The sequence below is a fragment of the Planococcus citri genome, chromosome 2, assembly GCF_950023065.1.
Source record: "Planococcus citri chromosome 2, ihPlaCitr1.1, whole genome shotgun sequence".
NCBI classification, from domain to species: Eukaryota; Metazoa; Arthropoda; class Insecta; order Hemiptera; family Pseudococcidae; genus Planococcus; species Planococcus citri.
Window position 1 is genome coordinate 76930152 of NC_088678.1, and position 72089 is coordinate 77002240.

Here is a 72089-nt window from a genome sequence, read left to right on the forward strand (position 1 = left end):
AAAAAAAAAACAGAAAAATAAGAACGTGAAAAAATATACATGAAAATAAATCAGATGAAATAAGAAAAAAAGAATAACGAAAAAATAATACAAACAAGAAAAATGGAACAACATCAAAAGATACAAAATAGGTATGAAAAACGAAAAAAAAATATAAACAAACCAAAAAAAGGAACGTAAATGAAAAATAAAAAAATGCAAGCAAAAAAAATGAAAGATGAAAAAAATATAGATAAACAAGAAAAATGGAACAACATCAAAAGATACAAAATAGGTATGAAAAACGAGAAAAAAATATAAACAAACCAAAAAAAGGAACGTAAATGAAAAATACAAAAAATGCAAGCAAAAAAAATGAAAGATGAAAAAAATATAGGTACATGTTGTGCAATCCGAGCACAATTATTCACAAAAGTTTTTATGAAATTAGCTGATCAAATGGTGTTACGAAGTTACCTGATCAAATAGACATTATTGGTATTACGTCACAATGAGGAATAATGGTTCTTGCTGTGCGCTGATTGGCTGGTTGGTTTGTTATTAAATTATCAGTCAAGTTGGCTTAGTTGGCGCAAAATTACGTCTAATTAATCAAATATCTCAGTAATTACTGAGAATAATTAAAAAGTAATTAGATATTTGAAATCTACGCATCTGAAAACATGCATGAGAAGTTCAAAAATGAATAAAGTGGAAATTCTCGCGAAATAAATCGTTTATCAGTGTTAGGAATTCTGGTTTTTATCATTGTAAACAGAGAGCACAATTCGCGACACTGATAAACGATTTATTTTGCGAGTATTTCCACTTTATTCATTTTTGAACTTCTCATGTATGTTTTCAGATGCGTAGATTTCAAATATCTAATTACTTTTTAATTATTCTCAGTAATTACTGAGATATTTGATTAATTAGACGTAATTTTGCGCCACAAACCAACCAGCCAATCAGCGCACAGCAAGAACCATTATGCCTCATTGTGACGTAATACCAATAATGTCTATGGTGTTATGAAATTAGCTGATTAATGGTTCACTAGAGTCTCACTAACCATTTATTTGTGGGTGTTTTAAAAACAACAGAAATACACGAAAATGTTTTCTCGAGCTTCGTCGTTTCCAAACTTCGATTCAGTCATGAGAAACAACAATCGATCGACTGTAGGGAGAGGCGGGAGGGGTCAAAATGAAAAACGAATGAGATTTTCGAGATCAGCGCTAAATTTTATATCATTTTGACGGGTTGCGTCCAGTTTTCAAACCCATAAGGTAGGGGGACGGAGATGGGATGAGAAATTTTGAAACAGAAACATGCCCAGATAACAAATGTGAGAATCATTTGAAATACGTACCTACACATAAATCCTCATTTATACAGACACGTAATGTGCAACGTGTTCATTTTCGTAGTTGGATTTATGGTCGGAGGGGGGCAAAACTCCACCGAGGGGGTGCATATGAAAAATGAATGCAATTTTCGAGCTCAGCGCGAAATTTTATACCACTTTGATAGGTCATTATCAAGTTTTCAAATCCATGTTCAAACATAGTCTTGGAAGGGGAGGGGAGGGGGTGCAGATTGAATGAAAACTTTTGAAGCAAAAATATTCCCAGCAACGAATATGAGAAATAATTCTTATTGCGTACACATAAATCCTCAGTATCGACGTGTAATGTGGTAAACTTGTTTAATATCGTCGTTATATTCAGTTTGGGAGTCAAAACTCCACCGCGGGGGGGGGGGGTCAGAATTGAAAATGATTACGATTTTTGAGTTCAGCGCGAAATTTCATATCACTTTGATGGGTCGCATCGATATTATCAAATAGACAATGCATTATTGAATACCGGGGGGAGGGGAGTGGTAACAAACCTATTAGTGCACATAAAATCGCGTTGTGCAAGTATTTTTTCACCGTGTTTGCGTAGTTGGGCTTCAAATATCCCCGTTCAACACACGTCCAAGAATCCATTGGTTTCAGGCCATACTCTGGTCATCAGAGCCGTATCGTCGAAATCGGCCAAAAATGCATAAAAATCGCATTAAAAGTGCCACAGTATGCAGTTGTGCAGGGTGCCACGGAAAAAAATCACATATTTGGTATCGGGAGAAGTCCCCCAACACAACCCCGTCGAGTTTTTGTGGTTCCGACCATGTCCCCAAAATCACCTTTTTGAGGGTCCACCCCCCATTTGTGCGAGGGAAAAATTTCAAAATTGCACTTTTCTGAATGGGGCACATAGTACCTTCATTTTGGCAGCGCGTTTTTTTGGTTCCCGAAAAAAAAATACAAAATCAACTTCTAGAGCACTTTTTCGTGTATGGATTGTGGTCTATATCCCAAATTTAAGCTTTCTTGGTCAATTTGGTAAAATTTTGATTTTTTCCCTCATTTTTGGCCTAAAAATCGTAAAACGCACTTTAGCACTTGAAATTTTGACAGGTGATGAATTTTTGCATGATCTTTCGATCTACCTTTGTAAGGTTGGAAAAATTTCGTGCAAGTCCTACGTTGAAACGCAAAATCTGCGATTTCGGCTGACCTGTCAATCAAAATGGCCATCAAAATGGCCGCCATTTTGTAAGTAAAGACAAATTTTTTTGGGCAAGTTTGCTTTAAAATGTTCTTCAGGATGTCCACTCCAAGAAAAAAGTTGTCCCGGAGGATCGGCCAAGGGGGGGGGGTGCAAATACTCCTATTGTCATATACCGGACTATGAGCTTCATAGGACATTTTCAAATGAGATTATGTTTTATGATGGTTTCATGATAGTTAAGTATAATCAAGCAAATAATAATAAAATTACTGAAATGTTGAATGGCCCAACTTCAGAATCAGATTCCAAAAAACAAACTGAAAATTCCCTCAGTCAAAATTATATGTAGTAATAATATCGATCTTGGATTGCAACTTCCCACTCAGCCAGGAAGACTCTGAAATACTTACCTACTACATTCGTCTTCATTTTATTCATCAGAGAAGAAAAGAACTGGTAAGTTACAGCAGGAGCAAGACGCCCCCTCGGAACTCCAACCAACAGCAAAAAACACAAGCAGAAAGAGAAAATAATGAGATAAAGATCACCTTCAAGTAAGAGGGAAGGAGCGAGAGTGCACTCAGTCGATATTCAATCAAACAATTAGGTAATGAAACAAAAGGCGGTATAGTATACCCCATACATATTATAGGTAATATATAAGTTGATATGTACGTAAGTGATCATTTTTTCTTTAATCTGACCCAAAGTAGTCTAGAAGATTTCAAATTTAAACTCCACAGTTTTCAAAACAAATAAATTCATGTCCACTCCATGAACAACTCTTACAAATTCAGACTGGGAGTTTTCCGACATTTCGCTGAAGTAAGTTAATAAGGACCATTCTAGTACAAGCAGGACATCAAAATAAGACCCGTTATCAGAGACCTCTCTGAGAAATATCGATGGTGGTCCTGGTTGGGCTATATATACCCTGCAAAGAAGTCAGACAGTAATGAAGCTGATGGTCAAAGGGAATTACTCAGAGGTCCAGAAACCGAAAGTTCAAGTTACGAGTCAAAATTATTTCTCCTCTCTGAGAAATAATTTTAAAGTTTTCTGAAAACTGCAGGCTTCCTTTGAATGCCCTACTACTTCCACTTGCATGTGCTATGTAGGATGGTCCTTAATAATTTAAAGTTTCAGTTTTTTATACTCTATAATATAGCCCTCTTAATCTACTGCTACATATTTTATCAAATTCATTTCAGACTTCCAATTTTTACATTTTATTTTGCATCTAATACCCTATTTTTAGTTGGAATAGAAACTTTCATGTTGTATCAGACTTCATCAAATGACAAAGACTAAAACTGGAGCCCAAAAATATTCTATACCGAGGATTTCAAACTACAATAAAGATTAAATTGAAATTCAGTGTAATACTCGTAAATTCGCTAATATGTACCTAATATGTACTTCGAATGAACTGCGCTGTGCGGATAAGACATTCTCCTTGTTTTTTTTTAAAACTTAAAAAACATTTCATTCAAGAGCTTCAATTTTTCAATGATCAACTTGAATTCCAATCGACTAAAATTTTAGTCCTTAACAAGATAAGTGTTGAATGCTCCCAAAATTTTTTTCGAAGGTGTCTTTCTGAAACTCATCCACACTCTACTCACAACAGGACCACTTGAAAAAAGTCCATCTTTGATTTGAAGACTGACAATTTTTTTGCGAAGAGCTGGAAAGAGAACGATCTTAAACCCCCAAACCAAAATTTCAGCTGTGCAAATCAATTTTTCGATTCCGGGTGAATGTTTAAAAATCCAAAATTGAAAATTTTCGGTGATCCAAGTACGATTTTAAAAAAAAAAGCTACCTGATCTATTCATCTAAAATGATGTATGAAAATCAGTCCTGAAGCTAATACATATCAACTTCCCAAACCAAATTTTACCATTTCAGACAATACTCGTACAAGACAAGAGACTCTAGTACGATTTTCGATTTTACTTTTAGAAGGATTAGAAATCAATTTGAGCAGCTCAAGATCGAGGGTTATTTTCAACCTTGAATTGATCCACATTGGAGCCAATTTCCAAGCGCTGGAGGCTCAAGAAAGGCTTAAAATGGTGAAAAATTCCTGTATGAGGAAACCTCTCATCTCTTCTCATCTCTGGTTTTAAACAAGACACCATATTCGTGCAAATTTGAATTATTTCCTACTTACTTAAATAAGTAAAAAAAAAGCTCGAAATGTCCGCCTGGAAGTAGACTCAAATATAGATAAACTCATTTTCGGCTGTACAAATCAATCATCACCACCATTTGAGGAGATTCGAAAATCTTAGAAAGTTTAAAAATTTCGCTGGAGACTCCAGTAGGTTCGTAATGTTGAATTCTAGTTCGAAAGAGTTTATATGTATTAGTCTTGGTTTTGCCCCCTCCTTGAGAAAATCCTGGCTACGCCACTGCCGTATACAATACATACATAGGTGTTGTTTAGGTGTGCGACCTGTGCCGACTATTTTTGGCCCTTTTCTCAAAATTGCTGTGTGAAAATCTAAAAATTGCTCTGAAAAATCGAATATCAACTTCAGCAGCTGAAAATTTGGGGTTAGGCTATGTTCGATGTCCTCTATCCAATGGTGCAAGAATCGTCAAAATCGATGAATGTCACCTGGGGCATCTCCCTTATTAGATTAAATCATTCCTTTTTCACGTTGCAGCTTATCACCACAATAGGTTTCTGATCAAAAATTATTTTTGAAATATTGCATTTATTACAATGTACGATGTACATACCCAAGTTTGCATTATTCAATAGACGAATTTTAAAATTTAAGCTTTTGTGCCATCTCACTGTGTTTTTTATTCATAGTGTGAAGTAATTTTTGTTGGATAGTACCTAATTTAATTAAATGTGACATTTTTTTAAATTTTTTGGATCATGAGTGTGCCTGAATGTAATATTTTGCGAACACAGTATTTTATGATTGATTAAGTGATTACACATTTCAGGCCACTGCATGAACATAATGTACTGTTCTATCAGGAACCTACTTAATCACTCTTATGTTGTATATTATATTTCATTCATTTTTACTCATTCACTGTATATAGGTATAGGTACCTATAAATACATACCTACAAGGGATAGGATTTTCTTATAGAGTCTGTTTTAGTATATACGACTTTCTGAAGGTAACCAAACCAAGGTTGTTAATTGCCATGTATGCCATGTCCAAGCAATGGCAATGGATTTGGAACCCTTATTTCTGTATATTATGGTGGAAGAACACAACAGATTTGAGGATATGAAACGCAATTAATAGTATTTGATATGAAGAAACTAATGAAAAAACTCAAATCACACAAATACAAAGCAAGGTATCTTCAAGAAAAATCTCATCATAGAGCTGTGACCTTCTGCTATCATCATAAACACTTCATTGAAACTCACAGACATGATTACAAACATGGACACAAACAACCCAATTGCTTGGTCATCTTTTCATTTTCAGTAAGTACTTATCTACTTTTTTTCTACAGATCATTGACAACGTTTTTGCGTAAATTATCAATATACATATATGTACATAAATCAATAATTTTGAAAAAAAAATCATAAGTATTTTTATGCACACATCCGTTACTGCAAAACTGTAACCAAATATTTTTTTTCCATTTTGGTCAATGGTAAAAATATTGAAAAGGATTTTACTTTTTAGAAATTAGTTCGCATAGGATTTTTTAAATCAAAATTAGAAAAATTGAATTTTTTAAAAATATTACAAGCTTTTTTTGAACCAACTACTTTTATTTTTGGTAACTGTTGTGCATTGATCTCTATTTCATAATGATTTAAATGTTTTTCATCATGAAATTGGTTTTCCCCACATTTGGGAATTTTTTCTATTTTTCATTTTTTATTTTTTTTGTGATCACAATGTACGAGGTAATTGGATTTTTTTACTACTCAACTTGGAAACAACATTTTCTAACCTAACCCATGAAATACTTTTTTTGCCGCGCTTCAACCACATTGAAATATTCAATTTCATCAACTGAATTTCCACTTGAGCCACCATGTGCCTTTTCAAGCACGAACTACTCAAATTGAATAAATTTTGTTCTGGGTTCATTCAGAAGCAGTGGGACCTTGCATCATCCCTTCGAATTAGAGCTCGTGAAATATACCAGCCACTTCTCCGCCAATAAAAGTTTTTCCAACAGCATACGTATTCAAGAGTCACATAAATAATTACCATCTTCCCAAAATCAAACTCTTCTTTTTTTGACAAAATTTGACAAATATTATGACTTACAAGCCACACTTAAAGTTACAAGCAATTTTCTGATAATAAAAAGTTGCAATGCGGAAGATAAGATGTCTTTAAAATGAATTTCCTAGTTGAAAACTATGAATAATGCGTTCTGTACTTTGGATGGATGATAAGATGAGTGCCAGAAGAGGGGGAGGGGGGCTCAAGATACCATAGCTCACAGATCAACAAAAAATTAACTTGAAAAGCTAATGCTGTCAATCTTTCTTACAACAGGTCTTTGAAAAGTAAAAAGTATCACTATTTAAAAGTGAAAAATACACAATACATACATGTATGTGCAGTTATGCACCGTGTAGAGTCGTGTACCAATTACCAAGCGCAAATGTGAGTATTCTTCTCAGTATAAAACTTGAGAATACATCACTTTCTTTTACAACAACTATGACCTTCACAATCAGATAAAACAGATTAGGTACTTGAACATTGAACATTGACAAAAGGTATGGAAATAACACATTCATTTGCATACCGCTAAATATTAATTCAATTGCAGTACCTATCAACTTTTTCAAGTATTTTTTACAATCACTTGGTACCATTGCAATGTATTGCGTCCTGTTTCAGAACCCATTTCACAGTTGAGCTATTCCACCCCTTCTCTGCCCCATCTGTTACACCTCATCCAAAATACATGAGCTTTAACCACCACTAAACACATTTCTCCAATTAGGGTAATTAAAACAGTACCAAATATGGACAACAGTATTAGTTTAATCATCGTTGAATAAATTTTCTAGCAACTGTAAGTATTGATATTGGAAAAAAGCTTGCTTCTGGTGGCTCAAATATTGGCGCCTTTGAATCTGACATTATTAATGACTTTTTTATACCACAAGCTCCTGGCCTTCTTCGTTCTCTTGATGAAAAATTTCACTTTGCATCTTCTAAATTAAAATTCAATGATTAGCAGTGTTAAACAGATCATTAGGGGTGTTTATAATGAGTAAAGTCCATGAGCAGTGATTTTGAAAAGGGTTTTATTACATTTTTTCATTGGATCAAATCAATTAACTAAACTGAGCAATTACTCTTTATTTGAAAATTGTACATACTGCAAACATTTTCTTGAAAAGCTCTGGCCAACTGCTGACCACCAACCTTATTTTCCCCACCCTGTCTCAAAAAAGGACTACACTTTTTTCAATTGACTATGGCATCAATGGGACTTTCTTTGGATTGGGAAATTGTTAAAAGTTTGAATAATCAATATGAGTTTACATGTACAAACTCGTACTAATTATACTTACTTAATCAAATAGTTCAATGTGGTTGAATCAACAGAAGCATTTTTAAAGTGTGTGTATTTCTTGCATTAATACAAGGGTTAATTAGCAAGTAATTTATCAAACTATACTTAAAAGTTAAAACTACAATTAACTTGCCAAAATTGAAACAAAACCCCATCTAATAGGAACTAATGAGATAAGTTCCATCATTATCTGACATTAGGTAGATATTTTGATTCCATCAACAATGTCCTTACAAGAACATCCGAAAATAAAGGATATTTTTCGAAGATTCAACGTTGGGTTACCAACCTCGGCGTCAATAGAGAGTTTTCTACATTGACCTCAAAAAGGGGAAGGTTCCTTGATCGACATTTTGAAGCTGTGATGCTTCATAAAGTTCAAACTTGGAAGAGGAAGAGTTCATATGTGAGGTACATAGTGAAGTGAAATTTTCTTTTCTCGTTTCCGAATTTCAAAGTTATGTGTAAGTAGTCATTTTTCATGTTTTTCTCCATCTTTTATAAATAATTATGTGATTTGTTTCTGTTTTTGTTGCATAATGTTTAATTGTTCATTAATTTTAATTCATTTTACATATTAATTTTTTGTATGACTGAAAAGCGGAAATTCAGATACATAGTTAAGTAACACAATTTTTCTTTTTCTTCATACAGTACATTACGTTAAAATGCTAGTCAATTTGTAAGTAATTTTTGTACCTGATTTCATTTTGACGTGCAAGAAAAAATAAATTAAATCTTTTGTCCTAAACAGACCTAATGGACAATCTCTCACACGCATTTAAAAACAACCCTTAGGTTGACTAAAGACAATCCCAAGGGAAGACCTAGCTATCTAGTAGCTTCGCGAATGTCTGGCGAATTACCGCCTCGCCATTCGCTTTTCGGTGAAATAAAAAAAACGGAAGTACTTTTTAAGCACTGGTAAATCCCATATATTTCAGGAATAAAACAAGACAATATATGGGTTAAAACAAAGGAACAAAAAGGCAAAAAATAAGGAACAAAAAGCAAACAAAAATAGTTAATAATGAGTGGGATTATCCCAGCGCTACCCTACCAGTCCTATACCCCTCGGTACCGGACACGAAAGCATCCGAGAGACAGGAGCACCCTCACTCCATACCTACCCAAAAGGTGTAGGTACAAGGTCGGATTCCCTATTCCGTAGCTAGTGGATAGGTAACCCTGTGAGCTATGTACTTGCACTCGTAAGCGAAGTACATAGACTGAATTTTGACACGTAGAGCCATCGCGTCGCTAGCCATAATTATAGCTAACGAATCCCTACCTAACAACGTCCCTATACATGCCGTAGCGGATAGGTACGCGGTCTGTTAGGTAGGTGCACTGCTCTAAATTCTAAAAGAAATTACTTTTCTTCCCCCTTAGAGGAAATAAAAGTTTACTTTTTATCGCATTACAATTTTAATAATATATTCATTGGCTGCATCCATTTATGATTCACGAAAAAATCATTTACATTTTAAAGATCGTTGTTTTTCATTTTCAAAGTGCAATATTTTTGTGTGGTGCTTATTTTCGCTGCTTGTTCTTGTATTAGTCTCTCAAAGACTAAATTTGTGACTTCCAGAGTGTTTTGCCGAATTAATCTAGATTCATTGTCAAATGTCAATGTCAGTGACATGACATTTGTTTTTTTCTTCAAAAGAGAAACTAGGTATTTGAAAACAAGAATAAATTTTTTTTAACTTTTTCAGTAAAGTTTTCTTTTACATTTCTTCACATTTTTTATTTTGGAAAATGAAGAGCTTTATTTCCCATTTGTCCGGCGAACACTTTTTTACCCATTATTCACCAACATTTAGTAAACTTCCTACAAAATACCCCGTCACTGCGAGGAGATGATTTTTCAGTTTCAACTTTCATCTTTCAACTGCTGTTTCATTTCCCTTTTAAAAAAAATGACATATATTACAAGTTCCACAGGTTTTCAGATTATTGATTGTATGAGAAACTTTGGAAGCAGAGTTGGTGTGTCTTACTCACTCTCTCAAACTCTACTTCAGAAACTGTTTCACACAGTCCACTTCTTCGCCTCTACCTCCACAGAAAAAATCAAAATGACGCCTCATCTTTCATTTTCTTTACTGTTCTTCAACTTCAAACAATACAGCTATTGGACAAAGCGCATCTGAACAAATAAGTACATAGAAATGTTCATGTTAATTTACCTTACTCCTATTTGTTTTGTTTAGTAATTTTACCAATTTCAACTTTCATTAAAAATTGTAGGAGATTACAACTTCAATTATTCTACTCATTTTAACTCGTTCCTATGCCACATTTTGACTAGTTTCTTTTGCATGTCTTATATTTTTAGTAATTTTACCTTTTCCAACTTTTATTAAAAAATTGTAGGAGATTACAACTTCAATTATTCTATTTTAACTCATTCCTATGCCATATTTTGACTCTTTCCTTCTGCATGTTTCATAAAATTATGTTAATTTACCTTACATTCTATTGGTTTTGTTTAGTAGGTATTTTTACTGTTTTTTACATTCATTAAAAAATTGTAGGAGATTACAACTTCAATTATTCTATTTCAACTCGTTTCTTTTGCATGTTTTCTGTTTTTATTTACTCATTGTACTTGTTTTGTTTAATTGTTGCAAATAAAAATTGACATAACAAATTTCACTGTTTTCAATTTTATTAAAAATTTAAACGAGATTACAATAAACTTCAGATACCATTCATTATTTCATTCAGTTGGAAATTACAATGATGTTGAACATGACTAACATGAGTATTACTATTAAATTAGCATTATTAGTGGATTATTTTCATCCCTGTACAAATAAATTAATTCCATCAGAATTACAAACTCTTCAGCATGAGTGGATTATTAATGACATCAGAATTTCAAACTCATCAGCATAAGTGGATTAATTATCTCAATACAAAGTAAATCAATTTCATGTTCCTTTCAAAAACTGATAAAAAAAACAACAATTTTTCAACTGAAGTTTTTCTGGATCTAAGACGAACTGTTGTAAGTAATTTTTGTACCTGATTTTATTGTAATACATTCATGAAAAAAATCATCAACATATTTTCAGTGATTGTTGTTTTTTCTTTTTAAATTCTCATGCAATCTTTTTAGTGTATTATGTTCGCTGTTTTGTTCTCAAGGTGGTCTATCAAAGACTAAATTGATGACTTCCTGCATGTTTTCTCAAATTGGCCGATTTAAAGATTTCTTTTCCCATAAAACATTATTTCGATAGGTATGATTTTGAGATACCCAGCATTCAGGATTTCAAGATTTTTTGCATCGTGATTCCAGCATTTTCATCTTGGTACAACGAGATTTTTTTGCTAAGTAAATATGTAATTATATGTAAAATTTTATGCATTATTTTTACAGAAAACCTTCGGGCATTATGCTTGTTAATTGAGATATTACATCAATCAATCTTTTTGGGTAAAAGGAAGTGCAAGATGACCCTGCTACAACCGACCCTCATGAAAAATTTACGAGACCAAAATTTTTGACCAGGAAAACAACAAACAAAAACTTGCCGAACACCAACATCTTTTGTAAGTGACTAAAGGTTCCTTGATCTACATTTTGAAGCTGTGATGCTTCCCAAAGTTCAAACTTGGAAGAGGAAGAGTTCATAATACATAGTATTGTGAAATTTTCTTTACTCGTTTCCGAATTCCAAAGTCGTATGTACCTAATTATTTAGTTTTTCTGGATTTAAGACGAACTGTTGTAAGTAATTTTTGTACCTGATTTTATTGTAAGTAATACATTTCCATTCATTATTAATAAAAAACATCATCAACACTTCACCGATCGTTGTTTTTTCTTTTCAAATCCCTGTGCGATCTTTTCAGTGTATTATTTTCGCTGTTGGCTCTCAACTTGGTCTCACTAAGACGAAATTGATGATTCCAGCGTGTTGAAAAGGAACCTTAGTTTACAAAAAATTCCATAAGTAGTTGATGTTAGCTGGCATGAAATTGAATCCATCAAAATTTAAGTAGGCCCCTTCAGAGATGAAAATACTTGGGTCTAATCCTAAGTAATAGAGAAACAAAGCCTGACCCTGAGAAAGTAGAAACGGTGTTGAAATTCAAAAGCAAAGTTAGTACTTTTGTCTTCCTCACTCAAATTCTACATTAAAAGCTGTTTCGCAGTTCACTTATTCGACTCCACCTCGAAAAATATCAAAAAGGAGCTAAAGTTCAAACTTGAAGGAGGAAGAGTTCATATGAAAGGTAGTAGAGTGAAATTTTCTTTTCTCGTGTCCAAATTTCAAAGTTATGTGTAGTCATTTTTCATGTTTTTCTCCATCTTTTATAAATGATTATGTGATTTATTTTCGTTTTTGTCGCACATGTTTAATTGTTCATTAATTTTAATTCATTTTATCACTTTTTTGTATGTCTGAAAAGTGGAAATTCAAATACACAGGTAACACAATCATCATTACACCTATTACATTAAAATGCCAGTCAATTTGTAAGTAATTATTGTACCTGATTTCATTTTAATAATGTATTCATTGGCTGCGTCCATTTATGATTCACAAAAAAATCATATTTACATTTTAAAGACCGTTGTTTTTTCTTTTCAAAGTGCAATCTTTTTGTGTGGTGCTTATTTTCGCTGTTTGTTCTTGTATTAGTCTCTCAACAGGGTGTCTACTAAATCCAAAAAACAAAATTCCGTACCTTTTTGGTACTTTTATCGTATTTTTTTCGTACACTATATTTTTAGTAGTTATACTTTGTAGGTACATTGGAGGGGGGGGGGGGGTCTGGGTCGTCGAGAGCCGATGCGAGCCCGGAACGAATACATATAATTTGGCCCATAGAGGTTTTTTGAGAGGGGGAGGGGGTTCGACTGAAAATTTGTCAACAGAAGTAGGGAAAAACTGCCCATTTTGTTGATTGATATCATATTTAATAAGACTTAGAAAAATGTTCATTTTCTGTTTTGAATTTTTGGTGGCCCAAAAGTGATTTTTCTCCAATTTTAAAAGAAGAAAAAAATTTGTTCGAGCGAAGCAAGGGCGATAGTTTTTGAAAATTTGATTTCAAAAGACTTGAAAACAAGACTTTGAAAAAAAAAAGAGGAAAGGTTCGAGCGAGGCGAGGGCAAAAGTTTTGGAAAATTCGTATTTTGAGAGAATTATTTAAAAAAACAATGTTTTTTAATGCAAGGAGTTTATTTTTTGGTTTATAAAATTTTAGAATTGGAAAGAAGTTTTTAGGATGTTAATTTTGATAAGGAAAAAGTCAAAGAACAGGTCCAAGTGAAAGCGAAAACTATTGAAAAATTGTATTTCGGAAAGTAGGTATATATGCGAGAATTTCATTTTTTACTTTGAAACTTTAAAAATTGAATAAATTTGTTGACAATTTTTTTAAAAGAATTTCAATTTTGAAAAATAAAAGAACACAATCCCAAGCTAAGCGAGGGCAAAAGCTTTAGAAAATTGTAGTTTGATAAGCAGAACAATATCAATTTCAATGTAAGAAATTCTGGTTTTTTTTATCTCAATTTTTTTTCAATTTTATCAATGGTTTTTTGAAAGAAATTGTAGGTGGGAAAAAAGCACTAAATTGGATCAAGCGAAGCAAAGGCAAAAGCTTTTCTAAATTTGAAGTTTCAAGAAGCGAAACAGTAGGTAGTAATTTAAATGTGAAAAATCCAGTTTTTCCACCAATGACATTTTAAAAAGTTTGTTCAAAACTAATAACTTTCCAAACATCAATGAATAATTTGAGAAAATAATAGATAACAATTATATAGCCCGAGCGAAGCGAGGGCAAAAGCTTTTGATAAAAATGAAAATTTTGAGGATACATTATGGTAATTTTGTCGGCAAATTAACATTTGAATCCTTTCAAAATTTCGTACATTTTGAGCAGTTTTTCGTACTTTTTTGGATCATTTTCAAATTTTGTACCTTTTTCGTGCTGTAGACACCCTGCTCAAAGACTAAATTTGTGACTTCCAGAGTGCTTTGCCGAATTAATCTAGATTCATTGTCAAATGTCAATGTCAGTGGCATTTGTTTTTTTCTTTAAAAGAGAAACCAATCGAAAACAAGAATAAAAAATTATTCAACTTTTTCAGTAAAATTTTTTTTTACGTTTCTTCATATTTTTTATTTTTATTTTTTTTGGAAAATGAAGAGCTTTATTTCCCATTTGTCCCACAAACACTTTTTTTAACCCAATTATTTACCAAAATTTGGTGAACTTCCTACAAAATATCCCATCACTGCGAGGAGATGATTTTTCAGTTTAACCTTTCATCTTTCAACTGGCGTTTCATTTCCCCTTACAAAAAAAAAAAAAACATATGGTTCGCAGATTTTCAGATTGTTGGTTGTATGAGGAATAGTTAATGGCGGCAGTAAGAAGACATCCCGAAATCAAGTTTTCTTGGCTCGGGAATGATGAAGCAGCAAGGAGAAAGCTACGAAGACTTTGGAAGCAGAGTTGGTGTGTCTTACTCCCTCAAACTCTACTCCATAAACTGTATCACAGTCCACTTCTTCGCCTCTGCCTCTGCATAAAAATCAAAAAGGAGCCTCATTTTTGACTTGCTTTACCGTTCTTCAACCTCAAACAGTACAGCTATTGGACAAAACGCATCTGAACAAATACATAGAAATGTTCATGTTAATTTACCTTGCTTACTCCTATTTGTTTTGTTCAATAATTTTACTGTTTTCAAATTTTATTCAAAAATTGCAGGAGATTACAACTTCAATTATTCTACATATTTCAACTCTTCCTGTGCCATATTTTGACTCTTTTCTTTTGCATGTTTTATATTTTTAGTAATTTTACCTTTTTCAACTTTAATTAAAAAATTGCGGAAGATTACAACTTCAATTATTCTACTTTAACTCGTTCCTATGCCATATTTTGACTCATTTCTTTTGCGTGGTTTCTGTTTTTATTTACTCATCCTACTTGTTTTGTTTATTGTTGCAAATAAAAATTGACATACCAAATTTCTCTATTTTCAATTTCATTAAAAATTTAAAGGCGATTACATTTATTCATATTTCATTCAGTTGAAAATTAAAATGATGTTGATCATGACTAACAAGAGTATTACTATTAAATTAGCATTATTAGTGGATTTTCATCCCTGTACAAATGAATTAATTCCATCAAAATTCAAACTCTCTAGCATAGATGGATTTTCATTCCTCTACAATAAATAAATTCCATCAGAATCCAAACTCTTCAGCATGAGTGGATTATTAATTCCATCAGAATTTCAAACTCATCAGCATAAATGAAATAATTATCCCAATACAAAGTAATCAATTTCGTGTTACTTTCAAAAAATGATAAGTAAGCAAAAATTTGTTGATTAAAGTTTTTCTGGATCTAAGACGAACTGTTGTAAGTAATTTTTGTACCTGATTTTATTGTAATACATTCATTGGCTGCGTCCATTCATCATTCATGAAAAAAATCATCAACATATTTTCAGCGATTGTTGGTTTTTCTTTTTAAATTCCCATGCAATATTTTTAGTGTATTATTTTTGCTGTTTGTTCTCAAATTGGTCTCTCAAAGATTAAATTGATGACTTCCTGCGTAGATTTTTTTTTTCATAAAACATTATTTCGATCTGATTTTGAGATTCTCAGCCTTCAGGATTTCAAGATTTTTTGCATCGTGATTCCAGCATTTTCATCTTGGGATAATAGGATTTTTTGCTAAGTAAATAATTATTAAATTTTATGCATTATTTTTACAGAAAACCTTCGGACGTTATGCTTGTTAATTGAGATATTACATCAAGCAAACTTGTTGGGTAAAAAGATTGCAACGATGACCCTTCTACAAACGGCCCTCATAAAAAATTTACAAATCCAAAATTTTAGAAAGTTCTTCCCGTTAGTACTCCCATACTTAATGCTTATTTCTGCTGTGGTTTGCTAATTTTAGTTACTCAACTGAAAGTAAGCCTCTCGAATAATATACACAAAAAGTGCAATGCACGGGAAAGAAAACACCTTATGTATTCAACTTAGTTTGTAGAAGACTATAAATTATCATTCGTTACATATTTTACGAAATGAATTGATCGAATAGCGAAATCGACTACTTCTCTGAGTAAGGAATCTACTGTCACAATTTCAAATGGTGAGCATGAAAGTTACTGATTGAAACAGTAAGTATTATCATCTGTAAGTAGATTACCCAGGTGAAACAATACCATTGGTTTCAGAAAATATGATTAGTTTTTTGTAAAATACCATTGGTATTTTCAACGGACTAATGGTAATACCATTAGTAACTGGAGTATGAATGGTGCCGAATTTTTACCATTAGAAAATACCAATGGTTTTTAAATAACCAATGGTACCTAATTTTTACCATTAGAAAATACCAATGGTTTTTGAATCACCAATGGTTAATAAATTTACCATTAAGTAATACCAATGGTTTTTAACAAACTATGCTATTTTACTACTCTTAGATGAAGTATGTTGCCAATTGCTATATAGGCAAATTTCAATTCCATCATGTTTACTCATCACTATTCCCATCTCTCATACGAGTTGGAGGTATGGTGTGGTGGAAGTGATTTTGGCAGTTGGCTACATCACTGCTGGTGCAGTAGAAGTACCATGCTGTAGGCTCCACTCAATAAGTAATATTGAGTACTTCTTAAGTGTCTTTTTACATTACTTAAATAACTGATGTGCAATAACCAATGGTAATACCATTAGGTAAACTACCAATAGGTAAATTCAAACACGTATTACCATTGGTTTTACAAAAACCAATGGTAATACGTGTTCGAATTTACCTATTGGTTTTACCATTGATTTTTTTTTTATAAAACCAATCATATTCTTTCACCTGGGATAACTACTGGAGAAAATAGTTATTGTTGACTAATTCAATGGTAGCATTCATTCAACCGATTCGGGCAGTATCGTTTCACTGATTCCACAGTAGCTAAATTCAGCCATTTTTGAATCAATGAAATTTGACTGTGAATCGGTAAAAAAATGACTGATTCGTATTTAGAGAGTAAATTACTTACAGCATTGCACCGTAAATTCGATCTTCAGCAAAAAATGTACACACAAACGTCTCAAGCAGTTGCGTTCCTCGACTTCAGAGTCCAGAATTTTATTTAAAAATCCAGGAAAACAAGAATAAACGTAACCATCAAAAGAAAACTTGCCGAACACCAACATCTTTTGTAAGTGACTACAGTCATTTTGCGTACCCTCAAGTTTATTCTACTGACATGTGGAAGGAATATTCCTGACATTAAAATCAAAGTCGTTATTAAAAGCCGTGAACAGTCGGCAACTATTGGTAATATTGAGAAGAAGTATTATTTTCAATTGCGTAAAAACAGTTTGACAGAGCTAGATAGCCTGGAGATTCATTATTTTCTTTGAGCTGACCCACATGTATCTAGTCTAGGAGACCTAAATTTGACCCTATAATTTTTATAACATATAAGTTGATATCCACTTCATGAACAACTCCTACAAATTCAGACTGGGCTAATGAAGACTATAACCAGCATTACTGAAATTCAACATTTCTAAAGTCACATTATATGACTCATTCATCAGCACACTCTACTCCATCGATGCTCTACTCGACCTCAAACAAAGAATTGAAAGAGGATCTAATCGTTGCCAGATTAAGCATTTTAAAATTCGAACAATTTTTTAGAACTCCGAATCGACTCTGACCAGGGTAGTAGTTTTTTTTATGTTGCTTTGTAATTTTTGTTTTTGTTTTCATGTCTCGTACAATAATATACACTGTTTCAATGCGAAGTTGTAGTATCTTTTCTCATAAATAAACGAATTCGATACTTTAAAATAATGTAATTTATAAAACAAAACGTATTTACATCTTAGTTCAAAATACTCGAACATAACTTGATAACTTCCACGAATATTGTGTCAGCTTATTCGCTAATCAAAACGCAGTGTTGCTCGAATACAACACTCGAAAGTCCTCGATATAACACTCCTCACACGAAGATTAAATCTAGGGATTTAAAAAAAACTAAAATAGAAAAAAAAATACACGAAAACGATTATCTAAGAACTTAGAGATTTAATCGATTTGGGATTTTTCGATCACGAGCCGATCTTCGAATGGTTGGCTCTGGAGAACGAGTTGTTACAGGTGTTGATCTGGATTCCTGCTCAGGAATACGCGAGGTATCGGCGTTGGCTGATTGAGCGGAACCGAGAGAACTTGAATCCGGAACAACGGGTGATTTAGCGACCTCCTGAATCGAAGATACAGCAGGAGTCGCTGAATTACTGCCTGGCCGCATCTGATCGACATGACGACGAGTTACTCATTGATCAGACAACTGCACAGTATAGGTAAGGGGTCCGTCTTTATGGACAACAGTAGCTGCTTCCCACGGCGAATTCCGAGCTGAATAATCGCGTACAGCAACTTTCTCGTTTATATTGTACGAGCGATCCATAAAGGCGACATCGTGTCTATTGCGCTCCACAGTTCGTTTAAGATCTGGTCGGAATACAGACAGCATCGAACGTAATTCTCTTCCCAACATCAGTTTTGCCGGAGACTGCCCAGTGGTAACGTTTGGGGCTCGCCGGTAGGCAAAGAGAAACTTATTTAGACGATCTTGAATTCCGTGAGACGATTCACCTTTTTTCAACGCACGTAGACTCTGCTTTAAGGTAAAAACATAGCGCTCCGCTTGGCCATTCGATGATGGGTGGAAGGGTGGGCTAGTTTTATGACGGATATCGTACATCGAGAGAAACTGTTGAAATTCTTTGCTGGTGAACGCAGTGCCATTATCGGAAACAATAGTCTTCGGAATACCATACAATGAAAATAATTGTTGTAAAAATTCGATGACGGAAGCAGACGAAGTATTGGGAACAATTTGAACTTCTAACCACTTGCTATGAGCATCGACGACTAACAGGAACAGCTTATCTTGAAAAGGACCGGCGAAATCTAAATGTAATCGCTCCCACGGAGAGGCAGGATATTCCCAGTAGTGCGTTTTAGATTTTACTTGCTCTGGCCGGAACGATAAACAAGCTTTACAATCACGAACCATCGATTCGATATCTGCGTCGATATTTCGCCAATACACCGTAGCTCGCGCCAATTTCTTCATTTTACTGACGCCAAAGTGGCCTTGATGTAATTCAGCAAGCACAGCTGACTGAAACTTCTTCGGGATAACGACTCGAATTCCCTTCATAATGATATTACCGTGTAACGAATAATCATCTGCAACTTCACCAGTACGAAGTTTTTCCAGTAACGGGAGTAATTCAGGGTCTTTCAAAGTTTCGGCTGCTAATTTCTGCTCGGTAATCGGAGTTTCCAAGATGATTAGCTGATTGATACGTGTAGAACTATTATCAAACATTTCAGCAGCTTCGTGAATATTTCGAGGAAAGCGTGAAAGAAAATCAGCGTTACCATTTTCTTCGGATCTTCTGTAACGAATATCGAAATCGAACATTTGAAGAAAAATAGCGTAATGTAAACGACGCATTGCTGATAACACTGGAAGTTTTTTCTTCTTCGAAAAAATATGGACAAGTGGGAGATGATCCGTTACGAGTGTGAAATTTCTACCATAGAGATAATAGAAAAACTTCTCCTCTCCCCACTTGATCGCCAGCGCTTCCTTATCCAACGTAGCATAATTCTTTTCGGTATCAGAAAGAATACGAGAGGCAAATGCAATAGGACGTTCTTCCTTGCCAACGAGGTGCGATAAAACTGCGCCGATTCCTACGCTGCTTGCATCTACGGCTAAAATCAACGGTAGTTTGGGTGAATAATGCACCAAAATTCTTGGAGATGTGATCGCTTCTTTGACGGCAATAAACGAACGTTCGCACTGAGGAGACCAATCGATAGGATCTTTGCCACTTTTGCCTTTCGTCGTCTCATATAACGGATGAGCTATAGTTGCCAACTGGTTACAAAATTTGCCGTAGAAATTCACCAAGCCCATAAACGATTTCACTTCGGTTACATTCGTAGGACAAGGAGCTTCTTGAACTGCTGTAACTTTCTCTGGCGTTTTCGTAATACCGTTCTTGTTGACGATGTAGCCCAAAAACTTTACTTCAGGCTGGAAAAATTTACATTTACGTAAATTCAAACGAATATGGTTTTCTTGACAAACGCGAAATACCATCTCTAAACGTCTGAGATGTTCTTTTCAATCTTTTCCACCTACGAAGATGTCATCGGCTCGTTTTGCGATAGGTAAACCAGCGAATACTTCGTCCATAAAATTCTGGAACTCAGCAGGTGCGGGTGCGGCGCCAAATTCTAATCGAGTGGGACGAAATAACCCCTTTGGTGTGTTTAATACCATAAGCCAAGATGACGCTTCGTCTACCAACATATGACGAAATGCGGAATCGATATCGAGAGTAGTAAATTCTTCACCTTCGACGTTACTGAAGATTTCCTCGTAACCTGGGAATGGATGTTGAGTGATATGGATCTGGTCATTAATTGTACCGCTATAATCACCGCATAAACGAACATCACCGTTTGATTTCAACACAGGTACAATTGGTGAAGCCCAGTCAGAATAATTGACCTTGATCCAAAGACCTTCTTCGACTAAACGATCGATTTCGTTCAAAACTGCCTGTTGCAACGCGAGTGGTACCACACGAGAACGTTGAAATACTGGTTTGGCGCCTTCTTTCAGATGCAAAGATACCACCTTCTTCACCGGACCAATTTTACCTTCGAAAACTTGGCTGTACTTCTTCACTAACGTATCGAGCTCAGGTACTTTCAATTCACGTATTTCACGAATTGGTAAAACATTCGCATCGCAAGAAACAGGTAGGCTACCAATTTTCAGCGGAAATATCCAGTCTCGACCAATCACTGATGAATATGAATTTGCGACGACGAATAAATCGAGCTGCTCACAATTATCTCGATACTGCGCCGTTACATTAATCGTACCCAGTGGATTGATAATTTTTCCACTATAATCTTCAAATCGAATCTCGGTAGGTTTCAATTTAACGTTGAACTGCTTCGTGACTGATTCGGTGATAACGGTTTTTGTAGCACCAGTATCGTACTCGAATTTTACATCAATATCGTTGACACGAACACAGACGAATATCGGCGGTTCTGATGAATTATCCGACGCACGTACCATATCGATAGGGAAAATACATCGTTCAGGTGATACTTCTCGAATAGATTTCATTTTCTTCGCCTTATTCTTATCAAACTTTTTCTTCTTCTGACAAACTTCGATGACATGTTGCTCACTCTGGCAAAAATTACACTTCAAGTTTTTCTCTTTACAATCAGGTGAGCGATGGCCGGATTTAGCGCATTTGAAACAGATCGGAGTTTGGTCAGATTTCTTCACCTCTGGTGTAGATTTCGGTTTCGGCGGTGGTTTTCCTTTTTTCAGCTTCTTGAGTGGCTCAGGAACGTGATTACTGACACTCTGAGTACCGTTAAAGCTGCTTGTAATAGCCGCAGAATTTATCGCCGATGTCTCCATACTGACCGCAATTTCGACTGCCCTTTTGAACGTTAAATCTTTTTCTGTGAAGAGTCTATTTAACATATCCTTCGAACGTAGACCACCAACAAACATATCGCGTAACATGATAGAGAGCATGGTATCTGGATAGTTACAGGGTAGCACTAATCTACATAATTCGGCAACGTATTGATTGATCGGTTCGGATTCGGCTTGCTTACGGTTAACGAATGTGTGTCTGGCGGGTATTTCCATCTGTTTAGGGCACAAATGCGTAACTAATATCTCCGTCAATTGTTTAAAAGTCTTCTTTTCGACAGGCGTAGGGACACACAAATGTTTAAGCAACCGGTATAACTTGGGCTGAAGCATTGAAATGAAAACAGATACCTTATCATCATCGCCGATCTTTTGAGCGATAAAGTATTGCTCCAGTCTTTCCACATAATCACTGAATGTTTCAACGGATTCGTCGAATTTCGCTAGTTGCACTGACGGTGGATGCTCCCTCTCAGATTTCATATTTAAATTTTTCGCCAAAGCCGAGATATTCTTACTTTGATCCTGGATTGACTGCAATAACGAAGTAATCTGCGCGGCATCTAACGTGGTCATGGCTGCGACAACGAATACAGTTGATTCACTCGTGAAAGTGAAAATCACTTGCGCACATTAAATAAAAGTTTTAAGTTACCGACTGCGCCATTTGTAGTATCTTTTCTCATAAATAAACGAATTCGATACTTTAAAATAATGTAATTTATAAAACAAAACGTATTTACATCTTAGTTCAAAATACTCGAACATAACTTGATAACTTCCACGAATATTGCGTCAGCTTATTCGCTAATCGAAACGCAGTGTTGCTCGAATACAACACTCGAAAGTCCTCGATATAACAGAAGTGCATTTTATTTCTTCAACTTTCAATGGGTTAGGGATGCCATTTATTGTCCCTACATAATTATCTCCGGTATTTTTATTCTCTTTGGTATATCGTTATTGTAATTGGGAAACCTTTGTAATAATTATGTTCTTTTAAATACTCTGTATGTACATATATTTCACCATGGTAAATCTCACAGATATGTACATTCGTTTCGTAATTGATATGGTGCATAGCAGGTATTGATTCTCATGGAGAAAGGCGCATAATGTATGAGATAGGTCCGAGTTTTTTATGTCCTTAATTTATATTTATTTTTTAGTCGGAATAGCCCTCGGCGAGGCGGTAAATCGCCAGAGGGGGTGTGCTTTAATTAGCTAGGTCTACCCTGGGTTCACTTTCATTTTTTTTTATTCATTACTAGGATGATGCGGAGCTGCAAAATTTTTCTGCACACATCAACTTTTTCAGTAAAATTGTTTTTTACTTTTCTTCAATAAAATAGTTTTTCTGGTTATAAGACGAACTGTTGTAAGTAATTTTTGTACCTGATTTTTATGTAATACATTTCCATTCATCATTATAGAAAAAAATCATCAACACTTCACCGATTGTTGTTTTTTCTTTTCAAATTCCCCTGCTATTTTTTAGTGTATTAATTTCGCTGTTTGTTCTCAAATTGGTCTCTCTAAGACTCAATTGATGACTTCCAGCGTGTTGAAAAGGATCCTTAGTTTACAAAAAATTCCATAAGTAGTTGATGTTAGCTGGCATGAACTTGAATCCATCAAAATTTAAGAAGGCCCCTTCAGAGATGAAAATACTTAGGTCTAATCCTAAGTAATGGAGAAACGAGAAGCCTGACCCTGAGAAAGTAGAGACGGTGTTGAAATTCGAAAGCAAAGGAGAAGGCTTTGGAAGCAAAGTTAGTACCTTTGTCTTCCTCCCTCAAATTCTACCCCAAAATCTGTTTCGCAGTTCACTTCTTCGCCTCCGACTCTGCAGAAAAAATCAAAAAGGAGCGTCATTTTTGAGTTGACTATCGTTACCGTTCTTCAACTTCAAACAATAAATTGAGAGTTCTCTAAGTATATTGACCATGAATAGGGGATAAGTTCCTTGATCGACATTTTGAAGCTGTGATGCTTCATAAAGTTCAAACTTGAAGGAGGAAGAGTTCATATATGAAAGGTAAAAATTGGAGGAGATCACAACTTCAATTAGGTATTCTATTTTAACTCATTCCTATGTCATATTTTGACACTTTTCTTTTGCATGTTTCATATTTTTATTATGTTAATTTACCTTACTTCTATTCTCGTTTTGTTTAGTATTTTTACTGTTGTTTACCATTGTACTTGTTTTGTTCAATTGTTGCAAATAAAAATTGACATAACAAATTTCACTGTTTTCAATTTTATTAAAAATTTAAAGGAGATTACAATAAACTTCAAATACCATTCATTATTTCATCCAGTTGGAAATTACAATGACGTTGAACATGACTAACAAGAGTATTATAACTATTAAATTAGCATTATTAGTGGATTATTTTCATTCCTGTACAAATAAATTGATTCCATCAAAATTCAAACTCTCTAGCATACCTAAGTGGATTTTTATCCCTCTACAAATAAATAAATGCCATCAGAATTCCAAACTCTTCAGCATGAGTGGGTTATTAATTCCATCAGAATTTCAAACTCATCAGCATAAGTGGATGATACAAAGTAAATCAATTTCATGTTCCTTTAGAAAAATAGTAAGAAAGCACACTTTTTCCAAACCAAGTTTTTCTGGATCTAAGACGAACTGTTGTAAGTAATTTTTGTACCTGATTTTATTGTAATGCATTCATCGGCTGCGTCCATTTATCATTCATGAAAAAAAATCATTAACATATTTTCAGCGATCGTTGTTTTTTCTTTTTAAATTCCCATGCAATCTTTTTAGTGTATTATTTTCGCTGTTTGTTCTCAAATTGGTCTCTCAAAGACTAAATTGATGACTTCCTGCATGTATTCTCAAATTTGCCTATTTAAAGATTTTTTTTTCATAAAACATTATTTCGATATACCTAATTTTGAGATTCCCAGCCATCAGAATTTCAAAATTTTTTGCATCGTACGATTCCAGCATTTTCATCTTGGGATAACGTGATTTTTTTTGCTAAGTAAGTAAAAGTAATTATTAAATTTTATGCATTATTTTTACAGAAAACCTTCTGGCATTATGCTTGTTAATTGAGATATAACATCAAGCAAACTTCTCGGGTGTAAGGAAGTGCAAGATGACCCTGCTACAAACGGCCCTCATAAAAAAATTCTTCCCGTTATTACTCCCATACTAGATGGTTATTTCTGCTGTAAGTTCGTAATTTTAGTAAACTGAAAGTAAGCCTCTCAAATTGATATACACAAAAAGTGCAATGCATGGGAAAGAAAACACCTTATGTATTCAACTTAGTTTGTAGAAGACTATAAATTATCATTCGTTACATTTATGAAATGAATTGATCAAATAGCGAAATCAATAACTTTTCTCATTAAGGAATCTACTGTCTCAATTATTTCAAATGGTGACTATGAAAGTTACTGATTGAAACAGTAAGTAAGTAATCAATGTCTATTGATTTAGGTACTACTGAAGAAAATAAGTAGTTACTTATTACTTGACTAATTTAACGGAAGCATTCATTCCACAGTTTTTTTCTCTCAGTGTAGAGATGTACACAGAATTACTGTGGTAATAATTTTACTCTTTTGTAAGTGGCTAGTCATTTTGAATACCCTCAAGTTTATTCTACTGACATTCTAGAAGGAATATTCCTGAGACTAAAATCAAAGTTGTCATTAAAAGCCATTAACTGTAGGCAACTATTGGTAATATAGAGAAGTATTATTTTCAATTGCCTAAAACAGTTTGGCAGAGCTAGATAGCCTGGAGATGTTCTTACCAATTAACAGAAAGAAAAAAATCATTTTTTTCTTTGAGCTGCCCCACATAGTAGTCTAGGAGACCTCAAAGTTGAAATCTACAATTTTCAAAATACATGCATATAAGTTGATGTCCACTCTTTTATAAATAATTATGTGATTCGTTCTCGTTTTTGTTCCATATTCATTAATTTCAAATTCATATTAGGTTATTATTACTTTTTTGTATGACTGAAAAGCGGAAATTCAAATATGTACCACAACTTTAATATTACGTTTAATTGATAGTCAATTTGTTCTCGTTTTTGTTGCATTCATGTTTAATTGTTATTTAATTTCAATTCATTTTATTACTTGTTTGTATGCCTGAAAAAATAAAAATTGAATATCACAACTGCAATAATATGAATGTGCTATTTAAAATTGCTAGTCAATTGTAAGTATTTGTAAGTAATTTTTGTACCAGATTTTATTTCAATATACATACTTACATAGACTATGTATTCATTGGCTGCGTCCATTTATAATTCACAAAATAATCATTTACATTTTGAAGATCGTTGTTATTTTCTTTTTAAAGTGCAATGTTTCTATGTGGTGTTTATTTTTCGCTGTTTGTTTTTGTATTAGTCTCTCAAAGACTAAATATAAATGACTTCCAGAGTGTTTTCCCGAATTAATCTATAAATGTAGATTCATTGTGAAAGGTCAATGTTATTCTGATGGAAACTTATTCCAGTGAAAAGCTTAAAATTCATCTACATTGTCAGAATTAAAAAGTGTACCATTAAAGATTTGTTTGTCTGTCATGAAAAATATTTTATATGTTAAAAAATAAGGAATCGTTCCAAGGTTTATTTATACACTTCCACAAACGATGATGAATTCATTGAGTATTTAGCAAAAGCCATATTTGAATCTTATTACATCATACGAATATTATCATTACCATAACGGAAGAAACAGAAAACCAGCCGATAAAGCATCTCAATGTTGGGTTTGATTTTTTATATATATATTTTACACTACTTACCTACTGGTATTGAAAAAAAAAGAGTAAAAAAGATACGTTCTCGTAGCAGTATTGGCTGTAGGTGAGTTGATTCCCGTTTGATTTTGTTTAAAATGAAAGTGTCCGAATTGATTCCCACTTTTTATTTTCGAGTGTATGAATTGATTCCCACCTTTCATTTTGGAGTAGGTATACGAATTGATTCCCACCTTTTATTTTCGAGTGTACGAATTAATTCCCATGTACTTTTTTATTGCGTATGAATGAATTGATTTTGCCCCAGAGGAAGTGTTTATAGATTATGAAGCGGCTCTGGTTCAGTGTTGGTGGAGGAAAATCCAGAATCTAGGCCTAACCAGAGCCTACAAAAATACCAATGACGATGGGAAACATTTAAAGTACTTCTTCGGTCTTCCCTTCCTCCCACCTGAAGATGTGCCTGAATGTTTCAAAACCATAACTGAGATTCGAAAAACGAAAACGAACGATGATAAGATTTCTGAATTTGAGACATATGTCTACGACAACTATATCTCAGCATCATCTCAATTCCCGCCAGCACTTTGGGCTCAGTATGCTGCAACCATCAATCGGACGACCAATTCCTGTGAAAGTTTCCATTCTAAACTAAATTCCGATTTCTATTCCTGCCATCCCAGCATTTATGATTTTATTGTCTCCTGGGTAACGCTAGTAGGCTGGAATCAATTCGTACAGTCGAAAATAAAAGGTGGGAATCAATTCGAACACTTTTTTCATTTTGGGAATCAACTCACCAACTCCCGCAGTATTATATATAATAATTATGTACAAGAATTAAAAGAATGTGTAGATAAGACATTCAGTTTGTTTTTTAAACATGAAAAAAAATCATTCAAGACCTTCAATTTTTTTATTGATCGATCGATTTGAACTTCAATCGAATGGAATTTTAGCCCTCAACAAGCGAAGTGTTGAATGCTCCATAAATTCTTTTCAAATGTGTTTTTCTGAATTTACGCAAGCTTTGAATAATTGTACTCAATTTAGGTAATATTTTACTCATTTTCCATGGTTTCAAAAGATATGAAATGCAAATTATCATTATTGTTTTTTTTCCTTAACGAGAAACCATTCGAAAACAAGAATTGAAAATTTTTCAACTTCTCCAGTAAAATTTTCTTCCACATTTCTTCATTTTTTTGGAGAATGAAGAGCTTTATTTCCCATTGTGCCCCACAAACACTTTTTTTTACCCATTATTTACCAAAATTGGGTAAACTTCCAACAAAATATCCCATCACTGCGCTGAGATGATTTTTCAGTTTCTACTTTCATCTTTCAACTGCTGTTTTGTTATAATGGTAAGATGAGTAGTTTTTCTGGTTATAAGACGAACTGTTGTAAGTAATTTTTGTACCTGATTTTATTGTAATACCTACTACAGTAGACTCCCAATTATCCGACTCCGAATTATCCGACTTTCGGGTTATCCGGTACGAATTTATCCGACTTACATTTCGCATTATCCGACCCACCAAGGTCGGATAATCCAAAAAACCCCTAATTTTTGATTTTGGAGTGTAAATAATGATGCAGTATGCAGCATTTTGTATTCTAACGGTGTTATTTTCCTTGAAATTGATCCAACTTATCTCAAAAAATTATAATTTGAGTCAGTATTTCATTGTCTTTTATGTACAAAAGTACATTATTTTTGTTTATTCATCACTTTTTTGATTTTTTGTTCCTGCTTTGAGCCAAAACTTGATTTTCTGAATAAAAAATTGTCTTCTCAAGCTTATGCACTCAATTTCTGCGCTAAAAACATCCATTTCGGATTATCCGACTTTTTTGGTATCCGACCTACCTTACCCCCCCGATTAGGTCGGATAATCGGGAGTCTACTGTACATTCATTGCCTGCTTCATTTTATCATTAATGAAAAAAATCATCAACATTTTACCGTTCGTTGTTTTTTCTTTTCAAATTCCCATGCAATCGTTTTAGTGTATTACTTTCGCTGTTTGTTCTCAAATTGGTCTCTCTAAGACTAAATATATGACTTCCAGCGTGTTTTCCCGAATTAATCAAGATTTATTGTGAAATGTCAATGAAAAGATTTTTTTGTCTGTCTTGAAATATATTTTATATGTATGTTAAAAAATAAGGAATCGCTCGAAGGTTTATACACTTCCACAAACGATGATGAATTCATTGAGTATTTAGCAAAAGTCATATTTGAAACTTTATTACATAGGTACAAATAAGTAATAGCACGCCGATTGAAATTTTTTCTAATGAAAAGCTTAAAATTTATCCACATTGTCTGAATTAAAAAGTGTACCACTCAAGACTTTTTTTTTTGTCTGTCTTGAAAAATTATTTCGATATAGAGATTCTGAATTTCAATTTGGTGGTTTTCTGTCATCATAATTGGCATCTGGTAGAATGGTTGAATAGGGGGGAGGGGGGTTCCATATCAATTTGGAAACTAAAATTTGAAAAGACTACCGCATCCGTTATATAATAAATTTGAATATTGGCCTTTTAGTGATAGGTAAAGTATTATTCTTTATTCCATTCTTGAAACATAAAAAGGGCTTCAGCAATAGAATTAAAATTCTCCAACATGATGATAAATATTCCGATCATAATATAACTAGTGTCTGTTTTTACAACAAGGCTGAATAATAAGGGTAAATCATATTTTGTACCTTAGGTTTGTTCGTTTTAGCTTGCTTCTTATGGAGATTCGAGTAAAGAATCTGATTCTGCGATTTTTGCGTTCGTTTTGAAGCGTGTGACGTCACATGCAGGTGTTTGTTTTATCAGATTCTTGGTGCATATTTCCATACCCTACATGCAACCGCTCACCATGCCTAAAAACCACACAAAAGTGCCACTTTTTCGATTTTAATTTTATTTTTTAATTAAATTTTTTTAAAAGAAACACGCGGGGTGTGCGCCCGGCTTCGCCTCACGTGTGTCCGTATCTCCTACTTTTGCTACGTGAGTACTCCTCGTGAATCGGGCGCTTCGCGCCCTCGCGGCCCCTCAAGGGCCGCACTCAGAGCAAGAGCTCGCTTCGCTCACTCTGCACTTATTCAGTTGGGCACTTCGCGCCCTCCCTCAATATTAACATATCGGCATTTAACCTAACCTTAACCTAACCTCTCCAGCTGCGAAGAAGCCCTGAACGATGTCATCCAGAGAATTAATGAACTGAGGCAAAGTAAATCCATTGTTGCTGCCATACCACTCGACATAAAAGGAGCGTTTGACCATGGAAGATGGTTCCAAATAATGAAGCGGTGCATCGAGCTAGGAATACCTTGGTAGCGTACTTGATCAATTCGCTGAAATCTTATTTCAAGGACAGAGTTATACATCTTAATGGCTTCACCAGAATAATCGATAGAGGATGCCCACAAGGATCAGCGCTCGAACCTCTTCTGTGGTTGATAGTGTTCGACAACATATTGAGGGTATTGGATAACGACCCTGGCATTCACTACCATCTCCAGTGTTTTGTAGACAACACCTTCCTTCTGATTGCATGTGATTCCGCAGACGAATTCGAGATAGAAACATACGCAGCAATAAATGCAGTCTTGCAATTTCTACAGTCAAATGGCCTTCAGCTGAATGCTGGCAAAACAGAGTTCTTTTTGTTCGACAGAAGAAGACCTACGATAAGAAATCAAGAACCTTGCGACATAATCACTGTCGGCGATATTGTAGTCCACAGAAAAAGAAATATCACGTATCTGGGCATTATAATTGATGATAAGCTGTGGTGGAAGACGCATCTAATGAGCAGCATACAAAAGGCGAAGAAGTACCTGCCAATACTAACTGCAGTATGCCACAACACATACGGCTATTTGGTTTGGGCAAGAAGAATCATGTATAAGGCGACGGTAAACGCAGTTATTGGATATGGAAGTAGTTTGTTTGTACACAAAATTAACCTGAAAGAAGTAGTCGACGAGCTGAGAAAACTCCACCTGCAGATGACAAGAAACATTGCTAGATTATATAAGGGAACCAGTTATATAGCTTCAACGGTTATTGCGGACTCTATGCCACTGGACATAGCTATAGAAGCTAGAGCCCAAACCTGGTTGGCTCTAAGGAGAACTCGGTACCTTGAAGCAGAGGAAGTAGACGCAGCAGTCATCAGAATACAGCAAATAGCCCTCAACAAATGGAATGAAGAGCGGATGTCATCAGATTACGGCGCCTGGACGAGAAAATTTTTCCCAACAGTTCAAGACAGGCAACAACTAGACATCGATGAAGACCTAGATTTCTGGGTTGCTCAGGCCCTAAGTGACAAAGGATGTTTTGGATCCTTTTTGTGCAGCATCAACAAAAGGAATCATGCTACTTGCAGATGCGGCTACCAGCAAGAGACGGCAGAACATGTACTGACTGTATGTGAAAGGTTTAGAGAAGGCTGTCCAGGGACTCCTTTGACTCATTTAAATCCTGATCACATAGACTACATGAGATCTGTGATTTGTCAGCTATGGGAAGAAGAGAGGCTCTTGCCATATTAAGTAGCTGATTCCTTGACACCTTGAAGGCCCCGTCACAGGGGTGAAGAAGCCTCCAAGGCTGGGGCATTTCCCAGGATCAAGAGGGCAGAAGAGCCCGCCCCCAACAAGATCACATGAAGGCCCAGTCACAGGGGTGAAGAAGCCTCCAAGGCTGGGGCACTTTCATGGATGAAGAGAGTAGAAGAGCCCGCCCCCAATGTTTCTTCCAAAGCTCCAGAAAGATGAGTATAGGTAGGTTTATTATTATCTATATTACTGCTATGTGTAAGATGTGTAGTTTTACTATATAGTAAGATGTCATAAGTAAGATGTCATTAGTCCTAAGTTTCATTACTTACATTCTATTATTTTGGTAAGATGTCATTAGTCCTAAGTCCTATTTAGCCTTAGTTCTATTGTCTGTGTGATTAGGTATAGTTCATTGTATTTGTATATGTATCATGTTTTAAAAACCTAAGTGTAAGAATCATGTATCATATTTCCCAATAAACTTGCCCCACCCCACCAGCAGGTTGGGGACTGGGGACCCCAGAAAAAAAAACCTAACCTCTCCTTAATAATAAATTACATGATCATGCCGATACTGCTCAATGAACAACGAATACAACGATACAATATTGTCCAAAAAAATTCATTATTCATTTAAAAAAGCAACAAAATTGATTAAAATAAATTTTCTGATGAAAATCAACTCGTAAAAAGTAAAATCGCGAAAAAAAATTTTGAAAAAATTTGTGACGCAGGCGGGAGTTGAACCCAGACCTCCTGCACAGTGATCCATTTACAATGCCAAGCAGCTACCGAGCAGCTTGCTCACAGCCGCTTCTCCAGATCGATTCTTGCTTCTAGATTATTTTTGTGTTTACCCAAATGGGTTTTGAGTTTAAAATTTTTTTTTGTTCACTAATGTGATTTTTTAAGAAGTCCTGCTGAAAATAAATTATGAAATTTAATTAGTACAAAAATTAACATATCAACAAACTAGTCCAAAACGAACAGAAAAACTTCACTAAAAAGAATCATCTAAGAATTCATCAGAATCTGCTCCTGTTGAGAAACAATTCTTTCGAATCTGGTGGTTAAAATGAACAAACCTCTTGTTTTATAGGGCTTTTCTTTCTACAATCCGCGGGTTGCATACTCTCTGCCTGATTCTTATCACTCTGGTAGGCAAAACATTCATCTGTGTGCTATTAAAAATACACGGATTTCAAAGTTTTTATGTGACAAGTCCAACTTTTTCGATTGTTCTCGGATGCTGGTGAACTTTTAAATGGTCTCAAATTATTTAAAGACCATGAAATTCTCTGTCGATTGACATATAATTTTTATAATTACAAGTAAAATTGACGATTTTATGAATACTTTTATTTGCCGATTGATAAGAGAAACGAATTTTTAATGAAAGTTACGCGAATTTTTAGAAAAAGACGTAGTTGTAACCCTCAATTTTGATATTTTGATTTTGATTCCGCTTCAATTATGGTTACTTCATGTTGTGTTGTGGGCTGTACCAACCGCCATATCTCTGGAAATGGAATTTCTTTCTTTCGATTTCCAATAAAAACATCAAAACAACCTCCGCAGATACAAAGCATTTTATCAAAGAGAAGGAAAATGTGGATTAACGCTGTAAACCGCAAAACACCTAAAGGCTGTAGGACAATAAATTATGACAACTTGAGAATTTGTTCCGATCATTTTAGATCAGGCAAGTACATACTAAAATTCCAGAGCATCAACTTTATTCTTACAAACAGTAATTCATATTCAATTGTTTGTTCTATTGCAACAGGACAGCCCTCGAATTTACACAACACTGATGATGTTGATTGGGTTCCTTCTTTACGTATGGGATACCAAACAAAAGCTGAAAAAAGTTCGTAATACCATTTAAATTCTTTTAACAAGCTGTCATAACCTCCGTGTTTGACATGAGTAAGTAAGTAATGATTTCAAATTTTCAACGATTATATTTTATAAATTGTAGGAAATGATGAAGCTAGTAGTACACGCAAACGTTGGATTGATAGACAACGGAAATTGGAGCCTGAATTGAATGAGACTGAGATTTTTTCTGTACCAAACCCTTCTGCTTCCATAACAGGTACATACATTGAAACAGCTGTTCGCTTATTGTGGATTTTACTTCTTCATTAATGCAACGATTCTGTTAGTTTCGCGAGAAAGTGCTGTTTCACTGGACGAATGCATAGGCACCGAAGTCCCAGAGGAGAATAATGCAGTGTCTATTTCAATGGATAATAATGAAATCGAGATCGATAATTCCACTGCACAAGCGAATGGCGGTGCATCTTTAGCATCAAAGAATGTTCCAGCTAATAGCTCGAATCAAAGTATTTGATTTGATTTTATTTATTGTTTTATAACAAAATCAAAAATTAACTACTCGAATGATGATTGTAATTATTGTTCTGTCCAGTTTTCCGAGAATTGAAACTATCACGTTCACTATTATTCAGTGATGAAATGTTTGCCGAAGATGAAGAAAAACTTAAATTTTACACTGGAGTGAATAGTATGAAATTACTTCAGTTTTTGTTAAGTCAGCTGAAGCCCTTCCTTAGCAACGTCATTCAGAGATTCCAGCTTGACACCATTTCAAATGTTGCTATTGACTTTAATGAAGCTGAGATTTGATGATTGTTTCGTCAGATTAGGATACATTTTCGATATAAATTCTTATATGGCGGGTAAAATATTTCGAAAAATGGTTGTGCTGTTTGTATTCATTTTTCAGAAGGCGATTACCTGGCCTTCCGAAGCAGCCATAAAACAATCAACACCAGATAGTTTTTTAGGACTGCAGGAAAAAATTGGTGGTAGGGTTGTTAGAGTGATCATTGATTGCTTTGAAATTAAGGTTCAGAGGGTTTCCAGCAACAAAGGCAAAAGCCAGTCGTTTTCCATCTACAAACATTATCATACATTAAAATATTTAATCGGCATCACTCCATTTGGCCTAATTTCATTCATTTCTGATGGTTGGAGTGGTAAAGTTAGTGACTCGGAGATTACTGAAAAGAGTGGTTTCCTTGATCTTTTAGAACCAGGTGATATGGTTCTCGCCGATCGTGGTTTTGGAGAAAATATGAGGCAGTTAGTTGAGGGAAAAAATGCTACGTTGCTAACTCCTGCCTTTGCGAAAAATAAGCAACAGTTTCCTCCTACTCAAGTAGAAGAAACAAGGGCTATAGCATGTCGCCGAATTCATGTAGAAAGAGTAATTGAGCAGATGAGAAATAAATTTAAAATTATGTGCGGACCAATTCCGATCACCATTTTAGAATATGAATGTGCTGGAGATAATTTATATGATTATATAATACGTGCGTGTTGTATTATCTGTAATTTAAGTGATTCTATTGTTAGGAAATGAATAATATTATAATATTGTATGTTGTATAGAGATGTGCAGTGTGAAAAGTGAAAAGTTTTTTTCTTTCAATGAACTTTTCAGTTTTCACTAAAAAAAAAAAGCGAATGGCCAATCAATTTACTCATCAGAGATCACTGACCTCATTGATCAAGTCAAGTATCAAGTTTCACTCTCTCTACTCCTCTACCTTCGCAATTCAGCACCCATTTTTGATATTTTTCAAAACTGAAAAACCCAAAAATGTTAGAGGCTCTAGAAAGACTCAAAACTACTACGTATTATTTGATTTAGTAGGTAAAAAAAATGATTGTTTTTTTGTGTGTTTTAGTTAGGCAAAAAATACATCAATTTGAATCTCTTACAGAGAGCTTTGAAATGAAACTCACATGATTTACTTTTCACACTTTTCTATGAACTGTTCACTTTTCGTTTCGAAATTACTTTTCTGAAAAGTGCACATCTCTAATGTTGTAGCATCTGTAAATTGTAATTTTTGCAATCCTATTATGAGGAAATAAATAATTATATCACGTTTTCGAGGTTTTTTGGATCTTACTTTTTAGATTATCAAGATAGAAATGTGAGGGATGGCTTATTTTGAAGCCCCAGAGCTTGCCTACGAGTGGTCATTTTCAAAAACATTTTCAGTGAACTTTTTGAGCTTTTTTTCAAGTTGAAATCTGTCTGACTTCACCCTAAAGTTGAGGTGAAGTTGGCCAACCATTTATTTTCCTATTTTGATCAACATTAACTGCATCTGAGGTGAAATGGGCCAACATTATGTTTTTTAAAAAGTATTTAATAGATACGATACACCTTTCCTACCATACCTAAAGTCCAAAACAAACACAAAACTTCAATTTTTTTGATTTTGATGACTAATCCTGCAAATAAAAATGGAACTATTCCAATTTTTTTTTTCAATTTTTACAATCGATATCTGCAAATGAAAACAACAACATCAAATTTTCATTCACTTTCTAATTTAATGACGAAAAAATCATTTATTTTTTTGAAAAAACACAAAAATTCAATTTTCGCATTTTTTTATTTTCCCAAAGGGGGTAAAAGTCGAAAAAAATGATTACATTCGTGTGACACATGAAATAGTATGTTTTTGGTGACGCTGAATACGAATATGACATCAGACTTTGAATTGGACTCCACCCACAGCCCCCAGCACCTCCCCAAAAAGGGTAAAAGTCGAAAAAATGATTTCATTTGTGTGACATATAAAATAGCATGTTTTTGGTGACGCTGAATACGAATATGGCGTCAGATTTTGAATTGGACACCATCTACGGCCCCCAGCACCTCCTCAAATGGGTAAAAGTCGAAAAACTTGTTTCATTCGTGTGACACATGAAATAGTATGTTTTCGATATCGCTGAACACGGATATAGCCTTAGATTTTCAAATTGCCTCACCCATGGCTCCCAGAACTTCCCCAAATAGGTAAAAGTCCAACAATTTCATATGTCACACGAATGAAATCATTTTTTTCGACTTTTACCCCCTTTGGGAAGGTGCTGGGGGCCATGGATGGGGTCCAATCAAAAATTTGACGTCATATTCGTATTCAGCGTCACCAAAAACATACTATTTCATGTGCAACACGAATATTTGTAAGGTACAGGTATGGCCCAACCGCGTAAGGGGAAATTGTTAGAAGTTTCTCTATACCGGGAAACTACTAGAAGGTTCTCCATACCGGTTCTAATGTATTCTTCTCGAAAGAGGAGAAATAAGATCCACCTCTTTATGGTCAAGGTCTACGTGTTAACTCCCACGATGATCCGGGCGAGCGCCTCGACGGTTCATCAGATGAGAAAGAAAGATGAGTTCGTTCAAGTCTTCCGAAGTGGTAACATCTTCTTAAGAGCCTTCTCGCGTCGTCGTTATGCACAGGACCAGAGGTCCAGTGTGATGTCGTCGGTTGTCGAATCTCCATCTTAATAGACAAGTTCTTATTATTCGCGATGATAGGATCTAGTCAAGTGACATTCAACCCATCTAATTTAGGTTGTGCCGTACATTCTTCCCCCGTTGTAACCCCCTCAAGGGTAAATATAATTGATATTAACTTGTCCCCCGTTATGTCGTTGCTGGGACAAGGTATTTTCGACTCGCGGTTAATGATTCCGGACATTATACCGCGTGATCCGGTAAAAGTGCAGAGTAGGATATGTACACACCAATAAGGCCTAGTATTCGTGAGCCGTTCAGTAGGGGTGTGAAAGTGTACAGTGTTTTGCCGTAATTATCGTAAGATAATTGCCGCCCATTCTTTTCTGGGTTTTATGACGTGATCGTCATAAAATCATGTGCAGTAAGTCTAATCAACTTACACAGACGCAAGGGATGATTTATCGCTCCTTCAATAGGGTAAGTATATAAATATTCTTACGCACCAGGCCTTACGCCTCTTGAGTGACATAATTTATCTATTTCTCTAACACTAGTGTATAATAAATTGCCTAGTTGTACTTTGTACGTTAAATAGCTCTTAATCCATATAACTCGTTGAGTATAAATTTGTATAATATGTAAAAATCAGAATAAACAGAATGTACATATTATTCTAGAGGTGTTCGTTATTTAAACCTCTTCTTTTTAATGATGAATAGTCAATTAGGAACCATAGACACTCATTCTCTCGAGCTAGCAACGACCAGGGAAAATCTCCTTTCTCTGGGAGTAATTTTAAACATATCCCCACGAACAAATTAGTCTATCCTATGCGGTAAGTAGTGTATCTAACCAATACATTATTTGGCGCGGTTTCCTTAATTCACTATTACATTATTTGGCGCCTAACTCGGTGGGGCCTATCTCAGTTTATTCGATGTAGTGATGCCTACTAACCCAGGGTGTTCCATGAAAAACTGGAACATTAACGAATCCATGTCTTTGGAACGTTAAGGTTCGGTTAGAAGTCTCATTTATGGTGGCTTGACCGCCTACTTGTGATGGAAAATCGTCCTTAATTAACTCCATCGTGGCGGTGGATTTGATTGTTTAACCGCCCCGTAATGTAAAGGTCTGCCAGATCTGTAGGGTGGCCTGTCCGCCTACAATAGATCGCACATGGTCCTTCATTCACGAAGGGGTTAAGCAATAATTTTGCATAAAACATACCTCAAGGCTTCTTTGACCGAGGGTGGCGGGATTTGATTGCCTGAACACGCCTGGAAGTTACCTTGACTCAACTCAGGATGCACGTAACACGAGGCGATGAAAAAGTAGTCTCATTTATGGTGGCTTGACCGCCTACTTGAAACGAAAAAGTAGTCAAATTGATTTACGTGTGTCGTGTGTATAATTTGCCTTCCTTCACTTTCGAGTGAGGGAACTTAGGGAAATTCTCCAATTGTCTGAAACACGAAGAGTAGAGGATTCTCATGATGGTTTGAGAGACCTTGAAAGGGAGTAAAATCCTTCTCTTTGTTGCGAGAGCAATTGGACATAAGGATCTACTTAAGCAATCGATGTTAACGTACGTCTTTTGTGTAGATCACCACATTGATTCTTACCATACGCTGCTTCGGTGGTAGGTAAGAATCTTTGGTTTGGCCTTATGTAGGGAGACCTACCTTAACGATTGATGTTGTAATTCCCTCCCCACAGGAGGCGGGACCAAACTGATTGCGGGTTTCTTACTTACTGGGTGGGTAGATATAGTAAAAAAAAATTGAGCGAAATCGAAAGACATGACTTTCAAAATCGCCTTTTTTGGGTCAAATTGACATGGAATGACCCGACCAACAATACTGGCAATTCCATCAAAAAATAATGGTGTTTTATCCTCCTAGCGGCCTGGCAAGTAACTAAATTTCACGCAAGCATCTGATCGGACGCGAGAGATTCAAACCAGTTATGAACCAACCAATCAGAGCATTCTTGATAAGAGTTAGTTTCTATCCAGGCCGTTCAGATCTCGCTTCTGCTGCGACAAAAACGCTCAATGTGTTTCAAATGGAGTTGCCAGTATTATTAGTTGACAGTACATATTTGCTTTCGTTAACGTTCTTCAACTTAAACAATGTAGCTGTTGGGCGAAGCGCATCTGAGCGAGTAAATAGAAATGTTCATTGCAGATAACAACTTTAATGACCTACAACATCCGAAAATAAAGGGCATTACTCGAAGACTCAACGCTGGGTTACCAACCTGGGCATATAAATTGAGAATTTTCTACATTGACCACAAAAAGGGGGAAGGTTCCTTGATCAACATTTTGAAGCTGTGATGCTACCCTAAGTTCAAACTTGGAAGAGGAAGAGTTCAATGTAAGGTAGTAGTGTGAAATTTTCTTTCTTCGTTTCCGAATTTCAAAGTTATACATACATATTATGTAGTCATTTTTCATGTTTTTCTCCATCTTTTATAAATAATCATGTGATTTGTTCTCGTTTTCGTTGCATATGTTTAATTGTTCATTAATTTTAATTCATTTTATCACTTTTTTGTACGTATGACTGAAAAGCGAAAATTCAAATAATGTACCTAGAATCCTACATACCTAGCGTACAACCATTTTTACTTTAATTACCTTAAATTGCTAGTCAATTTGTAAGTAATTTTTGTACCAGCAATCAGTGCATTAAATAATTCGTTTCCGGAAATCAAAGTTTATATATTTTGTGTGTTTCATCGCGAACAAGCATGGGAGAGATGGTTCAAAAAGTCTAGCAATCTTACCTATTGGTATGCTGAAGATGTTCCCGAGTTGCTGAACTTATTCCGAGAGATAGCGAATGCTGAAACCCACGAAGTATTAGAAAACTTGAAAGAAAAGTTGGATAGTGATATCAGGTTCACTAGAAATGAAAAAGTAAAAACCTATTTTCACAGAGTATGGTGGAATGGTCGTGACAAATGGGTGAATTGCTTAAAATACATCTCTAAGGCGATGAAGGTTACATTGTGCTTATAAACATTCAATTTTTTACCTATAGCAATATGTAAGTAATTTTTATACCTGATTTTATTGTAATACATGTATTTATTTGCTGCGTCCACCATTTATCATCCAAGAAAAAAATCATTTACGTTTCAAAGATGGTTGTTCTTCTTTTTAAATTCCTGTGCAATCTTTTATTCTACCTATGTAGTGTTTATTTTCGCTGTTTGTTCTTGTATGTATTAGTCTCTCAAAAACTAAATTGATGACTTCCTGAGTATTTTCTCCAATTAATCTAGATTCATTGTCAATACTACTCCGATTCATTTTTTCTACTGAAAAGCTCAGAATCTATCCACATTGTCTAAGCAAAAAAGTGTACCACTGAAGACTTTTTGTCTGTCTTGAAAAATTATTTCGATATCAAGATTCTGAGATTTCAATTCGGTGGTTTTCTGTCATCATAATAATTGGCATCCGGTAGAGTGGTAGCCTGCGACGCCTCTACCAATGTAAACTATATTGGTTTAGGGAGGGGGGGTTCCAGAACGACCCAGTGGCCTGGCACCTAGCAAATTGTTAACTCTTTCAGGTATGCGGGTGAAAAATTTGAAATTTGTTTCATATCAATTTACGAATTAGTTAATTCTAATAAATAAATAAATTAATAATAAATTGTAAATTTATTAAAGAATTTAAATTCTTTATTTAAAGAAAAAATAATAATTTATATTTGAATTATGAGTTCAAAAGCTTATTTTAGCTTTTTCTTCTTATATTTACTAATTATATATTTAATAAAAATTTATTTATTTATTTAAATTGAATTTTAATAAAAACTAATTTATAATTTTTAATAATAAAAATAATTTTTAAAAAAATGAAAATTATAATTTAAAAAAAAAATGCATCATTTATGATTGAAATAATATCAATATTGGCATTTTAGTGATAGGTAAAGTATTATTCTTTATTCCATTTTTGAAATACAGAAAGGGCTTCAGCAATATACTTTGAATTCAGAGGCAGTGAAAATACAAGGGCCAAAATGTAAAAAGGATTAAAACAGTCGAATACGTCAATTTACTTAATTTTTGCTTTCAAGGGCGATGCAAAGCCAGCAATTGACGGTTATTCGCCGACACTGGCCAATTATCATCCTGCCATCGAGGCCCTACAACAGAGGTTTGGTAATTAAGGCAAATCATGCGACTCTCAATAAGATGACCTGGAAAAGTTGGAGAACAGAGATGTGGCTGCTGCTCAGCGTAACAATCTTGTAGTCGTGGGTTATAGACTACTCTTGCATTCAGTTTGATTCTTTTTAACTGTTCATCTCAATCAATCTAGCTCTGGCGTTACTCGAGCAGGGATTTGCCTGGCTCTAGGCAGTCATATTTTCATACCTGAAACACTAGGAATAGGACTAGAAAAATTATTAACACTACACAGAAACATTAGGTATCTATTTTCGATAAATGTTGAGCATTCGATGAAGCCGATTCGTTATAGATGTCATATTTGACACAATAAAGGTTTGAATACCATATTTTTACTTTTCCTACTATCTTGAGGAATATAATTACATAAGGTTTAGCTTAAACATTATGCCATTTATCGCTTACATTTTTGATTTGATTCATGTGGCGAGCCCTGTTGATTATAGTGATACGTATCGTAGGTATAACGTGTTTGAAAATGAAAATACCCCACGTCTGCCCTCACCAACCGACAGAGGGGAGGAAAAAGTGTAATAAAAAAGACAGATTTCAAAATAGAAAGCTCCTTCGACGCGTCAACTAAAATCACTTCTATTTTATGTTATACTGAAATGAAGCATAAATAGGACTGTAAGACATTCTCCTTGTTTTTTCAATTAAAAAAAAAAAATTTATTATTATGTTCATTTAAGAGATTCAATTTTTTCATGTTTTTTATAATGAAATGTTGATCAATTTATTTGTAAATTTCAATCGCATTAATACGCAATTTCATTGCTCGTTTGATTGGAATCTACATATTTATTACTCCATGTTTTATTCAGTTTTTTCATTCAGAAAAATCTGCAGTGACCATAATAAGTTACAATCTTGGTGCAGGTTGTTTCCATTTCCCATTCATTTAAATTATTTACCAACTTAAAGATTTATTAAAGTCCTTTTTACTCATATTCAAATTTTATTTATTTTGCACAGTGCACCTTTGTTGCAGGCGAATTTTTCATAATTTTAAAAGATAATTCTTGGTATTTGTCATTCATTGAATTGTGCTTGGAATATTGTTGTAGAAATGGACTACGACAAGCCTTGGAAATCCCAATTAGAAAAATATTAGAGTGACCAGTCTCACATGGGTGAAAGTGAATGTTGCAGGATCACGATGAATAATTGAATGGTACTAAGGTGCAACCATCGGTAATGTTTATAGGGTAGGTAATTTTTGTACCAGATTTTACTATTATTGTAATACATATATTCAGTGGCTGTGTCCATTTATCATTCATGAAAAAATCATTTACATCAACTTATTTCAACGATTTTTTTTTTTTTTTGCAAACTTCTTAGTGTTTATTTTCGCTGTTTGTTCAAATGTTCATGTATTCATTTACGTATCAAAGACGTGTTTTCCCAAATTAATCTAGATTCATTGTCAATGGTATGGATTTAAAAATGTACCACTACAGATTTTTTCTGTCTATCGAAAAATTATTTCAATATCGAGATTTTTAGATTTACCTACATGCCCCTCAAGATTTTAAGATTTTTTATCTCTTGTGGAGAATCATCCTGAGTAAAAGCACACGCAGCTGCTGGGGAAGGTACCTAATGACAAGGCGACTTCTACCATTTCGCGATGCTCTCACAGTAACTAATTTTTATTTTAATTCAAATTTTAGTACTACTCTCAAGCTGAAATTTAAATATGTGTTTTATTTCTATTCAGCTCCATGCGTTTGTCGGGTCTGAAGACACTTGATTTTACTGTGCTGCAACTTGAAGCGGGCATATTGATTTTATTCAACAAAGGAACTGCATCGGCTTTCAATTTTGGTGCACTCTTAGAAGCTTGCTTATCAAGTCTCTTTCATGATTAACTTGCTTAAAATGCCCAAAACATTTAGACACAGGGGGAATTATACAGCATTATAGGTACATAATATTATTTTAATTCTAATTTTTTATATGATACGGAATGATTTTAGTATTGTTTATTTTTCAAGGCCATGTAATCTTTAGCTAAATTTCTTGTTTTAGCGATCCATTGAATTGTGCCTGGAATTTTGTTGTAGAAATGGACTCCAACCAGGCCTGGAAATCCTAATTAGAAAAATGTCACAGCAACCAGTCCCACTGAGTGAAAGGGAATCCTGCCAGCAACCATCCTCGACCAGTGGTGCCAAAGGGACAATGTGAAACAGCGGGCAACTTATGCTTCCCATAAGTACCTAATCACTCTTTTCAAATGTAACATCTGATCACCTAACCTTTAGGTGGTGCGGGCAACTTATGCTTTTCAGTAAGTAATCACTCTTTTTTACTGTTTCTGTACCTTTAGGTGATGCTGGAGTAAGTACGTTCCGGCTCCGGAACTTCACCTGGTGGTACTTCTGAAGGATTTCCAGGAGGCTCATGCGTTGGAAATTTGGAATGTCTTCAAGTGATAATGGTCGTTTAAGTAGTAATTTTCGAGGACTCGAGAGTGATTCTTTACCTAGACAATCTTCAAAAGGAAACTCTAGTTGATTTTCTGATGAAGTGCCCGAGCAAAAAGCTTCAACAGGGTCAGACTCCGTATCCACTCAAGCGTACTATGCATCTTGGGTTTTCAACAGGAACAATCAAAGTGTAGAGGGAGAGTGATGTGCCATCTATTGATCAAGTTGAAGTAAAAAATTTAATCCTTGAATGAATCACCCCTAGAATGTAATTCTCTAAACGTAGCTACCTAACCAATGTCAAAGTAGGTACAATTTGAAAACATTCGGTCTGTATCAAGTCAACAATTCATTTTGTTTTTTATTTTTGTTCATGTTCTACAAGTATTTTATTTTTAATTTTTAATTCAATTTACTTTGGTTCTGCTCTGTTTGTACTTCATCATGTGAAAAACTGGTCAGAAGAATCATTCTGGCGTGAGGAAAGACAAGTAATAATTAATGAAGTAGGTACATATAATTTTCAAAAAATCTGGCAAAGATTTTTCACTATTTTGTAAACATTGCTTCATTTATAGGTTAGGATAACTGGTTCAATATTGCTCATCAATTGTACACATATTACAATCCATGTAAAAATGCCAAACCAAGAAACTGAATATAACAAAAATGGAAAACATTGTATTTAGTAAATTTAAGGAAAACGCAAACACTCGATTTGGAACTATTCATGAGAGAATGGCGCCAAGGAACCGTGTGAAACAGAGAGCAACTTATGCTTCCCAGTATGTAATCACTCTTTTACACTGCTTTTGAATGATGTCCTGCATCTCTGGTGTGAATATCTCAAATTTTATGTTTGCCGACTTATTGTACAGTACGTTTTCCTGGAGCACATCACAATGTACAAAAATATTTCATGAGATTTTACGAACTGGCACATGAAACAGGACAGGGATAGGTACAAACGAAAAGGAATGCCATCTATCGGTTAAGTTTATAGTGTAAGTAATTTTTGTTCCTTATTTTATTACTAATTATTGTAATATAGGAATTATCTCAGACCCATCGCACAAAATAGCGGTAAACTCAGTTCTTTGAGAAAGATTTTAAATCATGGATAATTATGTTTTTTGCATGGATAGGTAAGTTGATAACTAAGTGCTTGGAATACCGTGATTACCTTCGAATGTAAAACGAAAATTCGATATTGCCAATTTAGTGCATTTCCGTACGTACTCCGGTTCTCAAAAATGGTCAACCAATGTGAACCAGATCAGAAAAGCTAGTTCTTCGATTCCGAATTGTCGAGGCGAAACGACCAGAGCTACAGCATCTGCAATATAGATGTGCGTTTGTTTGCGATTATCCGCAAAATATCCGCAAATGACGTCACACCACAAAAACGAACTTGAAAAATGTAAGGAACTCGATTATATTTATGCGCACCATATCATATAACTAATATTATATTTTTAGGGTCAATATACGGCATACGCTGTGCATCTTAAACGTTTAAAATTATTTTATGTAAGTGTCTTCCCCAGAAATATAAGAAAAATTAACGAAAAAATCGAAAAAATGTAGTTAGCTAGTTACTCCGATTGCCTATAGATAGCAAAAAGTATAGTTACTCGAATTGCTCTATAGTTAGCACCTATGATTTTTGCGGATATATTGCGGATATTTGCGTTTATCCGATTGCGGATAACTTGCGGCAAATTGTAGCTCTGGGAATTTCGAGTTTCCAGTATTGAACGAGAATGAAGAGCAGCCTGTGGTTCAGGAATTTCAAACTGAAGAAAATATGAGGCATGTTTCGCCTAACGTTTCACCAAATCAAATGCGAGGCATGTTTCGCCGAATTTAGGACCTCGTAGGTCAAAGCGTGAAAGAAGAAAACCTAATCGTTTTTCTCCATAGGGAGGAGGATTGTAGTATTGTTACGAATTGCGTTACGATAAAACATATTATCAATTCCTAGTGCGAACTCTTAATCTAGCGCTATATCTGTATTTTTGTGTATAATAATCGTGTGAATATAATTATGTGTATGATATGTTGAATAAAATATGGAAAAATGAAATAAGTTATCTTGAATTATAAACGAGTAATTTATCAATAAACATAGAACTATTTCGCCGAGGAGCGATTGTAAGGAAGCTAAGGCATTGTCAATTGATAGATCCGTTCAAATTGTTGAAAAAAAGGGAGAACATATACAGGTTGCCCACAAATATCGAGCACCTCTAAGAAAGTTTTCTACAAAAATACTTTGGTTGGTCACAGTGAATGATAATAATAAGTAAGTAATAGCACAAAATGATTGGTTGTTGGACTAGAGAGATAACATTCCACCAATCATATGCATCTATTTCACGTTGCCAACCTATATTTTTAATGAAAAACTTTCTTAGGGGTGCTCGATATTTCTGGGCACCCTGTACTTAGATATAGGTAAGGTACCCAACTACCCATGTTGAGCAACTCTGTATAACACATTAGGTATACTAAACTTGACATTTTTCATCGAAAATTTTAAGCACATAAATTCCACATAAGCTCCATTATTTTTATAAATTCTGTACCAATACTATTTCTTTAAAAGTAAATAAAATTATAAAACTTATGTGACTCAATTCATATTATTACTGTAGTTTCCCATGATGATATCTTTGAGAAAAAAGGAAATTCAAGAGGTGCCTCAAATACATAAGAAACCATTTAAAATCAATGATAAGAAACAACTAGGTACGATAAACAAGCCATTTATTCATTTTTGAAAGATTACTTCGATGAAGCTAAAAAAGTAGACGTAAAGTCATCTCCGCTCGAATTTTGGAAAAACTACCCATGTAAAAAAAAAGTACTAGTTCTTCAAATTTACTAGTAGTTTTTGCGAAAATACTACAGGTTTTTCAAAATTACTAGTAGTTTTTCAAACAATACTACTGGTATGAAGTGGATTCCTAGCAGTAATATATAAAAACCACTAGTGATATTTTTTCACTTGTAGTAGAACATCACTGCCTCAAAGAATTACTACAAGTTCTAAGATTCACTACTAGTTTTTTGCATTGCATAAGTAGTGATATAAGAGTATTTTTTAAAGAGAATGACTAATACTTGTACTCACTACTGGATCTTACAAAATACTAGTCTTCTTGCACCACTGGTCCAAAATGATTACTGTGATTGCTCATTACAGCTACTAGTTTTTTTATTCATACTAGTAGTGAAATACACTAGGTAGAAACAAAGTGATGAGTCATTCACTACTGGATCTTTTAAAGTACTAGTCATGTTGCACCACTGGTGTAAAATGATAGTTGTGATAGCTCATTATCACTACTAGTTTTTTTATTCATACAAATAGTGAATACACTAGTTTAGAAACAAAATGATGAGTAATCCTATTAACTACTGGATATTTTAGTATTGAAGTATTTGTCCATTAACGGATCTTCTATACGTACCTAGTGAACAGCTGTTTTCTGCTACAGGATACATTAGGTATTACGGATATACGTAAGAACGCGCCTACTTCCGGAAAATGTTTGACATTTATAAACAAAAATATTGTTTTAATAGAGATTAAATAGAGTTCTTCACTGTTGAAATTTGCTTTTTTTTAGACAGACTAAATACCTACCTAGAGTTCCATACTATTTTGAATGATTATTCGTTGTTTGAATTGATTACCGTTGAATCGAAATTAGGGGCTTTACTTAAAACTTTGATCGATAGTAAGTAAGTACTGTGATTTACTATTGCAATATTTTTTATGCACAGTATGATTTGACAATTGTGTACCTAGCCACTTAATCAAGACAGTGTTTTTGTTGGACGATTCGAAGTGTTAGTAAACAGATGTCAATTCTTACAGTAAATGATACAGATATTTAAATTTCATCCATCAATAAAATTTTTGAATCTGAAGGCTGGGCAATGATTGGATCAGCATTGTAGGTTTATTTTACCAATGCAGTGTTGTTTCCATTAATGGGAACAACAATCCATTGGTAGAATATACCAACAATGCTGATGGACAAGCACATCATAAAGCATACTTTCCAAACTCCATCAAAAATGACACCAGAATTTGCATTTACAATTCTGCGGGACTCTTATCAAGAAAAGAAATTCTCTATAATAATGAAGAAGTGACGAAGAAGATTGATATTATGATGGCATCTGCTGCACAGATAGAGGTCTGTTTCCAACAGCTGAAGGAGTCGAACTACTGTGATGATGATGATTACAAACTTCAAATATTCTACCGCTCCTAGAATGAACTCTCACCAGTACACTGCACTGCAGATACTGCAAGTTCATTCATTCATTTAACTCATGATGGGAGATCATGGATATCCTACTAAATAAGGTTATGTGTTTACAAAAGCTATACTTACAATTGAAATTCTCAATAATGTACTTTTAATCGGATTAATCGATCATTCTATGCCAAATCGGCGGATTGTTGCCATTAATTTGCCATGACATTAGGCATCATTATGAGCAGTAATATATTTTTTTTTGATTCTTTATTGACAAAATTATTTTTTTGAAACAAATTCGGGGTGTTCTAGGTAAGACATTATTTTAAATGTACATAATTTAATATTGTCTTTTCTTCTCTTCGCGGACATATTGCAAACGAAGAGAAGTTGCCCACAGGGTAATTTAATTATTGAATTTTGTCAAACTTGGCTATAAATGATAGACAGACACACTAACAGATTCCATCTTCCGTTAGTCTGTAAATAACATCTCGTTGCAGTCTGATCAACTCTCTACCACTTGAACATTTTAAAATTGGTTTCACCAGTTTTGTTAGAATATCAAAAACTTTCATTTATACAGATGATAAAATTTCAAGTTGATTCTTGTGCGTCTCTGACTTGTTTTTAAAAAAATAGCATGAGAGATTCGATAAAAAGTTGTAGGGGAGCCGCAAAAGTAGAGATGGTAGGAGGAAATTGCTACGATTTTAGAGTTATATGTATAATATTTTTTGGTTATGATTTATTCAGTCAAAATTTAGCCTATTTACGTTTTGTGATTTTCCTAAATAGGAGAAAATAAATGGCTAAGCCATGATCCACAAGAGCAATTGCAAAATATTGCTGGTGATTAAATTTGACTGATTTATATTCCTTTTGTCGTGTAGTTTTCAAGTTGACGCGATTGTTCTTATGAAAATCGTCGACTTGAGCGTATCTTTCGCGTCAACAGAAATTTTTCATTGAAAGGTTCCCATTTTAGTAATCATTTTGCTAGCAATAATATTACTGTTTATAAAATTGAGTGTGAAAAAATTCCACGTTCGCGTTGTTTCGGTAGAAATAGTATAGGTATAGCCACCTTATTGTTCGTATTTTCGTTTCCGTTACATTTTTACAATTTGATGGGCCACACAGTTACCTATAGTTATGAAAAAAAAACCGGGAATCACGATTTAGAAAATATTCGACACTAGAACAAGATCCAGGTAAGGTACAATCAGCTGATCATCATTCGAACTATGTATTTTATTTTTTAGAATTCTTGCACCACATCAGGTAATCAATCAGGATATTGCCTCAATCTAAGAAATTGTACACATCTTCATAAATGATAGAGAAGACTTCCACTCGCATCAGAATACTGTCTGTTGTTAAAAAAAATCTCACTGTGGAGTAGAGATGTAGGTCAGAGATGTACGTTCGCGAAGTAAGTAACTTTCAATTCAGTTCTCAATCATTTCTATAGCACAATTTTTCAATTACGTAATAATTGAACACAAACCAGCAAAACGTGTTGTAAAATATCAAGTTCGATTATCGATTGAAAATTATAATACCTAATTATTATTGGTTACACTGGTCAACAATTCGGAAACTTTTTTTGTGTTTGGATTGGAGGAGGCAATTTCAGTTTTTTTTGTGGTCAGGCATATCGCCTGACGAAGGCGAAGTAGTCAAAGTTACTAAAATGACCGTTTTTGTACTATTTTAAAAATTAATATCGACATCCACAGGTATTCTTTTGCAAAAAAAACCAAGGTAATTTTCGGATTCTACGAACTTTTTCAAGTGAACTGATTTCCCCGATTTTTTTTTGTAGGTATTGTAAAATCATATTTTATTAATAGTTACAAGACAAAAAATATTCCAAATTTTGACGAAGGCTGATTACCGCACTAGAGCATCAAAAATCTTCCGTATGCGCTTAAAACTTGGAAAATCAAAATTCTGGGAAATTAGCTAACTTAAAAAAGTTTGTAGAATTCGAAAATGACCTCGTTTTTTCTTCTCGCAAAACAATATGATACCGATGTCGCTATGAATTCCTAGAAGTAGGGTAAAAATGGCAATTTTCGCAACTTCGGCCATGTTCACTGACTACAAAAATAATGAAAATTGGAAACCCCCGCTCTGTTTTTGGTTTTAGGGGTCCAACTATCGATTAGGCCCATTTTCAATCCAAAAACTTATTTGTAGTTGCCCAGTGTTATTTTATTTATTATGTATAAATGTACTATCACATTTTAACAACATGAAGATTACTTTTTCCCAGTTCGTTTTTCAAGATATTATTCAAATAAATCTTGAGATGCGAGTAAAAATGTAAACGATGGAATATATAGCTTAAGGATGGGTAAATTGACCCTTACTTTCAACATAGTACATTCAATAATATTCATTGTGCTCATCATAATAATATATTGGGTAAGTAAAAGTATACGCAACGATATCGTCAATAAGATTATTGTAGCGAGAATTTATAGTCAGTAAGTTGTAATTAAAATATGTGTGAACAAGTTATTTCGTCGAGGAGTGATTGTAAGGAAGGTAAGGCATTGTCAATTCGTAGATCGGTTCAAATTGTTGAAAAAAAGAGAGAACATATTTCGTACAGGTATAGGTAAGGTACCCATGTTGAGTAACTCTGTATAACACATTATACTAAACTTGACATTTTTCATTTAAAATTTTAAGCACATAAAATTCCACACAAGCTCCATTATTTTTATATATTCTGTACCAATACTCTTCATTAAAAGTAAACAAAATATAAACTTATGTAACTCATCATTTTACTACTTCCAAATGCGGTAAAAGTTCAAAACAGTTTTTTTTTCGTGCGACACATCAAATAGTATCTTTTTGGTGACGCTGAACACGAATATAACGTCAGATTTTTGGTTGGACCGCATCTACCGCCTCCAACAAATTTTTCCGGACTTTTACCAATGGGGGAGGTTCTGGGAGCCATGGGTAAGGCCAATTTGAAAAACTAAGGCTATATTCGTGTTCAGCGATATCGAAAACATGCTACATATTTCATGTGCCACACGATTTAAACCATTTTTTTTTGGTCAAAATTTTGTTTCATCCTGATCTCGTATTTTGTTTTTGTCTGCGAATTACTATTGATATTCGACTCTGTTTTTTTACCTATTCTTATCGTTTCATTCTTGCTAATTTTAGGTATGCATTTTTATTCAGTGATATTCTTATTATGAAATATTTTTGTCTCTTTTATGTTATTATTAAACGAATTTTAGTCGTTGTTTTTTAAATATTATTGATCAAATTTCTAGTTGTTTCATCTTTGATTATGTTTCATTTTATTTTATATTTTTTTGCGTAAATGTTCTATTTTTGTGTAGTATGTATGGTAATTATTATTAAAAAATTAAAGGAGGGAAGAATTATAGCGGATATATGTATTATGTAGTTGTAATATTGTACTCGTAGCATCGTAGATTTAGGTTGTTATCTGATTTGTAAGTACTCATTTATTTTTGATTGTCAGTAGGTATTTTCGACTTTCGTTTCGAAAATATGTATTTGAAATGCGAATATGTTTCAATTCGTAATTTCAATTACAAAAATAAAATGTAATTGAGTAATTTAAATCATACTAGGATTGATTATTGATTCGACAGGAAAGCAGGGTGTTCTTTGTTGAGTGAGAGTGAGTTACCAGATTGATTACTGATTTCATGGGGAAGTAGGAGGATGTCCGCTTTTCAGTTAGCCAATTTTCAAAAAATAATTCATTGCATGGGTTTTTCGAGGGTATTGTGGAAAGGAGAGGAATGCAATGAAATGATCAATAAGTAACAAAAATTTATCACATTTTTTGATTTTTTTTAAAACGAATTTCTATATTTCTCATTGTTTTGAAAATAAGATTAGTAGGTGGTTTGAAGGGAGGCAGGTAATGTAAAAATGTGATACCTACTTCAACCTTACTCGTAAAATCCTTTTTTTTTTTGTTCATTATCAATTACTTAAGTTTTCATTGAACTAGATAATATGATTGATCGCTCTAAAAGTAAAAATGCATTTATTACGTAGGTAGAAGTACCTATACTTACGATGAATTAATGTTAGATTGATTGATTTGATGGGGAATTATTATGTTGAGTCAAATAAGGTGATTTTCAAAAATTATTAATTAACTGCAGAGTGGGCCAAAAGTTAGTATCCTGATTTTCACGTTTTCGTTTTTCTTTAAAAAAATCAAAAACTAAGCATCCTAGAAAAAAACTAACGACATTATGTCGATGGGAAATTTGATTCTCTACAACTTTGTTGTCATTAAATTTTTTTTGAACGCTTCCTTTCGCCTCCAGATCGATTTTTGTGAAATTTTTTTTCAAAAGATAATTTCCAAGAGTTTTAGTTTTTTGTAAAAAAAATCAAAAACTAAGCATCCTAGAAAAAAACTAACGGCATTGATTCGATTGGAAATTTAATTCTCTACAATTTTCATCAATGTAATTTTTTCATAGGACGCTTCTTTTTGTCTCCAGATCGATTTTAATGAAACTCAATTTGCAAAACTTTTCAATAATTTGCAAACTGAGTTTCATTAAAATCGATCTGGAGACGAAAAGAAGCGTCCTACGAAAAAATTACATCGATGAAAATTGTAGAGAATTAAATTTCTAATCGACGTAATGCAGTTAGTTTTTTTCTAGGATGCTTAGTTTATGATTTTTTTTTTTTTAACCAAAAACTAACATTTTTTGAAAAATTTGCGAACTGAGCTTCACAAAAATCGATCTGGAGACGAAAAGAAGCGTCCTACAAAAAAATTACATGGGTGCAAATTGTAGAGAATTAAATTTCCAATCGACATAATGTCGTTAGTTTTTTTCTAGGACGCTTGCGTTCTTTTGAGCTTTGACTAAATGCCTTATCGTTTTCAGGGGACTCCTCACAGTCCGCACTTTATTATAGTCATATCATAATTCATAATGATACCACTACCACCACCACCCCCAAAAGTAGAAGAACTACCAAAAGGAAAGAGGACACTAGGTTCTGCACTCTGCAAAGAAAAAATAATTTTTCATTGCCATATTAGCCGTTTACCTTATTGATATCCACATGTGTTGTGTTAAGTAATTATAATCAGATAGAAAGGGATCTTTGAAAAAATGATACCCTGTACCGCTGTAGTCATTTTGAAAAAATGTTCTTTACGGTTACGAAGTTGTTTTATGAGAACAACGTTGCAAATGAAAACTCTCTGGAAGTAAGTGTGATTCTGATTACTGAATGACGCAATTGCAGCTTAAAAATAAATAAATGACCAACACACAAAATTATTCATCTCATTTCAGAAAAAAGAAGAAATCTCAATTAGCCTGGTACAAAAAGAGCAATGCTTGTGTAATTCTAAGCATCGTCATCATAAAACATCAAGATGAAAAATGGTATATGGGCCCAATGGCACAGGAATCCGGACGTACTCGTACTGATATTGAGTATTACGTAATAGGTACATACATCGAATTTATTATAGGTTCTGAAAACGTAGCTTCATATTTTCCCCTAAGAATGGCGCCTTCTTGCCCAGGTATTATATCGTAGGTCAAAAAATAATTCTCAAATTGTTCACGAATATCATAAGCAGATCTCGATGCTCTATACTTTACTGAAGGTTAATTCAATAAACTGATGAATGGGATCTTCAAAATCCTCACACGTTCTGAACATGAAAATTTTACGTGATGATAGAATCGAAGAAAAAAATTGTGTTTATATTAAGTATATGAATCCATTTCTGATCATTTTCTAAATGGAAATGATCAAATTTCTTCAAGAAATGGTCCTCGTGTGGCACGAAATCTGCAGGATTCTTTAAACTTGAATTGAGGAGTCGGCCTGCAAAGTGACCTAACTGCAAAAAAATGATTTTTGAGATAGCAACGCTATCTGATAGTTTAGGACATGCCCTAATACAAAAGGAATATATCACCTTCATCCAGTTTCACTCGTAACACCCCTTCCCCTCCCCTTGAAAATGATAAAATTAAAAGCATGGCCTGCAAAGTGACCTTATTTTTACGATTTTCCGAAAATGTGTTTCATAGGGTACTGTTTGTTGAAATCAAAATTAATTTTAACCCCTTCTGAAGAAATTCAAAAATTTTGGATACATCAAAAATCGCACTGGAGGCTCCAGAGTGATTCGAAATGGTAAAATCGTAAGTTGAGAATAAGCCACAACTCCAGTTTTAGCTACCCAGCTTCCTGTACATAAAAAAATCTTGAATGAATGAATAAATCTTTGCTTTCATAATAAAAAATAACATACGCAATGAAAAACCGGAGAAAATTGCGTACATATGACTGAAAAACAAAAAAAAAAACGTATGTGCGGCCTGCAAAGTGACCTAACTGCAGCATTTTTAATTTTTGTTGCACCCTGTAGCGAACCAGTGTTCATATTTTTCAGAAACGAAAAGGTGATTAAGTGAGTGAGGGTTGACCCTTTCGATTCCCGAAAACAGATTTCGAAAATGTGACTTCATTTTCCTAGGACACGTTTTTCTCATTTATCTCGAAATCAATTTTTTGCAGTTGGGTCACTTTGCAGGCCGACTCCTCAATTGAAACCAACATTTTGCTCTTCTGCTGAATCTGTGCTTAGAAGAAAAGGCTAAAGAGAAAACAAAAACTTGTAACCAACAACATAATTACTCCTTTCATCGCATCAATGATTTTATAGAGATTTTTTTCAACAATCACTTTGTCAAAATACGAGCATAAATTGTATCAAAATATCATCCAACTGTGAATTAGAATTGAATTTCAAAAATATTGAATGCAATTAAAATAGAACAGAGGTTCAATTTTGTCAAAAATTCAGCATAGCAGGAGTATTGAATTATAATAGTATAGATTTGTCAAATTACATTAACCTTACAAATATTTAATGCTGAATCAAATTTCAGAAACATTGAAAGAAACGGTTGGATGCTTCGAGGGAGCTGGCAGAAAAATAAGATTCTCAATTGATGTAGTCTGCTGCTTCCATCATAACACCAACTGAGGATCACCCTAATGAGTAATGACCTTGAGAAGTCGGTTATTGCTGATTCTCACCCTACTGATTTCGAGAAGGTGACTGCTGATTCTCCTTAAACCAATAAGTTCGATGATTCAAGACTATGAATCTGATGCAAATTCAAATGATGAAGATTGAGAATCTTATTCCAACATGAACGCTTCTGCTGATATACTGGACGAATCAGCTAATGTTACTTTAAGAAGAATCTTCTCCACCTAAAACCGATACTACGAGTAATTCTGACGAATTACGAGATATTCAGTTCATGGGTAAGAAAACTTTTGGCTACGAGTTGTCAAAAAAATGCAATAAATACTACACATACACAAATTCTCAAAAGGCCAAAAAAAATGGAGTAGGTAATTTGTGTTTGATTCGATTTTTTTTTAATAAGTAGGTATGTTTGTTAGATGAACAATGAACATGAAAATAATTGGGCAGATCGAGAATTGATTTTTGACGATATACTGTCGAGGTGTCGATCGAGAAATATTCGATTTAGGGAGGAACTTTCTCTACAGTTGATCGAATTCGATTTTTTGCCGATTTCTTATTTCGATAATCTGCAGATTGCGCTGCTCCGAAAAAGCTATGTGGTTCTGCAATAGTGAAACTTTGAAATTCCAGTTTTTCCTACTATCCATTATACGTAGATAGGTATGTACTTGACTTATAATTACGAGTATGTGAGGATTTTTCAATTTTTCAGCATTACTAGAAAGTGTCAGATTGAGGTTTAAGATATCTAGGAAGTTCGAACGGGTACAAGACTGGTAACATTGTTAGACCCTACAGTTTCAGCAGACGTGTTTGGTCTTATCATCTCCATCATTATAATGAATTTCTTTTCTTAATAAGTCATCTTGTACGACTGTCAAGATGACTTATTTGATGTAATTAGCAAATTTGTGTAATAACTTATTTCAGGAGCAAATAAGAAGAGTTGACCAAGCCGAAAGGGAGAAAAAAGAACGCGTTGAGCGAGCCGAGCGAGCGGGGGACGAAAAAAAGAAGCTCATTAAGCGAATTGAGAGATCTGAGCAAGAAAAAAAACAGCTCCAAAATGAGCTCAACTGCTCAAGAAATTAAAGGAAAAAGTAAGTTACTTATTTGAATTTCATTATCTAGCTAGAGCTGTTTAAATAAATGCATCTTTTTTATCACTTGTACATTTATTGTTTCAGCGGTCTTGGTTTGGTTAGTTCTGATTTCTATCTAAGTTTTTCGCGTTACAAAATATTAGTCAATTGTCTTCTCTCCAAATGTAACTGAGAAAATTTGTTGTAGTGATCAATTCGATCAAGTCTCCCAATAAAGTTTGAAACGTGAGAAGCGTAATTATTAGTGTTAATCAAGTTTTAACTTACCCATTTTCAAACCCCAACTGAAAACAAAAACCGAAATTCATAGGTTTTTTAAAAACCGTAAAAAACCATAACAGAGCAATGAAAGCAGCGTGAGTGAAACCGAAACCTAAACCGATATAATTTATTTCGGTTTTCGGTTTGGGTTTTTTCAGTTTTTTTTCATTAGGTACATTTTTTTGCCATTCATTTTTTGCGATTTCTCCACTTTTTTGACTTTTGATTACGAATTTATGTATTAAAAAAATTATATAATTATTGTTCTTGAAAAATATATACTTTTTTAGAATTATTATGAAATTACTATACTTTGTTTCCTGAGATTGAGAAATTTTGAATTGAAGATATAGTCCGGCATATGACAATAGGAGTAATTGCACCCCCCCCCCCGCCGATCCTCCGGGACAACTTTTTTCTTAAAGGGGACATCCTAAGGAACATTTTAAAGCAAACTTACCAAAAAAAAAGTTGGCCTTACTTACAAAATGGTGGCCATTTTGATTGACAGGTCAGACGAATTCGCAGATTTTGCGTTTTAACACAGGACTTGCATGAACGTTTTCAAACTTCACAAAGGTAAATCGAAATTGATCACCTGTCAAAATTTCAAGTGCTAAAGTGCGTTTTTCGATTTTTGGTGAATTTTTAAAAATCGAATTTAGGCCAAAAATGAGGGAAAAATCAAAATTTTACCAAATTGACCAAGAAAGCTGAAATTTGGGATACATCCTACTTTCGACATGCCGAATCGATTGAAAATGGTTTCAACCCGTTTAGAAAAGTTCTGGAGCCTCCAGCAGATTTTTGAAACTCGAAATTCCCACAAAATTCCATCAAATAGGAGTTGTAAAGCTAAAATTTATTCTAAAAACTAATTTCAATACGCCTACGAAGTACTGCAGGTGAATTTCAAGTTGTTTTGAAGCCTCCAGCGACTTTTTGAAAATTTCTGATGCCTCCAGCAGATTTTTGAAACTTTAAATTTTCACAAAATTTCATCAAATGGAGATGGAAAGCTGAAATTTACTCTACACTCCAATTCTAACACCCTCTGAAAACGACTTCTGGTGGATTTCAAGTCATTTTAGAGCCTCCAACGACTTTTTTGAAAATTACTGGAGCCTCCAGTACATTTTTGAAACTTGAAATTGCCCCAAAATTTCATCAAACCAAGATGGAGAGTTGAAATTAATTCTGCAAACTAATTTCAATACGCTACGAAGTTGACTGTTGGTGAATTTCAAGTCGTTTTGGAGCCTCCAGCAACTTTTTGAAATGTTGTATGACTTTTTTTTTTGAAAATTGAAATTTCCTAAAAGTAGCTGGAAGCTTCAAAACCATTTGAAACCACCATGTAGTCTGCGAAGTAAATTCCAGCTTGCCAACTCCATTTGATAAATTAATGTTGGGGAAATTTCAAGTTTCGAAAATCTACTGGAGGCTCCATAAATTTTCAAAAAAGTCACTGGAGGCTCTAAAATGACTTGAACCCACCTGAAGTCGTCTTCAGAGGGTGTTAAAATTGGAGTGTAGAGTAAATTTCAGCTTTCCATCTCCATTTGATGAAATTTTGTGAAAATTTAAAGTTTCAAAAATCTGCTGGAGGCATCAGAAATTTTCAAAAAGTCGCTGGAGGCTTCAAAACGACTTGAAATTCACCTGCAGTACTTCGTAGCGTATTGAAATTAGTTTTTAGAATAAATTTTAGCTTTACAACTCCGATTTGATGGAATTTTGTGGGAATTTCGAGTTTCAAAAATCTGCTGGAGGCTCCAGAACTGCTCAAAACGGGTTGAAACCATTTTCAATCGATTCGGCATGTCGAAAGTAGGATGTATCCCAAATTTCAGCTTTCTTGGTCAATTTGGTAAAATTTTGATTTTTCCCTCATTTTTGGCCTAAATTCGATTTTTAAAAATTCACCAAAAATCGAAAAACGCACTTTAGCACTTGAAATTTTGGCAGGTGATAAATTTTTGCATGATCTTTCGATCTACCTTTGTAAAGTTTGAAAAAGTTCGTGCAAGTCCCGTGTTAAAACGCAAAATCTGCGAATTCGACTGACCTGTCAATCAAAATGGCCGCCATTTTGTAAGTAAGGCCAACTTTTTTTTTGGCAAGTTTGCTTTAAAATGTTCCTTAGGATGTCCCCTTTAAGAAAAAAGTTGTCCCGGAGGATCGGGGGGGGTGCAATTACTCCTATTGTCATATGCCGGACTAATATAAAAAAAAAATTATGTAAAACCAAAAAAAAAAACGAAAACCGAAACTGAAACCGAAATTTTTGTAAATAAGATCAAAACCGAAACCGAAAACCGAAATTTTGAATTTCAAAACCAAAACCGAACCGAAACCCGAAAAATTGGAGTGAAACCCTAATCGTAAATAAAAGAATTAAGGTTAGCACCCCTGAAGGAGGGTTGTGTAGTCCGGAAGGAACTCCAGGCTGCGCGCGCAGTCAGGAGTACCTCGCGGACTACACAACCCTCCCCTTTCCCTGTTGCCTGCAAAATCGAAGTACAGCGCTGCCAAGAGCACCCAGCGGGATAAATTGGCGTTACTCAACTTTTCTTTACCGTTTCCATTCCCCTCGGCCTGCAGTTGGTTGTCTTATTCCGCAGGTCCAGTGTCTATACACATGCAAAATTCAATTCAACCAATCAGAATGCTTCTGATAGGATTTAGTTACTTACTGGCCAGGCCGCTAGGTGGATTAAACATCATTTTTCAACAGAGTTGCCAGTATTGTTAGTTGATAGTATTTGGTATGAAAATACATTATGAAAAGTTTCTAGGTACTTGATGTAGACTATAATCCATACACGAAAAAGTGCTCTAGAAGTTGATTTTGTATTTTTTTTTCGGGGACCAAAAAAAAACGCTGCCAAAATGAAGGTACTACCTGCCCCATTTGGAAAAACGCAATTTTGAAATTTTTTCCCCGCACAACGAGGGGGTGGACCCTCAAAAAGGTGATTTTGGGGACATGGTCGGGACCGAAAAAACTCGACGGGGTTGTGTTGGGGGAGTTCTCCCGATACCAAATATGTAATTTTTTTCCGTGAAACCCTGCACAACTGCATTCTATGGCACTTTGAATGCGATTTTTATGCATTTTTGGCCATTTTTGATGGTAAAATGGCTCTCGTGTCTACGATATGGCTGAGGACCGAACAATTTCTTGGACGTTTGTTAGACGGGGCTATTTGAAGCCCAACTGCGCAAAAACGGCGAAAAAATACTTGCACAACGCGATTTTATGAGCACTAATAGGCTTGTTACCACTCCCCCGCCCCCCGAATTAAATAATGCATTGTGAATTCGATAATATCGATGCGACCCATCAAAATGGTATAGAATTTCGCGCCGAACACAAAAATCGCAATCATTTTAAATTCTGACCCCCCGCGGTGGAGTTTTGCCCCCCAAACTGAATATAACGATGATATTGAACAAACTTTGCACGTTACACGTCGATACTGAGGATTTATGTGTACGGAATCAGAATGAATCTCATATTCGTTGCTTGGGAATATTTTTGCTTCAAAACTTTTCATTTAATCTCCACCCCCTCCCTTCCCCTTTAAAGACTATTTTTGAACATGGATTTGAAAACTTGAACATGACCTATCAAAATGGTACAAAATTTCGCGCTGAGCTTGGAAATTGCAGTCATTTTTCACTTTGACCCCCTTGGTGGAGTTTTGCCCCCCTCCCTCCATAAAGTCAGAACATGGATTTGAAAACTTGGACGCGACCTATCAAAATGACATAAAATTTGGCGCTGAGCTCGAAAATTGGAATCAATTTTCTTTTTAATCCCCTTCTCTCGCTCCTCACATTCGATTGACTATTTTTCTCATGACTGGAATGAAGTTTGGAAACGATGGAGCTCGGGAAAGCGTTTTCTTTCATTTATATTTTTTTCATATTTTATTTTTGTTCCAATTATCTTATTTCTTTGCATTTTTTTCTCGTTCTTATTTTTCTGCTTTTTTTTCATTTCAACTTGTTTATTTCGTATTTTTTGTATCTTACACTGTTGTTTCATTGTTTTCTCGTTTTCCTCATTTTTCTGTTTTAACCCATTTCATCTTATTTTTTTTTTTTTTCATTTACTTACATTTTTTGCATCTTTCATTGTTATTCCATTTTTCTTGTTTGTAATTTTTTTTATTGTTTTCTTCATTTCTTATTTCATCTGATTTCTTTGCATTTATATTATTTTTTCATCTTTCATTTCTGTTCCAATTTTCTTATCTGTTTGTATTTTTTCCCTTTCTTATTTTTCTGTTATTTTTTTTCATTTCATCTCGTTTTTTTCATTTGCATTCTTTGAATCATTCATTGTTGTTCCATTTTTTTGTATATGTTTCTGTTTTTCTTTTTTTTTTCATTTCATTTTTTCATCTTTTTTTTGTATTTTTTTCCTTGAATATTTTTTTATATTGTCACATTGTTACATAAATCCTTATATACAGACACGTAATGTGCAACGTGTTCAATTTCATTGTTGACTTTATGGAGGGAGGGGGCAAAACTCCACCAAGGGGGTCAAAGTGAAAAATGACTGCAATTTCCAAGCTCAGCGCGAAATTTTGTACCATTTTGATAGGTCATGTTCAAGTTTTCAAATCCATGTTCAAAAATAGTCTTTAAAGGGGAAGGGAGGGGGTGGAGATTAAATGAAAAATTTTGAAGCAAAAATATTCCCAAGCAACGAATATGAGATTCATTCTGATTCCGTACACATAAATCCTCAGTATCGACGTGTAACGTGCAAAGTTTGTTCAATATCATCGTTATATTCAGTTTGGGGGGCAAAACTCCACCGCGGGGGGTCAGAATTTAAAATGATTGCGATTTTTGTGTTCGGCGCGAAATTCTATACCATTTTGATGGGTCGCATCGATATTATCGAATTCACAATGCATTATTTAATTCGGGGGGCGGGGGAGTGGTAACAAGCCTATTAGTGCTCATAAAATCGCGTTGTGCAAGTATTTTTTCGCCGTTTTTGCGCAGTTGGGCTTTGATATGGTGAGATATGGCCCAACTACGTAACTAGTTATTCACCGAATAACTAGTAAGTAGGCATTCAACGAATGCCTATTATACGAAAACGTAAGTGATGGGAACGTGTTAACTTCTAGAGGTGACTTTCATTAAAATAAGAAAAAGGCGCCAAGCGCGATGCATATATAATGCAACGCGCCCACGAGCCGAACCAGTTTGTATTTTGTCATTTTTCGGAGAAGTTGTACTTGGTTGCACTTCTTAATGAGATGCACTTAGTCGCATCAACAACTTGCTCGGCAAGATGTAGTTAGGCTAAACTGCATAAGAAATACATCTCGACAGATGATCGTAGCATAGGTATCTGCAGCTCGCTGGTGCTCGACCATAACGTGTACTTCGTATTTATGAAATCTATCTGATGTTATAGGCTGATGGGACGCCCTTTAGAGGGTGTCTCTCCCCTTTTTTACCGATGTCGCCCCCTTCTATAGGGGTTAATTCGTATCTTTCGCGTGTAGGAAATAAGTATACTATTTCGTCGCGTACATCTCGGACATGAGTCAATCAACCCGGGCATTGACCATGTTTCTCGTCTGGATAAGCACCCTCTGAAACCCAACCAACCCCTGCCGACCATGTCTAGTATTAGGGACATACCGAAGAGGCAGGAAAAATGGACAGTTCGTGAACCTGATAAGTAAGTTATCATAATCAATTAATTTGTACAAACCACCCCTACTTGCGGTTATTATGTATCCATAGGTAGGCAAAGTTAGGGTATATTTATGATTATTTCATGTATATGTCAGCCCTATTCAATCTCTAAACAATATAAAATAATTTAGCTTATTTTATATTTTCATGTCTGTTTATAACAATAAATCATTTGTCACGCTAAATCGTCTAGTAGACTTGTTGTTAGACTCAGACTTCTGTGCATATAGTAAATTCTGGTATGACTTCTAAACGCTCTCCGACCCACTTAAGCTAGCCTGGCATAGGGAAAATATAACTACCTATGTAGTGATATTTCGCCTTCTCACCTCAGTAATATTTCTCATAATATTCCTATACATAATCATGTCAGAATTAACTATATCATATTGGCGCCCAATTTTCGCGTAATTCTAATGAAAATTACAAAATTTTCATTCCGACTTACTAAAAAACTCACCCTTAAAACTTAGAAATTTTTTCAAAATTTTCAAATTTTTAATTTTTTCAAATTTCATTGAACTCGAATTTCAAATGGTTCTCTTCAAGAACACAATTCGAGTCAAAAAATTATTCTAAAAACATAATTAAACTCGCTAAAGTACTCGTAAATAATCCATAATGTAAAATAACAAATATCAAAAATTCTAGATCTCTTGATAATTTTTTTTTAACTGAAATGTGACAAATTCGAAAACTATGACATAGCGAGCCATACTCAATAATAGTATAGTATGATACAGATTAATTTCCTGTTTCTTGTTGAAAACTTCAAATTTCATCCCTTTTGACTGAGATGCTTGCATAATGAATTTTCGTAATAACACCATGAAAAGGCAGAATATGCAATCCATTTGACTCAAAAGTGAATTAAATTGTCTTTAAAAGCAAAAAAAAATTAGTGACGAGTTGAAATCTATCGATTTGTGATTTTTTTTTTACTAACTAGTCAATAATGCATAAAAACTACCCCCTAGTACATTTTCTTACACCTCTGGGCTAAACAGCAGGTATTTTAATTTTTTTTTTTTAAACCAATATCGTATGTCCCATATACCATATAAAAATACAGGTTGTTTGACTCGGAGGTAACCCAAATTGTATAATCCTTGAATCCTAGAATAGTTCATAGGGCGAATAGGGGCAAAAACTATACAACCTTGCTAAGTAAAAATAATAGTATTCAATAAAAAACTCAATAAATATCCATTTTTATCAAAATTCAGGTAAAAATAGCTTAAATTAGATCCGAGAATAATTTTAGAACGTAATTTAATCGAACTATTTTTGACTAAAAAAGCCCACTAAAATGCATGTAAAAACCTTTCATATGTTAAAAATCATGGATATTTTAATAAACACGAAAGTATGCAAAATTCCCAAAATTTCATATGCCCTAGCATACTTTCAAACCAATAAAACATCCATTAAATAATCCAAAAGTATGTAAAATTTAGATACGATTATCCAAGATATGTTGCATGTCAAAATTGACTAATCACTTAGTCTGGCGCCTGACGTGGATGAACCTCTCTTGAAAAAGTCATACATGCCACACATCTTCGAAATCTGTTATCCTGGCATACTTTTAGAGCTGTAAAACATTCCTTTTTCCATAAAAATCGGAAATGTGCAACCCTTATAGGTCCCAGCATATTTTCGAAAAGCTTTAATTTCAAAAATCCTAAAAATAACAAAAATTAATAAACATCAAGAGTATGCAATTCAAGTTCATCTGTCCCAGCATATCCTTGAAATCTCTCAATATAAATAACCCATTTTTTGGCAAACAAAAGAATTCGTCTCCGAACCAAATAAACCTCATTTAATGAGTTAAAAATACCCCTAAGGGTGAAAATTTAAAGATAAACATGTTCACAGACGATTCTAAGTTCAGTCTATGTACAACAAAATCCCCAATATAAAAATTCTTAAAAACTACCCCTAATTTTTCAAAACTTTTAAGTTCACAATTTCGTTCCAAAGAATTTCGGATCACTATACAATAGAACTAAACTGTTAAAATAAGATCCTAAACTCGTAAATTAGCCTTTTGGAAATATAAAATGAGCATATTTGTCCTGTATCCCTTTGAAGAAATTCAGGGGGACAGGGGGCAAATGGTCTTAATCTACTGACCAACAATTTGCTTAGTGGATGATATAGCATTGAGGGTTGGTTCAGTTCATTACCAACGAACTGATGAAAACAACCAAACTATCACATATTTTAGGAGTTTAAATACTCGAAAATATGGAAATCTGAACCCTACTTGTGCTTATACAGACGACACATTTTTCCGTATTCGTCAGATTACGTAATGAATTTGACTACATATGAATAAGAAAAAGTGCCAATCTGAAGTGCAAAAGGGATCTAGATTATAGTAAAAATGCCATAACACCCACTGAGTGAAAAATAGGCCAGTACAAAAATTATATTTTCCAAAAGCATGGTCTTTTCTGCTCACTGAAATACTCTAGGGTATGCTCAGTGGAGAGAAAATAAACCCCATATAAATCAATAGGTTCGATCATTTAAAATTTCTCATTTTTTTCAAAAGTTCAAATAAGCATTTCATAACACCCCCTATGTACCAAAACAATACATAGGATCCTTCATACAAAATTCTATGTCTTACAAATTCATTCTTTGTACACTGTGCAAACACCAGACAATGCTTTGGGGTTGAGAGCTTCGTAAAGCAAAAAATACGAAACTCAGACTCGAAATGTTTGCTGGTAAATACACACAGTGTACCAGAAAAGAATCACCAAATCTAGATAGTTCCCAAAAAACCAAGTTTAACCCTCTTTTCAAAATTTCTCTAGCTTAAAATTCACCCTAACAATGTTCTCTTCTCTATACAGATCTCGTCTCGAAAAATACACATTCAAAACTATCCATTTCTATCCCATATAAATACTCTCGTTTTCGTTTCGAATACTTATACAAACCACATTCCAAAATCCTGTATCCTTTTCGTGAGAACAAAGCTATAGAGCTCATGGGAACCAATCAATTAAAATCTATTTTCAGTATAAAAAGACTCGCGTGCTTAGGAAGTAATAAATATTTCTGTCAATCTAAAACATGTACACATTATGCACCCAGCTACTGCTTAAGCACATCTTGTGTATGTTAAATAGGCACCCGAATTAATTAGATTAAAACAATAAAAAACGTCACTCAAAACCTCGTTTCAAATAAATAGAAAATACTTTGACATATTTATCACCCCCAATTTCCGTTTCAAAACCCACATCATATAAATACACACGAGTATGTGCTATGCTTATGTTTGTAAAACAACCACCTAATCAAAGTATCCTAATTTCTAAATTAATAGAAATGCGCCTTTTTTGATGACAGTAATTGTCAATAAACTATTCGGCTACTGTATTTAACAATTCAATTAAATAAACATCACGTACCTCTAATAAAACTAATAAATATATCACAATACATTTTGTAATTCTTGTATTTTTCAAAGTATACAGATTCCCACACGCAAACAGACGTGTGCTACCCTTAAAATATGTTAATATAGAAAGGCTCGCGACAAAACCACTTAAACTAAAATCAGGTGCGCCAATTAGGGTCATAAAACTGTCAACAAATTACTAGGCAACGAAAATTATCACCAGTTATTTCGACTTTTTATACTAGTGATAAAAATGTCAAAGTAACAATTCGTGTGCCTCATTATCAAAGTGATAAAACTGTCATGAATATTCTTCAAGAATACAGAGACAGTTTTATCACCTTAAATAGTCATTTTCTCACAAAAATCAAATGCTCGGAGATGCTTAGATGTAACCATTTTACCATATGCACCTGTACATAATTAATTTAGGAAATATGGAGTAATCTAGCTTAAAAATAAAACTATTTAGGTACATTATTAATCTATGCTTTGCTTAAAGCCCATAAACATGTCATCCTTTCCACATCTTCGAGTGTGGGAAATTTTTCAAAAAGTACAATGCATCCAGCTGGACTCTTGCAATGAATATAAACTCCGACACATTGTACACAAAAATCATTCGTGACAAAAGTGTCAAAGTGCGCGGAGCTCTCAGTCCAAGTATCCAGCCACCTATTTGGAAGTACCTAGCTACCTACTTGAGCGACACAGCTACCTACTCAACTCTACCACCAGGCATCCAGCCAACTGCCATCTGCAATCAGTTACTCTAAGGTAATACTGCACAGATTAGATTGAAACCTCTTGGATCTCGAAAGAAATTCGTCACCCAACGTTTCAATCAATATTATTCGCGATGGATCCTTGTGAAAAACCTGAATCGAAATTGCCTACTTCCATTTTTGAACCCAGAGTCGAAATTTTGACACCTCATTTACCTCAAACCAATCCGAATATAGGTCTTGTTAAGGTCACAGATTTGGAAAAAGGAACTGAGGAGGAAATAGGAAAGATGTTCGATGATTCTGAACCATTTACGATTCGCGATCTAGACAAAAAAGAAATTGATCAGCCTCTAGAGGAGAAACCTCCTAAATTGGAAAGATTTGACGCTCATGATGAAAAAACGGAAGTTTTTGATGAGAAATCGGACAAGTATGTCGACGCAGCACAATTATCTCCAGAACCACCTCAAAATTTTCAAGAATTACATACTAATCTACCCACCGAGACTCTCGACGAAAGAATAAATCGATATTTAGATACTAAAGCGAAAAATGAAACCCTATCTTTCGAAGAAAAATTGAATCAATGTGCTGAGACGGTGGAAAAATCGGAAAAACTTTCACCATTTGAGGAAGCTTTCAAAAATGCCTCGACTCAAACCTTCTTGACCTTCAAAAACAACTTAGATGCAAAAATCCCAATGGCTGAAACACCCGTTGAAAGCATAGAAATGATAGAAATTCCTTTGAAAAAAGAAGAAGAAATTGACTTGACTGAGGAAAAAATGGAAACTCAGGAAAATATTTCGACCCAAGTAGGTACCTCGATTGATAGAAACCGTATTTTTGAAATTCCTGTAATAGAGGACAAAATTGAAATAAAAATAATATCAGAAAAACCCCCAGCTGGCCAATTAATCGATGAGGAAACCATAGAAAAGACCATTGCTCAAATTAAGGAAACCCCTCAGGAATTAGAATCTCAAGCGACAACTGCAGCATTTAACCTAATGACTGCTGAATTGTTAGCAGAGTCTGATGATGATGTAGCTACGCTTTCGGGAAACGAGTCACACTAGATGCTCCAGGGGCAGCTCCTAGTGAAGAAACAGCCCCAATAGAGGATATGTTTTCAAAATATTTCTGGATAGGCGATGGGTTAGCGCACTACATGATGCGAGGCGAACACGTCTTAGTAACAGACCTACCCGAACACCTCAGAGACAATATTACTCTAGAAGAACTACAAAGCAGAATTTCTCGACTCGAAATTCCCCAAAACTCAAAAATCATCCTCTCCGCTTGCCAAATTGAATTTAATTATTCGCGTAAACCATACAACATAATAGAAGATCAATTAACAGCAATACTCACTCAACTTTTTCGAAAAGGGGCAGAAAGCATTAGCCTACTATTTCCATTCCTCAAACCTCGCATATCATCAGAACCATTAGTCAAAATTTCTAGGTATATTGACTTTAAGGAGATATTTACTCGCGCTACAGCCGACCCTAGAGTCTCTTTTATACAAAGTCCATCTATGCAGTTCTTAGAAACTGAAATTATTAGTCGCGGAGGAAAACAGTTTATTAGGCCAAAAATAGGTCCACATGGTGAAATTCTGCCCGTACGTCAAAAATTCCACTTTGTACCAATACTCCGAAGATTTTTTCCCTCGATTTCACAATACAAAGAAACCGAAAAATTAATGGAAGCTGAAATCAAAAGAATTGAGAAAGCAGCCTTGTTTAAAATTGATCGTCAAAATAGAAATATCACAGGAGACGCAAGACGACTATTTGAACCTAGAATAGCACCTCAGATCGACCCCGGTGAAAAGGAACCCGAAATTGAACTCGGAGACCGACCCCCACCGCCCGCCATGTTGCCAACCTCAAGCCCTGATTCGATAACCCCAGAAATCGAGCGAATAACAGCAAAAATTCAACCCCTTATGTCGATGAATCCAGAAATAATACCTCCCCCCAAAATTTATCAAGATGTCGAAATAGATCCACTTACTACAGCAGAGATGCCAGTGGACAATACCCTTGGTGAAATAATAGCAGGGAAAGTTGAGGAACAACTTCAAGAACCATCTACCTCTAAAAATGCTCGTAAACGCAGGAAAAGGCGAGAGAAACGTGTAAAAATTCCAACTCCCGCTGCATCTCCTCCTAAACCCGGACTTCAATTCATGGACCCCGAAAATCTTCATGAATCCACCCTTCCACAGCTATACGGCCCAAATTCAAAAGATCCAACCTGTGCAGTAGGGGTAGCTGTCGGGCCAAAATACATTGCACTTCAGATGGATACCGGAGCAATCGTTAGTATCATCTCCCAGCCAGTAGTGGACATTTTAGCAACTTTCGCTCCCAAGGATCTCTCATACATGAAATTAAAACAACCCCTCACACTGACCCTAGCTGACAGTAAGACCATAGCATTGGCAAGACACTGTGTTGAAGTACAACTAACAATGGAAAATAGGGTCTTACGTGTGCCATTTTATATCATAGACTCTGAATCGAGAGTGTTTATCATGGGAAGAATGTCGATGAACTATTGGAAAATGACCCTCGACATGAATGCACGACTCCTCACATGCAACTACGACCCCGAGCACCCGATGGTTATTGAATTTTTGACATATCAAGGAACGGTTACACCAACTCTATGTTCGGCAAACATCAATACTGAGTTGGAAGACATAACTAAAATGCAAGCCACAGTAGAAGAGGAGGAAGACCACATATTCACTGTGAAAGACCTTGCCGATGGTTATTGGAGCCTAAATCTTGACGTAGACCCCCCCTCATCTTTTCAGAACATTGATGTTGCAAGTGAACATAAAGAACCCCCTATGATCGACAAGGAAATCTATAAATTTAAAAATATACCCTACCGTCATAGCTTGTACTCTAAGGTACCGAGCTACCTGTTAAACGATTTTATGCGCACAAAAATTAATGATGGCAACACAGCACGTAAACAGCGTGCTATTCGTCGCCAAAATTATTTTTTCAGGCAACAAATTACAAACCGCTATGCTGGGGCACGATCTTCTGTATTCGACACCCCTCCCGCTACACCCCCCATTAATACTACGATGGCCACTTTGGAACAATTGCACCAACTTGCAGATGCGCTCGAAATACTGAGAACGGAATCCGAAAATGGACCATACCCGAGAGTAGAGAAAAAGAACAACAGAAAGCGAACCTATTCGAGTACCCTATAAAAACGGTTCCGTATAAACCTAGATATAAGACATAGGTGATGGGACTAGATGTAGAGCATAGATTATTAGTATTAGAATTAATTTAGAAATAGACCCCCTATGTTATAATACCCTACATGAAACGCGTGTTAAAAAAGAAACAACCCGTACCTCGCTTTACTACGTGGTATCGAATACCTACCTCCACGCTCACCTTGACACAGTCTGTTACACATATCGCGGTCGGTCGTTCACCTTTCACACTCGCGTTGTTCACATTCTCACACCTGTAGACCATTTTTTACCTGGATAGGTAAAATACAACGACTCATTCACACTGCTCTCATATCTCTTTTCAAATTAAAAATCACGTATTCACAATTCAGTTTGCCTCGTAACCCATTAAGATAACAATATCACGTCATTATTGATGAAAGAATGATAAAAAATCAAAAACCCGTATCTCACATACGTATGTCCCAGTCTGTATACATTAAAAAGACAAAAGGCAGATAACAGGCTCTAAAGCTCATTATGGGTAAAAACTATTTCATTCCTGAGATGTCTCTATGGACTACATTTTCATTCGATCCAAATTTGATTTGACGCAAATTATAACATTTTCCTATATAAATCCACTCATCGTGTTTAAAATTTAGCAAGTACCATATCATTTGCCCCAAAAATGATTCAAAACCATAACACACACGATGAGCCCACTTATGACACTCATTTACCCCAAAAAATTTATCGAATTAAAAATCAAAACGATTCATAAAACACTCAAGAAGTTCTAGAACTCATCATAGGTAGAAATTATTTCATTAATGCCTCTTTGGACCATACTTTAATTTGATTCAGTCTGATTTTACGCAAAATAAAATTCATTTGAAATTAAACCATTCATCGTGCCCGCAAAATAGTAAAAACCATATCATTTATCTCAAAATTATACAAAAATTCTAACATACACGATGAGCCCTTTTTTTTTTTTTTTGGAATCCCCCTCCTCGGAGAATCTATCGAGTTGAAAAACAAATTAGCCCTAAGATAGATAACAAGTTCTAGGACCCGTTATAAGTGAGTATTTTCTTAGTATTAGCCCAAAATGTTTCCAAACAAGATGTCAAGAATTGGTAATATGATGACTTGAAATAGGAACCTATCTAATCATTTCTTTCGACAATAGTTTATTATAGAAACCAATTTGAAAATCATAACAATACTCAAGCTCAAAAGATTGTCGTATACTATTCTACAGAAACACAATTTGAGACTAATCTTCGTTGATGAACAATATCAACTACGTGACTTTATCCCCAAGATGCAAAAAATGTGAGTTCTTTAACACGACTGCCATTTTTTGATTCCGGGACAAGTCAGGTAGGTCATTGCACCTTTCTTCTGTACTGCCATAGAATTCCAAAATCGTAGACATTTCTTCGGAGTAGTTGCTCGAGAAGAAAGTGGTAGCGACTGACAAACTCGCGACTGCCATTTCCCTTCAGCAAATACTCCCGAAAAACTGCAGTGAGAAATCGCAAAAGCCGATATTTATCGGGAGTGTGCGTTGAATAAGAAACCAGTAGCGACTTCCAAGACACGTAGCCACCGTTTTCTTACACAAACACCCCCGGTCTTTCCACAAATAAGATTAATATTTTAATTTACCCAAAACAATCTTAAAAATAGATAGTGGTACGACATATTACGATAATGAGTACAAAATTGAGCCAAACTAAATAGTATTAGAAAATGAAATAAATACAAAAATTCAGAACTATAGGTTATAAAATGTTCCTCTGGTCACTGCCACTCTTAGACGTCTGATATGCAATTCCGCCAGGTAATTTGTCTGAAGTGGCGGGGGACAGAGAGCAACCACTGACACAGTGGAGTGTCTTCGTCCCTCGTTACCTCGTACAAATCATTCCATATCCCCGTTCATCTCGAACACTCGATTACGTATTCCGTCAAATATTAGCAGAAAGAGGTAGGCGGCAGTCTTTCATAACACGACTGGGACTTCGTCTTCCTTGCTACTTTGTGACCATAAATCCAAAAACAGCTTTCCAAAAACTTCTTGAATCCAAAGGTAATTCAATTTTCTTGAGAAGTTATTAAAGGGGAGAAAATGCGAGTTGCTTTAAACCACGCAACTACCATTTTCTTACCTCCAATACCCCCGCCTAAAACATGCGAGAAATATTTTATTGCTACTAAAATTACCTCTTCTGATCGTTGATTGAGCAGAGTAGCGACAAACGGTCAAGAATGCAGTACACACAAAACATAAGTGTACGTCATTCTTTACCGCCGGACGATATAGGCTACGACGATTACAAATCCGGTAAATAGCAACGTCGAATCTCCAGAATTTCCCTTGTTGACCAATTCAAGTTTAAGTCTCGTCTGTGGCAAGTGATCAGAATAGCATCTACCGATAAGGAGTACTGGATACTCAAAACACGTAGCCAGCGCTCCCTACCAATAGACGATACTCTTCTTTCTGGAATACTTTGACAGCCGATAAAACTCGCAATTTGATTGAAATTTCAGATAATATTTACCCGATAAAAATTCCTAGGAAGTCTGAGTGTACCGACGAAGTTGAGCGTTACAAAAGATAGTATTCAAAAATACAACCATCTTTTGTCCCGACCAACAGCGTCAAATACACAAGTCTGGAACAAAAATCCTCAGTTCATAAGCCGATCCATTTTTTTTTTGAATGTAATCATTGCAATCGTTTGATCAGTTCCCACCAAATAAAATTTTCCAATCCCACGTCGATACTCGTTGCTAGCTCGATTACGAAGGCAGTGGTTGAAAACCCTAAAAATCGCCGAAGAATTTTATTAAAATTAAATGAATTTTATCATGACTTAAAACTACCGCGACGATTTTTACCTGTAATGAATAGAGACGTTGAAGTTTCCCATCACAATTCGTTCAATATTACGAAATACGGATCTAGATCCAACTCAGTACATAAAACTCGAGTTTTTCATTCATATCCCTCTGAGCCATTAATTCGAACCAAAAAACTGAAAAATAATACAAAAAATTAGGAATGATTCGTATCAGATGGGAGTAATAAGCGACGCGGTGAATAAATTTACAGCTCACTCGTTCATCATCGGTTCTCGTCGTCGACAACCACGTGCATAGAGTTCGAACGTAAATCCAACGTGCTTGCGTTCAACAACATGTTCATGATGGTAATTTCTTGTCGATCGTGTCGCTTCTATGCTTTCATGATTCAGACGTAGCTTCTTGAAAAATCAAAATAATTCGAA

General features: G+C 34.7%; 3 protein-coding genes across 3 annotated transcripts; 1 reads left to right on the plus strand and 2 right to left on the minus strand.

The window, feature by feature from the left end:
- Positions 1–17980: 17980 nt before the first annotated feature.
- On the minus strand, positions 17981–20292 carry LOC135837821 (uncharacterized protein K02A2.6-like). Its single transcript, XM_065353213.1, has one exon. The coding sequence runs from the start codon at positions 20290–20292 to the stop codon at positions 18445–18447; it is 1848 nt and encodes a 615-aa protein (XP_065209285.1). The 3' UTR covers positions 17981–18444.
- Positions 20293–20316: 24 nt separating this feature from the next.
- On the minus strand, positions 20317–22242 carry LOC135834191 (uncharacterized protein K02A2.6-like). The gene has a single exon (XM_065348030.1). It carries the CDS (start codon positions 22240–22242, stop codon positions 20317–20319), a length of 1926 nt encoding a protein of 641 aa, XP_065204102.1.
- Positions 22243–32622: 10380 nt separating this feature from the next.
- On the plus strand, positions 32623–33819 carry LOC135834193 (uncharacterized). The gene is made up of 6 exons (XM_065348031.1): positions 32623–32716; positions 32801–32884; positions 32996–33112; positions 33183–33362; positions 33449–33571; positions 33767–33819. Exons 1-6 carry the CDS (start codon positions 32623–32625, stop codon positions 33817–33819), a joined length of 651 nt encoding a protein of 216 aa, XP_065204103.1.
- The last annotated feature ends 38270 nt before the right edge of the window (positions 33820–72089 follow it).

Bases quoted from the DNA above. Each gene is read 5' to 3' on its own strand.
- LOC135834191 (XM_065348030.1), bottom strand. From the start codon at position 22,242: ATGACCACGTTAGATGCCGCGCAGATTACTTCGTTATTGCAGTCAATC.
- LOC135834193 (XM_065348031.1), top strand. From the start codon at position 32,623: ATGTGGATTAACGCTGTAAACCGCAAAACACCTAAAGGCTGTAGGACA. The intron at 32,717-32,800 runs GCAAGTACATAC...CTATTGCAACAG, and splicing joins TTCCGATCATTTTAGATCAG to GACAGCCCTCGAATTTACAC. The intron at 33,363-33,448 runs GTATTTGATTTG...TGTTCTGTCCAG, and splicing joins AGCTAATAGCTCGAATCAAA to TTTTCCGAGAATTGAAACTA.
- LOC135837821 (XM_065353213.1), bottom strand. From the start codon at position 20,292: ATGGTATTTCGCGTTTGTCAAGAAAACCATATTCGTTTGAATTTACGT.